Source organism: Leptinotarsa decemlineata, unplaced genomic scaffold (genome assembly GCF_025532065.1).
Source record: "Leptinotarsa decemlineata unplaced genomic scaffold, Ldec_3_MD MMD2_P_RNA_scaffold_12, whole genome shotgun sequence".
NCBI classification, from domain to species: domain Eukaryota; kingdom Metazoa; phylum Arthropoda; class Insecta; order Coleoptera; family Chrysomelidae; genus Leptinotarsa; species Leptinotarsa decemlineata.
This window is the reverse complement of record NW_027412526.1, coordinates 14,097,972-14,158,919: the sequence shown is the minus strand read 5'-3', so window position 1 is coordinate 14,158,919 and position 60,948 is coordinate 14,097,972. Positions and strand designations below refer to the sequence as shown.

The following is a 60,948-nucleotide window of genomic DNA, read 5'->3' as shown; positions in this document are numbered from 1 at the left end:
TGAAGGTCACGCCTTCCCTGTTTCTAGGCCCTTTTACGATAATAGCTTCCGTCTTCGCTGTTGCGACTTCGAGGCCGTTGTCCTTGATCCAGGTATTTACTTTGCTTAAGGCTCGATTTGCCCTCTCTATTAAGGCCTCTTTAGTTCCTGCGTTGACAGTCAGCGCCAGGTCATCTGCGTAGGCGAGTGCCTGGCAGCTGGTCGGAAGTTCCAGCCGAAGGACACCGTCGTATAGGATGTTCCACAGGGTCGGACCGAGGACCGAACCCTGTGGGACTCCCTGTGTCATGTTCAGGATGTGGCTTCTGCATTTCAGGCTTCTGTCCGTTAGATATGCCCGGATGGTGTTGACAAGGTAGGTGCTTATTTCAAGGTTTCTTAACCTTTGCATAATCCGTCCCCACTTCGCGGTATTGAAGGCGTTCTTGATGTCAACGGCAATAATTGCTCCCCATGCCTCTCTGTTTTGTTTAATGTTTCCTATTGCCAGTTCAACGGCGGAGACCGTGGACATGCCGGTTCTGAAACCAAACTGGTTTGGATGTATGCCTGCTTTTCCTTCTAGTTCAGCCTCTAGCCTTGATTTAATCAGGTGTTCGTAGAGCTTGCCAAGAACATCAAGGAGGCATATTTTTCTGTGCTTACCGTTGCCCTTAGGTATGAGAACCACGTTTGCGCGTTTCCATTTTTGAGGAAAGTCATTCCTGTGGGCTAGGTTATTAAAGCACGTGGCGATGGTGTTTGGGAAGAGTGCGGCAGCAGTCTTGACTACTTCCGCTGCCATGCCGTCCGGTCCGGGTGCCTTCCTGTTTTTAAGCCTCGAAGCCGCCGCCTCGACTTCGGTTGGAGTAAACGTAGGTGGGTCGGTGTCGGTGTCGCCCTGGTGATCAGGCTCCTCATCGGTGTCGGGGAATAGCTCCCTGATGGTTTGGATCTGTTCTTCGGGGTCAATTGCGTAAGGCGTTTTTGGGCGCTTCAGGTCGCTCATGACTATATTATAGCCCTAGCCCCAGGGGTAGTCTTCGAGTTTTTCGCACAGGGCGTTCCATTCATTTTTTTTGCTCTTTTGATCATTTTCCTAAGCTCTCTTCTCTTGTCTTTGTAATCGACTTCCCATTCCTCGATGCTGTTCTGGTTTTGCCCTTGGGCTCGCGCTCTGGCCAGTCGTCTTTTGGCCTTTATGCAGGCTCTTCGTGATCTGTCGATGTCCGCGTTCCACCAGACCGGCTGGATCCGTGCTTCGTCGGATTCTGTGGTGGTGCTGAGTGCGCTAGCCTGATATAGGGCGTCGTGTAGTTCATCGATATTTGTTCTGCCTGGTATTAGGAGCGTTATAGCGTCTTTTGCAACATTGATGTCGGTGTAAGACGTGCCTCTCCAGCGGGTGCGGGTGTTATTCTCTGCGATCTTATACGTGATGTAAAGGTGCAGGCTTAGGCTTTCATCCTGTAGCACCTTCCATTCGGAGATCTTCCTGCCGATGTTTTCAGTGGATATGGTGATATCAATGTGTGACTTTTGGGCTCCTCTGGCGAAAGTTGGGGCGTCTCCCTGATTGTGTACTGTCAGGCCTAGTGAGTCTATCCATTCATTAATGTATTGGCCCCTTGCGTCGGTGCGCCCTGCATTCCAAAGGGTAGACTTAGCGTTGAAGTCGCCGACTATAACTGCTTCTACCCCATCGTCCCTGACGTGGCGCATTATGGTGTCGACGTTTTCTTTGAACTGGTCGAGGGTGCAGTTTGGGGAAATGTAACAGTTAAACAAAGTCCATGCTCTGAAATTTAGGCGCGTGAAGCCGCTGCCGGTCGTGTGACTGATGACGCCGCAGTTTCTGTTTCTACAGAGTATTGCGGTTGTCTCTTCCTGGTCTCTGATCCACTCCTTGTTTTTCCTTATACTGCATCTGTTGGGCTCCTGGACAAGAACCAGATCTGCATTCTCTTCCTGCGCTTTTCTAAGCAGCAGCTCATGTGCTCCGTTTCTTCTGTCGGTGTTTATCTGCAGTATGGTTAGTTCGATGTTGTTGTCGGCTTGTTTGGGTGCTTAGGCCTGGGAATTGGTTATGTTCTCGGGGCTCTCGAGGCTCTCCGTAAATTCTTGCATTGTGGCTGTGTTCTCGGGGCTCTCGAGGCTCTCCGTAAATTCTTGCATGGTGACTGTGTTCTCGGGGCTCTCGAGGCTCTCCGTAAATTCTTGCATTGTGACAGTGTATTTTTGCAGGGTGCCGGGTTTTGGCCCGGTTTTACTCCTTTCCTGTAGTCTCGCTTTCTTCAAGGCGGCCTTGAAGGTGGGACATCCGCTCGTTCCAGCCTTATGTCCTCCTTCCTTGCATACTGGGCAGTATTCCATTGCCTCGCATTTGTTCATCTTGTGGCTTGGGTCGCCACATTTAAAGCAGCTGCCTGTCCTGTCTGGGCCGTTGCAATTTTCCCTTCGATGATCGTGACTCCAGCATCGGTGCATCTGGGGACCTTGAGCCTTCTCTCTACTCTGAACCTTACCAATCCGATTCGGATGTATTGCTCTTTCAGAATAATGTCAGCGACGCTCCTTGGTACTGTAAGCGTTGCCGCTAGTGTCTCATTTTGGAGTGGTCTGGTGTCGCTTACCTTACACTCCTCGCTCCAGCCCCGCACAGTTTTCCGAAGGTTGTCGGCTATGTCATCTTTGGAGGTGTCGGCCATTATGCCCCTAATGTGTATCACCTCCTTAGTCTCTTCTCCGAGCCTTTTAGTTCTAAGATTTCCTTGGTTTTGTAGGGTATTCCTGATCTTATCTAGTGCAGCCTCGTCTTTGTCCACTGTGAGAATGAGCCTGCCATCCTTTGTACTTTTAATGGACCTTATCGCCTTAGCCTCTTCCGTTCCGCCCACGGCGTTTCTTATCTCACCCAGTACCTCCTTATATGTTTTCGTGCCTTGTGATACTATCATGCCATATGTGGTTCTGTCTGTTGTGCGGTTCTTTTGGTTTCTATTGGTGGTGAAGATATCCACCTTTGTCCCCGGTTTCCGGAAGATGATCTCCGTCATTTTTCTGAGAGTCTCGGTTTTAATCCCAAGGACATGATGGATGCAGACCATCCTGTCGTTGTTCGTCTCCGCTTTCAGCTCCTGAAGCTTGTCCCAAATTCCCCTATGTGTGCCGCCGTGCCTCATTTTAATAATTTTCCTGGTGGTCGTTCTGCCCTGTCCCTTGACGCGTGGGGTCTGTTCCAGGACCTCGAAGTCTTCGTTGAGCTCTCCAAGTTATGGATATCTTTCCCTGTAGAGCTTCTGGATGCTAATGGTCATGTCGGGGTCAGTTGGTTCAATTGGGACCACTTTAACATTGCTGTCGTCGGTCTCGATGGGATTTCCGACTGTGATCCTGGTGTGGGTGAAGACCTCGTTTTTCCATTCAGAGCCGCTGATGGTTTCGTAGTCCTTGTATTCTTCGATTCCGTCTAATGTGTCAATCACTGGCTCTGGGCATGTGCAAGGGCAGTTGCAGGGAGTGATGGCATTGGGTCTCGTTGTCCAGGCCATCGTTTGGGTGGAGGAGTCTTTCAGTTCCGGTTTCATTGGTTGTGTTTGCGATTCCATGTCCATTTTAGGGGTCTCTGTTTGTTCCCGTCTATGTATGTCTGAGATTGTGAGGGTCTTGGAGTCGGTTTGTGTCTCAGCCTTACACATTGTCCCTTCTACCCTTGCTCCCATATTGATATCGGTCCGGGTACTCATTTCATTGGTACCCTGAAGTAGTTCCTTTCCTTCTTCGTTTGTTGTTAGGGTAGTCTGGTTCACTTCCCTTAAATAGGTAGTCCTGTTTAGTATTTTTTTCGCTGTCTGTTCTAACTCTTTTGAGATGATCTTAATTTCCACTTCTGTGTTTACATTACCCTTAATTAGTTTCATCAGCCTGTCGGTTTTTTCTACTAGGCTTTTAACCGTCGCCTGCAATGCTTCCATATTTTTCTCTCTCTCGTCTAGAAGTGATTTCTTCTCCTTCTTTGGAGTTTCTTTCCTTTTTCTTTTCACTGGTCTTACGTCTATCCATACAATATCATCCGCATCTTCTTTTTCCTCTTCCTGTGTCTTTTTTCCCCCAGATTTTGGCCCCTTTCCAGCTTCTTCGTTCGTTAGCGTTTCGTTCAACCTGTCCTGTTCTGGTACTATATTAGACTCTTTATCTTCCAATTTCTGTTCCATTTCGCTCTCTGACCTCTTCGTTTTGGTCGGTGTACGCGCTAGAGAGTTTCTTCTTACAGAAGGGTCTTCCACTTTCTCCCATTCGTATTTTGGTTCAATGTTATTTTCATCCATTTCTGTCCCACGAGTAGCTGGGGAAGTATTCTGTCCGCCCCCGCAGAGCCCCGCATGCGGGGGTAAGGCTGTCTGCACCGGAAAATCGCCGTCTTCCCGGTGGCCGCCTGGCCACTCACCTATCAGCACGGGTCGCGTGACACCTTCGGTTGCGGATTTTTGGAAGGGTTTACTCCCTGGGCGAGGACAGTATTGAAAGGAATGACCCCTAGCCCTCGGATGCCCTAATAGCGTCAGGGTCGGAAAATAAGAGTTGGCCAAGGGAGACCGATAGGATAGTTTAAAGATATCTTACCTAAGACAAGTTGAAGAAAGGTAAGATAGGCTGGAGAAATCCCAAGGTCCGTCATCCCTGCACACCAGGTGTGTGTCTCCAGGAAGTATTTTTTCTCGAGGATTCCCCCTCTAGATCCGATTGGGTTCTGTAAGAGACAGCCCGGCCGCGAGTAGGCACCCATCGGTCTTGCCGGTAGAGAGGCTGTTCGTCTCCGCATCATACCGGCCTGGGGGAGGTAAGTGTTACCACCTACCCCGTACCTAACCTAACCTAACCTAACCTTTTTTTTTTTGAGGAGGAAATCTTGCATAAGACGTTGTGCCGGATTCTTACCGACTAAAACCTCCCCCCTTTTGCCCATTGAGCCATCCGGAACCGTCCTCTGCGGACATATCTTCGGAGTAGCTCGGCAAGTATCTATTCATTCATTTCCCGTTCATCCCTTTCCTTCCGCGACATGATGTCTCTAATGAAACCATGGAGGCCGTCCCATTTAGCGCGGTCCTCGCACATTTTTCCCGTTATATTTCGGGACGTTAGCCTCACTCCCAGATGGGATACTATTGTCTGCCTCTCTCGGGTCCATCTATAGCACTCCAGGACCGTGTGCTCCGGAGTATCACGGGCCCCGCAGTACACGCAGTTGTTATTTGCGGTTTTTCCTATGCGAAATGTGTATGTTTTAAAGGACCCGTGACCTGTTAGGAACTGCGTTAGGAAGTAATCCAGTCTCCTGAACCTACAAGATACCCAGGGTTCGATACGCGGGATGAGGTGCTTAGTCCATTGTGCCGTTTCTATATGTTGCTCCCATCTGGCCTGCCACCTCGCGATCGTAGCTCGCCTCTCTTCGGTCTTATCTCTTTCATTTGGGTTATTATAAGTTGCGGCTCTTTCCTCTATCAGTAGATCCAGCGGAATGACCCCGGTGATCACGTATAACCCCTCCGTGGCTGCTGTTCGGTAAGCACTAGCTATACGCAAGAGCATCTTTCTCTGAAGGCTAGTCACCATCTCCCGGTATAGATTAATACGCATTGCGCCATGCCAGATAGGAGCTCCATACGTGATTATGGACTGAACTACCCCATTTAAAATCATTCTGCGTTGGCTGCCCATTCCTCCCATATTTGGCATCAACTTCATTAGAGCCGTTGATAACATTTCGGCTTTCCGAACCGCTTCTCTAACGTGTGGTCCAAAATAGCACTTGTCGTCGAACCATATTCCCAGGTATTTTAATTTCCTTGCCGGTGTTATAATCCTTCCGATGATTTCGAAGGAGATGCCTTCGCGATTCCTGGGACCCTTTAAAATGATCGCCTTCGTCTTCTCAGGGACCAATTCTAGGTGCCTTTGGGTTATCCATTCAACCATCTTCCTTGCCGCTTCATTTGCATTATTCATGAGCACTTGGGGGGATTGGGCCTTCACGACTAACACCAGATCGTCCGCGTAAGCGGCGGTGTAACACCCTGCAGGCAATTGTAAATGAAGCACCCCATCATACAAGACATTCCACAAGCACGGTCCAAGGACCGACCCCTGGGGGACTCCCTGCATCATATTCAACTGTTTCTTCCCTATGAAGACTTTCCTGTCTGTGAAGTAGCTTTCAACGACTTTCACCAAGTACCCACTGATGCCGATTTTCCTGAGGCACTTCAGGATAGTACTCCAGCCTGCGGTGTTAAAGGCATTTTTTATGTCAAATGCAATAGCAGCTGCCCACCTTTCAGGTCCTCTTTTAACGATGTCCATCACATACCTGGCAGCGTCGATGGTGGACCTTTTCTTCCTAAAGCCGAACTGGTTTATCGACAGTCCTCCGATGTTTTCTAGTTCCGTCTCCAGTCTCCCTTTAAGGAGGTGTTCGTATAACTTTCCCATAGTATCAAGGAGGCAAATCGTACGGTATTTGCGATTTTCTCTTATTTGTCCCTTCGGGATAAGTATTACTTTCGCCCGTTTCCAAGGTACTGGAAAGCTCTGCCCTCTTAACAGATCATTAAAAACATCAGTTAGCCTCTCAGGAATTTCTTCCAGCGCAGCTCTTATCGCCTCCACACTGATGCCATCTGGTCCCGGAGATTTACCAGTTTTTAGCTTTCCCGCAGCCAGTCGGACCTCGTCCTCCGTGAACTCAAGTTCTGCCCTAAGGGGCGTAGCCTCGCTTCTTTCCCATGGGTCGTTTCTTGTTGGGAATAATTCCTCCACGATCTTCCACTTTTCCTCCGCGCTGATTTCGTAGGGGATCTGTGGGTACTTCAAGTGCCGCACGACAATTTTATACCCCTGCCCAAATGGATCGTTGTCCAGCTCATTACAGAGCTCGTTCCACTTTTCTCTTTTGGCCTTTTTAATTGCCTTTCCATAACGAGATTTGGCGATCTTACATGCTACTTCCTGATCTTCGTTCTCAGCACCTCTTGTCCTTGCCCTGGTGATCTCCCTTCTACGGGAGTTGCATGCCTTGCGTAACGTATCGGTCTCCGAAGACCACCAGTACGGTTGTTCTCGTCTTCGGTCTCTATGACTTCTTCCAGAGGCCAAGTTCTGCGCATCGCTTAACTTTTCCACAACGTTATCTGGTGTTACGTCGTGGGAGGTCATTGTCAGTACGGCTGAAAATATTTCCTTATTCAGGACGGTGTTACCTTTCAGGCACGGCGCTTTAGATTTTTTCCCCGCGTTGACACTATAACTGATGTATTTATGTAGGCTAAGGGACTCTTCTTGTAGGACTTTCCATCCCGCTATCTTACTCGCGAACCCCTCCGATGAGATCGTCAAATCAATGTACGAGACACTGGCTCCTCTAACAAAGGTTGGCTCGACTCTGTCATTGTGCACAACCAAGTTCAATGAATGGATCCATTCATTGACATACGTGCCCCTCTCATTTGTGGTCGCGGAACCCCAGGAGGGAGACTTAGCGTTGAAATCGCCGGCTATCACTGCATCCCGCCCATCCGTCCTACAGTCTCTCATCAGGTCATCTATGAAACGCTCATATTTGCCTTGCTGTAAATTAGGGGACACATAACAATTGTACAAGACCCAGGTAGGGAACACTAATTTTATATAACCATCTCTCCTTTTATGATTTACAATACCTATGTTTTTCGTCCTACAGAAAACCGCGACATCAATTCTGTTGTCCGTTAACAGGCCTTGCCTCTCAGCTAAGGCCTTATTAGGCTCCTGCAAAAAAACGATGTCTGCGTTTAATCTGTCCGCAGCCGCAAAGACTACGTCGTGTGCAGCTCTCGCTCTGCCAACGTTAATCTGCAATATTAACATTGCTGAGCGTTTCCCTCCTACCACCTTGCTTCCTTTCCCTGATCTTATTTTCTTTCGCGTCGATGAGGTTTCTGTACACTAGACAGCTCATCTGATCCGCTCTATGTCCCTCCTTACCGCAACTTGCGCATCGCCTATCCTTCAGGCACACCTTCGGTGCAGTTAAGGCAGCACTTCGACTTATCCGGGCCTGTACATCCCTCTCTCCTGTGACCAAAGCCCAGGCATCGGTAGCACCTTAAAATGTTTATTCTTTCCCTGATACGACATGGGATCCAGCCTATCCTAATTGTTCCGACCCTATTTAATTCACGGGCGATCCACCTGACCACGGAAATTATAGCGTTCTGGTTCCCGTATTGGTTAGCCCTCATCGAGAGGACTTTTATTTCATCCTCTTCCATGTCCCCGATCTCCCTGCATATTGCTTCCTTGACATGTTTGGCCTCCATGTCAGCCTCTATCCCCGTAATATGTAGGATTTTTTCTGATCTGGTGAGCTCCACCTTGCTTGTAGGGTTCTGTTTTCTTATGGCTTCTTTCATGACCTGGGTCTTATCCTTACCACCTTTAAGTTCCAAAAGAATGTCTCCCTTAGCCGTTTTCCTAACATTGCTAATTTCTACCCCCATTGCTGACACATCCATTGTGCTCCGCATTTCCCTCAGAGCGTCCGCGTAGTTCCTCCCCTCCATTTTAATTACAATCTTCTCTGTGGTTTTCCTCGGTGCCTGCCTCCTCCTTTTGTGCTCCACATTTTCTATTTTCTTACAGACGACCATGATCTTCGCCGTTGTGCCATGGAAGACACTTTCTACGCACTTCCTTAGGTACCCATCATTCCTATGCTCCACCATTGCAACCGTGTAGGTATGGTTTGCGTCCGCCGGGGGCATGAATTCCTCCTTAAAGGCCCTCAGGCTCCTATATATGTGTTCAACCTCCTCGGGCCCTCCGGTCTCTCCCGTGGTCACTGGTATCGCATATATCGTGTTCGCTATGCTCTCTCTAAGCCCTCTGCTGGTGACTACCTTCGTGCTGTGCCTGATGAACTCCACTTCCGTCAGATCTTCGGCGAGTAAACTCGCAAGATCGGGAAATCTATACCGCGCTTGCTCCAAGATCACCCCTTCCCGGTTTCCTTTCGGGTCCAGTAATATGACCAGGTCTTGCTTCCCTTCCCTGAGATCCCTCAGGTCATGGCTTATTCCTGTGCAAGAGTACAGGTGCTCCGGCCAGGGTTTATCAATGACTTCCCTCAGCCCATCCCAGCCTCCGTGGCCTTCGTTGCCTTCTAAATGGAGTTTAATCTTCTCCTCCATGCTCTCGGCAATTTCCTCATACTCCCTGTCTATACCATCCCCATCGACTTGAGTGGAGATTGTCGCTGTCAGGGTTCTCCAATTCGTTCTAGGCTCCCTTTCCCTCTCCGTGTCTGATTTATCCGCCTCCTTTCTGCTCCTTTTCCTTTGATCGCTATCCTGGAGATATTGTTTCTCTGCCTTGGTGGCGGCTCTGTTCAGATCTCTACTAATTGCCTTAATCCCCTTCTGAGTGTTTGGGAATTCCTTTACCAGTTTCCCAAGTTTCCTTATTTCCCGTATTAAATGGAGAATGGTATTGTCCTCTGCTATTCCATTTCCTTCGTTTTCCTCCGGTGGCGTAGGAATTCTTTTTCGTTTCTGGCTATCGGTTTCTTCGAACTGAAGGAAGCTCTTGAAGAAGAAGGAGGGCCCCTCCTCCTCCGAGTCACTTATTTGAGCGATTTTATTTCCTGCGTTTTCCTCCTCCTGTTGCTTCATCTGAGTGGTGAAGACATTGTCTTCATCCTTGTCTTGAGGTGCGCTTGAGCTCTGTTTGATCATTTTCTCCCTCCTAATTGTAGGTGATGCTGCCAGGCGGCTCTTTTTGCCAAATACCTCCTTTTCTGACTCTTCTTTATTTATAGAATTATTTGCTTCCATATTTGTTCCCACGAGTAGCTAGGGAATAGGTTGTCCACCCCCGCAGAGCCCCGCATGCGAGGGCAAGGCTAGTACTGCAGGGTGTCGCCATCTCCCTGCAGGCTCCGTTCAAGACCCACTGTCGCAGGGCCATTCATCCATCGGCACGTATCGCTTTACATCTTGGATTTCGGATTTTTCTCAGGTTTACTCCTGTTGTGTCCCTCTTAGTCTGACCACTCCATGGTAGCCTGTCCAGCTTGGGAGTCCTGGCAGCAAGGCTGCCGCTGGCGTAGCCTACCATCTCATCATGGTTCGCAAGCCCTCCCACCACGACAAGGTGGAGACACTTCGAGAGGGAACCTAACCTAACCTAACCTAACCTAACCTAACCTTTTTTTTTTTTTTTGGAGGTGGAAAATTCTTTATGAACATCAGGTAAAAGTTCTTCCCTTCCCTGATAGTGTGGGACTCCGGTGCGAGCTCCGTATACCGCACTAAAAACCACCCTATTTGCCCCTCCTCTACCTGGAACCATCTATTCGACATCAAACATCAGGTAGATGCGGCATTTATGTATACGGCTATAACCTCATACTTCTGCAATCCTCTGCAGTTCTCTCTCCTCCCTTTCCTTCTCCTCCATCAGGTTTCGAAGAAATTTATGCCCAGCTTTCCACAACACCGGACTACCGATCATCGCTCTCACCAGGCTCTCGGGAGCAAGACCCCCTCCAAAGACTCCTTCCATGATCCTCCTCTCTCTGTACCATCTCTCGCACACAAATGTTGTGTGCAGCGGGTCGTCGATCGCTGCACACAACACAATAAACACAATTATCATCTGTTGTTTTCCCTATCCTTTTGGTGAAGGATCTGAAAGAGCCATGTCCACTCAGTGCCTGAGTAAGATAATAATCCGTAGCCAGGTGTTTGCAGTACACCCACTCCCTTATGTCTGGGATTAACCGCTTGGTCCATTGTGCGTTTACATTATTGGCTTCCCACCTGTCCTGCCACTGCTGCATAGTCCTCCCCCTCTCTTCCTCCTTGCACGCCCGGTCAGCTACCCTTCTGTTGTAGATGCGGGTCCTTTCCTCTATCATGAGGTCAATCGGGGGATTCGCCGTTATTACCGCGAGTGCCTCTGCCGACACCTTACGGTAGGCCATCGCAACACGTAGTAACATCTTGCGCTGTGTTGCCAGCATAGTATCTCTGTACCTTTTCACTCTCATAACGTGCCCCCATACCGGCGAAGCATAAAGGAGTACTGATTGTACTACGCCGTACATCACCCTTCTTCTACATGACCCAGGCCCCCTGGTATTCGGTAGAATTCTTGTCAGGGCAGCCACCTGCTTATTGGCCTTCTCGCATGTCTTTCTCACATGTTCATTGTATATCATCTTATCGTCGAGCCATACTCCGAGATATTTGACATATTTGCTCGGCGAGATAGCCGCATCCGCTACCCTAATGCGGATGTTCTCCCTTTTCCTGGGCCCCTTCACGAAGATGGCTTCCGTTTTGTGTGGAGCGATTTCCAGTCCGTGCTCTGTGAGCCATTTAATAATCCTTTCAATACTCCGATTGGCAGTGACAACCATCTCCTCCTTACTATTAGCACCGACTATGAGAGCCAGATCGTCAGCATAGGCCACAGTGGTGCACCCCCTGGGCAGATCTAGCAGCAACACGCCATTATACAGGGCATTCCACAGCGTCGGTCCGAGAACCGAGCCCTGTGGGACCCCCTGGGTGAGGTTCATCTCCGTCCGATCTATTTGTATAGTCCGTTTGGTGAGGTAGGCCCTTACCACTCTGCACAGGTGTGCACTCACCTCAAGATCCCTTAGCTGCCCATCAATCAGGTGCCATTTAGCAGTGTTGAACGCGTTTTTGACGTCGATCAATATAACTATTGCCCACGTCGTCCTCGCGCCCTTCACCGCGTCCATGACAGCCTCTATGGCTCCCACAGTCGATCTATTATTCCGGAATCCAAATTGGGAGTTTGCGAATCCACCCCTTTCCTCAATCTCCTTCACCAGCCGAGCCTTGAACAGATATTCGTATATTTTCCCGAAACCGTCGAGTAGACAGATTGGCCTATATTTCAGGTCTACCCTGGGATCTCCTTTGGGTATGAGAATGGCCTTACCCTGCTTCCACTGTTCAGGAAAAACTCCAAGTGTAAACGAATCGTTGAATCCCTTAAGTAGAGCGGCTGGTGCAAGCTCCATTACCATCTTGACTGATTCGGGTGTAATGCCATCTGGTCCTGGGGCTCTCCTTCTCTTCAATCTACTTTTTGCCACTTCCAGCTCTTCCGCGGTAAAAGGGGGGATGCTGCTCCGTGCACCACCTCGTGTGCCTCTTGCTGCTCCGTATCCATTTCAGGGAAGAGATCCCTCAGCAGTGTTAATTTCCTCGATTGATCGAGATCATACGGGGTTTGGTAGCCCTTAAGCTGACCCCAGGGATCATCCTCGAGCCGATCGCATAGCTCCTTCCACCCCTCCTTCTGGGCCTTGCTTATTTGCTTCCTTAGGCTTCGTCTTGCTTCCTTGTAGACCGCCTCCTTAGCTGCAATATCTACAGGTTCTAATCGCGCTCGTCTCGCCCTAGTGAGCTCTCTCCTACATCGATTACATGCTGTCCTCAGGTCTTGAATGGCTTCACTCCACCAGGCTGGTTGCTGCCTAGACGTCCCATCCTCCCCAAATCGTTGGCTCATTTTCTGTGCACATTTCGTTGAGGCTATCAGCTCTGTCATCCCTACAATGTTGTGGCTGAGCAGTTCGAACGCGTCCCTAAAAGCCCTAGCGTCCACGTATATTTCTTGGTGTCTTACGATTTTTGTAGCCTTACGCTCGGTCTCCACTCTATACAGCACATAATTATGAAGGCTGCCTCTTTCAACCTGCGACACATGCCAATCTGATATTCTGGTTGATAGTTCCCCAGTGGACAAGGTGATGTCAATGATGGAGGATTGCTCAGCTCTGCTAAACGTTGGTACCCTCCCGGTGTTATGTACCGTCATGTTCACTTCGCTGATCCATTCCTCCACATATTCTCCTCTGCGGTCAGTGCTGTCTGAATTCCACATAGTAGATTTAGCGTTGAGGTCCCCCGAAACAACCACATCTTTTCTCCCATTCCGTATATGCTGCGCCAATCTGTCAATGTATTCTTTAAAATTACCTAGTACAATGTTGGGAGAGACATAGCAGTTATACAGGTTCCACGTGTCGAAAGCTATGCATGTAAACCCATGCTCAGACTTGTGGCCCACGACACCGCATCTTCGGTTTCTACACCAAATTGCGGTGTCTTCGCCTGGATCCGTATTGAATTTAGAGTCCTTTCGAACAATGGCTCTATTTGGTTCCTGTATAACAACCACATCCACATTTAACTCCTCCGCCATACGTTGCATCAGGTAATGCGCATTCCGTCTCCTGTCGGTGTTAATCTGCAGGATTTGTAGGAGCATTTATATGATGTCTGTGGCTCCTCCGAGGGCACTCCTAACGTCAGAGGAACCTTCTCCCATGTCCTCCTGTGAGTTTACTTGCGCCAGGTGTCCCTCCTCATGGGTAGTTTCTGTATTTTCCGGTAGCTTGGTTATGAATTCCACGTTTTCAGGGAGTGCGTTCAGTCTCCTTTTGTGCCTATTGTTTTTGCTGGCACCCCTCACTGCTGCTCTTGGATACCGGGACTCTCCTTTCCAGGCGACATCGCACCATACCGACTCTCAGTTCCTCCCTTTGGCGAAGGTTTTCGGCCAAAGTCTTTGGTACAGTGACCGTCACCGCTGCCGTGTCGTCCCGGAGCAGCCTGATCTCACTCAACCTGCAGTCCTCTGTCCATCGCCCTATTATTCTAGTGATTGCTTCTCTTACTTCATCCTCGCTAACATCTCCTTCCATTCCCCTGAGCTGGTAAGTCTCTGTGTTACCCCTGCCCAGCTGTCTTGCTTTGATGTGTCCTTCACTTTCTATAGCCCTTTTTATTTCCGTAAGAGCCTCCGGGTTCTTGTCTAAAGTGAGCAAGAGGCTGCCATTCCTAGTTTTCCTTATGCCCTTTATGGCTTTCGCTGCCTCCTTACCTCCAACAACATTCTTGACTTTGCCCAGGATATCCCTGTATGTCTTCCCGCCTTCACTCACCACGATACCATAGTTATTTGGCTCTTTGGTGCCACTTTTTTTTTGTGCTGTTATATAGATATCTACCGAGGTGGTTGATGCGTGGAAGATGGTCTCGACCATCTTCCTCAGCCGCTCAATAGGAATGTTTCTCAAGTGATGAATGCAGATCTTTGCATCCCTCTCCGTATCTGCTTTAACTACGTTTAGCTTCCTCCATAAATCAGATTGCGTTCCATCGAACAGAACCTTAATGACCCTCCTACTGGTCGTGGCACCCGTTCCTTTGACCCTAGTAATCTGTTCGATCTGTTCAACTTCTCCCTGAAGCAAGGGGAGTTCGGGGAACTTTTCCTTGAACATTTTCTGTATGCTCATGTTCATTTCGGGATCATCCGGCTCTACTACCTTCACCACGCTGTTTTGTGTGGTCAATGGATTGCCATAAATTATATCCGTTTTAACGTAGACCGTGTCTTCCCAAATGCGACTCTCAAGAGTCTCGTACTCCAGAAAGTCCGCTATTCCATCCAGTTCCTCTGGTCGCGTGAGTCTAAAGGCCGGGCATGTGCAGATGCACGTGCAGGTACTCTGCCCTATAGCGACCGCTTCATCCGTGATACTCTTAGCCTCTAATTTGGATATTTGGATATACCTGGAAGTAAGGGATTACTTCCGTCTCCAGTTCATCCACTCTGCTTGCAGCTTTCGCCGCTTTCTCCTCCGCCTCAAGTTTACCTTTAATTACAAACTGTTGGCGTATATTATTCTCCTGACTTCTCTCAATTGTCGGGTTCGCTGCCTTCAGATTTCCCTGAACCTGTGAAAGAAAATTTGTTCTCTTCTTGAGGGTGTTCGTTTCGGCGCTAATACGTTTGGATATGGTCTTAATCTCAACCTTCGTGTTGGTATTCGCCTTCACCAGTTGTATCAACTGCGCATCAAGCTTCGACATGTTGTCGGTTGTCTCCCTTAGTTTGCCGAATTCCTGGGATTGTTCGTTAATCATTTTGTTCGTGGACTTCTCGGGAGTTCCCTTGCGTCTTCGCTTCCTTGGGTTTCCCTGTCCATTCAATTCCTGTCCATCCAATTCCTGTTCATCCTTCATGACCATAAGGCCATAGATGGGGCTATTCCCCAGTTCCTCATCAATGAAGCCATCTGGCGATGTCACAGCACTCTGGTGAGGTGTGCTAAAAACACCATCACCATCCTTTCTGGGTTCCAAGTCAACCTGTTCGGTGGTAGAAGTAGATGTCCTTGGGGATCTCGATAGCCTGTTTTTTCCAACACTTTCTAGAAGTCCTTTCTAGTGTCCTCTCCTCTTCTGTTTCTTTCTTGTTTTTGTCGTTTGTTTTAGTTTCATTAATTTTATCCATATTCCGTCCCACGAGTAGCTAGGGAAATTTCAGGTCCACCCCTACTGAGCCCCGCTTGCAGGGGTAAGGCTAAATCCCCCCTGGGTCGCCACTTCCAGGAGGCATCGCAAAAGACACACTTGGTCACCTCTGTGCCACGCATCCCTTCGGCACGATGGTGCTACACCTTGGGATTGAGGGACGCGGTGATCTCCCTCACCCTCCATCCCCGGATTGGGGAGGGGAGCAAGAGGTAGACTAGAAGAGAAGAGGATGCAGCCGCCTCCCCTGCATCCTGTAGTGGGAAGATGGAAAAGTGACTCCTAGCCCTCGGGTACCCTAATAGCGTCGGGGTCAGGAGAAACAAGAGTTGGCCAAGGGAGGCCGATAGGAAAGAGAAAGTAACTTACCCAGATGAGTTGAAAAGGGGGTAAGAAAGGCAGGAGAACTCCCAGGGTTCGCCATCCCTGCACACCAGCTGTGTGTCTCCAGGAGGTTTTTTATCGAGGATTCCCCCTCTAGATCCGATGAGTTCTGTAAGAGGCAGTCCGGCCACGAGTGGGCACCCAACGGTCTTGCCAATGGAGAGGCTATTTGTCTCCGCATCACACCGGCCTGAGAAAGGTAAGTGTTGCCACCTACCTCGATACATCCACCTTTTTTTTGGGGCGGTGAAAATATCCACAGTCTCCCGGACCAACCTAACGTAACCTAACCTAACCTAACCTAACCTAACCTAACCTAACCTAACCTAACCTAACCTAACCTTTTTTTTTTTTTTTTTTGGGAGGGGGAGAAAGACCTTCGAATGACCAAGGACCGGCTCCTATGGTCAACTGGTGCTTCGTTAGCCAGTAAAACTCCCCCTTGTTCGCCACGTTTGATCCGTCCGGCACCTTCCTTTTAGGATATACATCGGATGGATCAGGCATGTCTAATCTGCTTTTTCCTCACTTTCCTGGGGCTTCCTGTTCAAAGATTTGTCTGGTGTAATCTTTCTTCTTGTTCCTTCTGTCTCATGATATTTTTAATGTAGTCCGCTCCTTCCTTCCATGCCTTCCTCGTGCGCATCATGTTGCCAATTAAGTTTTGGGCTGTCGTTACCATTCCTGTGCCAGTTTCATATTTTGCCCTTTCTCTTGTCCATCTGTCGCAGTTTATCAGGGTATGTTCGGGGTCATCCCTTTGCCCACAGTATATGCATCGGTCGTCCGGAGTTTTACCTATTCTCTGTGTATAGGTTCTAAAAGACCCGTGGCCGCTTAGCGCCTGTGTCAGAAAATAGTCTGGCCTCCTGAAGTCGCAGTTCAGCCATGTGCCAATGTCTGATATGAGCTTCTTTGTCCATTGAGCTTTTTCATAGTCCATCGCGCGTCCATCGCGCGCCACCAGACAGGGGCAGCATACAGTATTATCGACTGCACCACCCCATACAGGAGTCGTCTCTTCCCGTATTCAGGTCCCCTAATATTTGGGAGTATTTTCCCGAGTGCAGTTATTTGCCTATCGGCCTTTTCACACGTTCTTTTAACGTGTTCATTGTAGATACATTTATCGTCTATCCATACTCCCAAATATTTGACGAATTTTTTCGGTGTCACCACTGTATTTGCCAGGAGGAACGATATATCGTCCCTCTTCCTGGGCCCTCTGACAATGATTGCCTCTGTTTTTGATGGTGCAGTCTCAAGTCCGTTTTTCCCCATCCATCTCTCTATCTTTGACAGCGCGCGATTTGCGTTCCTCATGAGGTCCTCTTTCCTGTCCGCTCTTACTATTAACGCAAGGTCATCTGCGTAGGCCACAGTAGAACATCCCTCTGGCATGTCTAGTAGTAAAACCCCATCATAAAGTAGATTCCATAGGGTTGGCCCAAGCACCGAGCCCTGTGGTACCCCCTGTGATATACTCTCTTTCTGTTTATTGCAGAGTAGAGTTCTCTCGCTAAGATAGTCCTCGAGTATCCTGATTAGGTATCCATTCACTTTCAACTTGTCTAGTTGTTTCAGTATAACGCTCCACTTTGCCGTATTGAAAGCATTTTGCACGTCTATGAGAATAATAGCTCCCCATGTATGAGTATTTCTGCAAGCTCTTTCTATGACACGTTTGACCGCGTCGACTGTGCATTTTTTGGGTCTGAAGCCAAATTGGTTTCCTGAGATGCCGCCTTTTACCGTCAGTTCCTCTTCCAGTCTATACTTGATCAGGTGTTCGTACAATTTCCCAATACTGTCAAGTAGGCAGATTGGCCTATATTTGCCCTGTGGGCCGGCCTGGTTTCCCTTCGGTATCAGTGCGACCTTGGCTATTTTCCAGTATGTGGGAAATCTACATTCGTTCAATAATTCATTCAACACATTCAACGTCGTTATTGGAATTGATTTCACTGTCATCTTAATCGCTTCTGGAAGAATCCCATCAGGGCCTGGTGACTTCTTAGTCTTAATTCTCTCTACCGCTCTTGTCAGTTCCTCCATTGTGAATGGTTGTGGGGGGCTGTATGCCGTTATGGTTGTCCTTGGCACATCCTGATATTGTGGGAACAATTCTCTGACTTTCTTCATTTTTGTGCCTGGGTCTAGGTTGTAGGTTGTGTTAGAGTTTTTGAGATTATTCGTGACGATTTTATATCCTTGGCCCCATATGTCGTTCTCCAGTCTGTCGCATAAAATTCCCCATTGTTCTTTTTGCGATTTCCTTATCACTCTCTTGAGTTCCCTTCTGATGTTCTTGTACTCGCTTTCCAGCTGTTCAATTACGTCCTTCCCTACCGAGGACGCTCTCCCCCTCTGCAGCCTCCTTCTGATTTTATTGCAGTCTCTTCTTTTATCCTCGATGTTTTCCGTCCACCAAACTGGTTGTGGTCGTAGTCCGCCCTCAGATGTTCTAACGAGGTATTCTTTTTGAGTGTTTGTGATGACATTTATAAGCTCCCTCATATTCGTTATCCACGGCTCCGTTTCCTGAATTCTCGTCCTGAATTCCCTCTCCTTTATGTATTGTGCCTCCCGCCATTCCAGTTTGGGTATCTTATTTTTGTTCCATATGTCAAAGGAGATATATCTATGGAGGCTCATACTTTCTTCAGTGGAGACATCCCATCCATGGATACTTCTTGCGATGCCTTGGGTAGATAACGTGATATCAATATGTGAGCTCTGGGCACCTCTGACGAAAGTGGGGGTGTCCCCTTCGTTGTTTACTACCATGCTCTGAGCGTGGATCCACTCTGCAAGGTATTCCCCTCGTGCATCAGTGGTGGCCGAGGCCCACAGCGCCGATTTAGCGTTGAAATCCCCAACCATCACTGCTTCCCTTTTCCCTGCGCGAATGTGTTCCATAACGCTATCCACATATCGCTGGTATTGCTCGAACGTACAATTTGGGGAGATATAGCAGTTATACAGTGCCCAGCTGTTGAATATCAGGCATATGAATCCGGGGCGTACTTCATGTGTTACCACTCCACAGTTAGGGTTGTTACAGTATATGGCTGTATCGCTTTGGGGATCTTTTATCCATTTGGGATTTTTCCCTATTAGTAATTTGTTCGGCTCTTGTATAAGTGCGATGTCTATGTCTTTCTCTTTGATTACCTTTTGTAACAGATGGTATGCGTCTCTCCTCCTGTCCGTGTTTATTTGGAGGATTTTAAGTGTCATTGGCTAGGGTTTCCTGTGCTCTCCTGCCGTGCGGCGGTCTGTTGCAAGGACGTTCTCCACTGCTTTTCCTCCCTCCTACATCTAGACAATTCCTTTTTGAAAATGCGGCACTTACCAGTGCCCATTTTATGAGCCTCCTTGCACGCCGGGCATTTAGCCTGTGCTGTACAATCCTTCTCTATGTGCCCCTCCTCGCCGCAATTCCTGCACAGATTCAATCTGTCATGTCTGCTTTTGCAGTCTTTTCTGGTGTGTCCGTAGCCCCAGCACTTGATACATTTTTGGAGATGTATCCTCTTCTGGAGTTTACATAAGCTCATGCCAATCCTCAGTTCTCCTTTACTGAGTAGGTGTTCAGCGACCTCTGCCTTGGCGATTATGGTAATTGCTTGTGTGTCCCAAGCGTTTGGCCTCAACCCGCTCAACCTGAAAAGAGCTTCTGGGTCTCCCAGTTCTTTCTTGATGGCCTCTTGGACATCTTCCATTGTTGCCGTTTCGTCTAGGCCTCTGGCGTGGATTGCGACTTCCCCCCGGTCCGCCTGGGTGACGCTTGTTCTCACTGTGAGTCCAGCTGCTGCTGTCATGATTTTTTGTTTCAGTGTTTCCACGGCTCCCTCGTCTCTTTTTGTTAGAATGAGGATCTTCCCGTCCTTTGTCCTTCTTACACTTTTTATTGATTCGATATCTGCTGTCCCCATCAATTTTTGTTTGATGTCTGCAATGACTTGACCGGCATTGGAGCCTCCCCCATCTACCACCATTGCATATGTGTTCCTAGGCCTGGTGTCTGTTTGTGTTGGAGGTTCTTCTAGTTTGTCTGTATAAATGGTTACTTGTGTGTTTGAGTCCTTGAAGATTGATTCCACCATTCTCCTCATTCTATCTAAGCTCAAGCACTCTATTCTATGCAGAGCGATCCATGGGTCGTCGGTTGTTTCCGCCAGGAGCCTTCTCATCATATCCCAAAGTTCTTTCTCGGTTTGTCCTAGGTTCATTTTTATGATTTTCCTCGTGGAGAGTACCTCGTTTGTTTCCCTTTTTATGGTACTCTGTTGTAGTACCTCAAAGTCTTCCTTGGTCTCTACTATTTCGGGGAATCTGAGGGCGTACCTTGCCTGGATACTTTTGCTCATACCCGTGTCAGTCGGTTCCACCATAACCACCTTCACAGTGCTGTTCTTTGTATTGAGGGGACTACCCTCCTTAACTTCTGTTTTCACGAACACGTCCGTAGACCATCTTTTATCCGCGATTTGCAGCCAGTCATCATAACTTACTACTCCATCTAAGTTATGTACGGTATTTAAATCCCCTTCGTCCCATTGCGTGCCACATTCTGCGTTGCTGACAGCAGTTTCGGTTTGAATACCGACTTCTACTGTCGGTGCTTTCTTGCTTGTTTCCAAGTTCTCTCCTCTTCTTGTCCACTCTTTATCCAGGTGGTTCAGGAATTCCGCCTTTTTTATCAAGACTTTTGCTTGTGTTGCAATCTCCTTGGACAGTTTTTTGATTTCCACCTTTGTATTCACATTGGTCGTTGTTAATTTAACCATTTGTTCTGTTTTGTCCAGCATCTTCTTCAAGGCCTGGTGTAGGGCTTCTATCTTCTGGTCCTGTTCTCCATTTTGCCCGAAACTCAGTCTATAGCCTTGTTTGTCGACGCGCTTCCTTTTCTTCTTCCGCCCATTAGTGTCATCTTCAAATAACTCGAAGACGTCGTTGAAGTTCCCATCGCTCAGCTCTGCCGGTTCTTTGATACATGCTAAGTTCGGACTCTGGCCTATCGTTTCGTCAATGTATGCGTCCGAGGATGAGGAGCCCCTTGCTGCCTCTTGCCTTGGAGTCATGAAGGTTTCTTCCGTCTCGGAAGTTTCGTCATTCTTCGTTGGTGTCCTTGCAAGTGATGACCTCCGTACTGTCGGATCTATACTCTCATTCCACTCATAAACTGTTTTATTTAGGTTCTCCATATATGTCCCACGAGTCGGGTCGAAATCCCTGTCCGGTAGCGTAGTGCGCCCTTGCGCTACTAAGGCTATCTTCGCCGGGAGGTCGCCATCCTCCCGGTGGCTCCGTTCATGACCATGTAACGCCTGGCCATCCACCCCTCGGCACGGGTCGCGTGACACCTTGGGTTGCGGATTTTTGAAAGGGTTTACTCCCTTTTGTTGGTATCTCTCTTTGTCTGGCCTTTCCCCCTCGACCCGTCCGGCAAGGGAAACCCTGCCAGTAGCTAAGCTACCGCCGGCATGGCTCTCGGGATCATAAAGACGCGCAAGCCCCCCTACCACGTCAAGGTGGAGACACCGTCAGGGGGGAACCTAACCTAACCTAACCTAACCTAACCTAACCTAACCTAACCCAACTTTTTTTTTTGTGGAGTGGAAACCCTCATGGGCACTGGCCGCTTGGAATACATCACGAGCCAGTAGTGTCGGACTTTTACCGACAAAAACCACCCCTTGCCCTCTCTCATACCTGGAACTGTCCTTTAGGATATACTCAGATATGAGCGGCATTTGCATAGCATTCTAAAATTTGCCTCCTGTTTATACTTTTAAATAGCGAATCTATTCTCTTTCCTCGGACTGGTGCATCCTCTCCTCTGCCTCCTTTTGTTTGACGACACTTCTAACATATTCTACGGCCTTTTCCCATTTCTCTCTTGATGTTAACATATCCTCTATCAAGTTGTCCGGAGTCATGTCCCTCCCCGACTCCACTTCGTAGGTGTATCTCTCCCTCATCCATCTGGTGCATTTGAAAATGGTGTGTTCTACATCGTCTATATCCTTGCAGTAGATACAGAGGTTGTCAGTTGTTTTGCCTATCCTATTGGTGTACATTCTGAAGGATCCATGACCCGTTAGGAACTGGGTAAGGAAGTAATCCGTTTGTTTGTGGGGGCACTTCAACCACACTCCGATGTTTGGGATCAACCTCTTTGTTGATTGGGCTTTTTCTTCGTTTCCCTCCCATTTTCCCTGCCATGCTTCTAAAGTTTTGAGTCTTTCCTTTTCTTTTATAGTAGTTGTGACGGCGGCTCCAGTCTCATCCAATCGTCCTCTTTCGTTCACCAGGAGGTCAATGGGGGGTATTCCAGCAATCACGCAGAGAGCTTCTGCTGATACTGTCCTGTAGGCTGACGTCACTCTCAGTAGAATTTTCCTCTGAGATGCCGTTACCATCCTTTTATAGGTGTCAACTCTCATAACGCTTTTCCACACCGGTGCTGCATACAGAATGACAGATTGTACTACTCCATATATCAAGCGTCTCTTTTGCGTTCTTGGCCCTTTCATGTTTGGTAGGAGCTTGGACAGAGCAGTTGTATGTCTGTCCGCTTTTTCGCATGCCCTTCTTGTGTTCTCATTAAAAATGAGTTTCATTATGTTCCATAATGTCGGTCCTATTATGGAACCTTGCGGTACCCCCTGCGTCATTTCCTGTATATAATTTCCGCATTTAAGTGTTCTATGACTGAGGTCATAGAACACTTAGGTCAAATAGCCGCTGATCCCGATTTCCTGGAGCTTGTCTATAATCTTCCCCCATTTTGCGGTATTGAAGGCATTCTTCACATCTACGAAGATGATTGCCCCCCAAGTGGGAACTCCTTCACTCGCAAGTTTGAGTACATGTTTTATTGCTTGTACTGTGGATCTGTTAGCTCTAAAACCGAATTGTGTCGGTGATATGCCGTCCAATTCGGTAAGTTCTAGTTCTAGCCTGTCTTTCAGTAGGTATTCATATAGCTTGCCTATACAATCGATGAGGCATATCGGCCTAACTTTCAGTTGCTCGTGCGGATTATTCCCCTTGGGTATGAGAATGACCTTCGCCCACTTCCACCTCTCTGGAAACTCACATTCTCCCAGCAGGTTATTCATGATTCTGAGGAGCATCTGTGGGCAGGTATCCGCCGCAAGCTTTACAGCTTCTGGGCCGTCTGCTTTTTTCAAATTTATTTTCCTGACCGCTGACTTCAGCTCTTCTATTGTAAAGGCCATAGGGAGTTCATATTGTATATCATTGTGTGTATGAGGCGTATCATCTCTGGGGAACAATTCCTTCACCTTCTCTTCTTTGATCCGCTGGTGAAGTTCATATGGCGTTCTGAGGTGCTTCATTTCCCCTGTTACAATCTGGTAACCCTGTCCCCAGGGATCTTCTTCCACTCTTTCGCATAGATTTTTCCACTGCGTTCTTTGAGACTTTTTAATTGCTTTTCTCAGAGCTTTCCTATGCCCTCGCCTTCTTTTCGCCTTCTTGCCCTGGTTAACCTTCTTCTTGAACTGCTGCAGGCTTCTCTCATCGCAGCAATGTCTTCGTTCCACCAGACATGTTGTGTCCTTGTTGCTCCCCCCTTTCCCTTTTCCAGGCTTATATATTGGGCCTCTTTGATTTTTCTCGTGAGGTCCTCAACATCAACAATTGAGCTTTCCAAAATCTGCATAGCTGTTCTGAATACCGGCTCTGATATCTTTTTTACTTCCTGCCAGTTATATTTCGGTTTTCCTTTACTCTCGCCAATCTCATAAAATATATGTCTGTGAAGACTCATGCTTTCGTCTGTTGACACTCTCCAGTTGTTTATGTCTCTGATCAATCCTTGTGACGAGAAGGTTATGTTTATTATCGATGTTTGAGAACCTCTTGAGAAGGTTGGTGTATCACCCTCGTTGACCACTACCATATCCATGGATTGCAGCCATTCTGCGAGATAAGTACCTCTTGCATCAGTTACAGCCGAGTTCCACAACCTCGATTTGGCATTAAAGTCCCCTGCCACCATGACCTCTTCCTTCTCATCCTTTATGTTTTGCATGAGAGTATCAATGTACGCCTTATAATGTTCTAAGTTAACGTTGGGAGATATGTAGCAGTTGTATATTGTGTATTTTTCGAATGCGATTTTTACGTAACCAGGGCCGGAATAGTGCGTGACTACGCCACATCTCGAGTTCGCACAGAATATTGCCGCGCAGCCAGAGGTGTCGATGATCCACTTAGGGTTGTTTGATGCCAGCCTAATATTTGATTCTTGTACCAGAGCTATATCTATGTTTTCTTCCTCAATCACTTTTCTCAAGAGTTGATGTGCCCCAATCCTTCTGTCCAGGTTAAACTAAATTATTTTTAGTGGCATCGAGTACAGATAGACAGCCCCTCCGCAGCTTGTTTTCATTTTATTCCTAGTTCTCTGAGAGATCTAATATCTTCCTCAGGACCGACTGGTCCTCGTCCCTTATATCATCTATATGTTCCATTGGGGGATTCTCAATCTCTGCTATTTTAGTCTTTTCGTCTTGTTCGGGTTTATTCTCCTCTTCAGGAATATGACTATGCTTTCTCTTATTTTTGATATCTCTTCTTGCTCTATTGAGGGCCGCTTTGAACGATGGACATCACTTGGTACCGGCCATATGACCGCTTTTTTCACACACTGGGCAAAATTCCTCAGAATCGCAATCTTTGGCAATATGTTCCTGTCCTTCACATTTAAAGCAGCTCTTTCCCCTGTCCAGTCCTTCACATTCGTTTCTTTCATGCCCAAAACCCCAACACTTTGTACATTTAGTAATATTTATCCTTTTCTCTATGCTGCATCTTACAAGGCCTACTCTCAGTTCCTTTTTATCCATTAAAGTCTTTGCAACCTCCTTCGGAAGGATAACTGTCACCGCCGCCGTATCATTCTGTAGAGGTCTGATCTCACTCAATTTATACGTTTCATCATCCAATTTACCGGTAATTTTCGCAATGGCATTCGTAATCTCTTCCTTTGTGACATCCCCGGCCATTCCCCTGATATATACCTGTTCGTTTTCTCCCCCTCCTCTCACACTCTTAGTTTGGAGCGATCCCTCCTGTTGTAGGGCATTTTTCAGGTGCCCTAAAGCCTGCCGGTCTTTATCTATTGTTAGGAGAAGGTTACGGTCTCTAGTTTTTCTTAGACCCCTAATAGCGCTCGCAGACTCTGATGTCGCAAAGGCCGTTTTCACGGTCCCTAGTATATCTCTATAGGACATATTCTCTCCTGTAATAACCACCCCGTAGGTATCTCTGCCCCTTGTATGTTCCCCTTTCGATACCGTGGTGTATATATCCACCTTGGTCTTTCCCCCATGGAATACCGCCTCCGTCATTTTGCGAAGGGTATCTATGTTGACTCCTTTTATGTGGTGGATACATATTTTAGCATCTTCCATGGTTTCAAACTTGATATTATTTAGTCTGTCCCATATCCCTCTTTCAGTGCCATCGTAGGTGGATTTGATGATTTTTCTGCTTGTCCTCATTGCTGAGCCCCTAACTTTGGTAATCTGTTCCAAAACCTCACAGTCCCCAGTGAGAGGTGCCAATTCCGGGAACTTATCCTTATACATTTTTTGTATGCTAAGCCTCATCTCTACATCATCCGGCTCTACAATAACGACTTTTGTGACAGAATCTTCTGCTGCCAGGGGGTTTCCCACTATGATTTCTGTATTAGTGTATACCGTACTTTCCCATGTGAGTTTCTCTATTTCCATAAACGTTTCAAATTTCGTATGCTCTGGTAGGTCATCTGGCGAGGACAATCTTGATGCACTGTAGGTGCACACGCACGTGCAACTCCCCTTTTCTTGTCTCCGCCCGGGTGTGCTTGTACTTTTCTGGTGATCTTTCTTTTTATTAATGTCTTCCGATTCTGTGCTCTCCTCCGTTGGGAATATCATGGTGCCTTTGTTCTGATCTTCTGTACTTTCTGTAAGAGTGTTCTCTGAGTCTAAGTTCATAATGGTCTTTTCAGGTTCTTTGAGGTCCTCCAAAAAGTTCGTTTGATTTTTCACTTGTGTGACTAGTGCATCGATTTCCCTGGCTATATGCTTAATCTCTACTTTCGTATTTACATTATTTTTGATGAGTTTCATCAATTTTGTTGTTTTTTCCTGTTAAATGTTCTATATTCTTTTGTAGCCAAGCTATCTCTGAATCCTTGCTTGTCCTATATTTTTGCCTTTTTTTTGGCGATACTAAGCGTTTCCTTTTCCTCTGCTGCGTTTCCTTCTCCATGTCACTCCAGTCAGTACTGTGGAGTTCGAAAGCTGGGCTCTTGTTCAGTTCCTCGTCTTGAAAGCCCTGTGCTTCTCTTTCCATTCTATCCGCCTGACTCTCCTCAAGCCCTGGCGTGACCTCTCCCATGCTCTGGGGAGTCGAGAAAATCTCCTCCTTTTCGCTTTTAGATTCGCTCTTAGTCGGCGTTCGTGTTATTATCGGTCTCCTTTTGAAGGGATCCCCCTCATATTCTTTTTTGTGTTTTGTTAAATCTTCCATTTTCGATCCCACGAGTTGGGACGAAAAAATAGTGTCCAGCAGGGTAGTGCGCCCTTACCTTGCCAAGGCAGTCTACACCGGAAGGTTGCCATGCTTCCGGCGGCTCCGTTCATAACCACATCACGCATGGCCATTCACCCCTCAGCACGGGTCGCATAACACCTTGGGTTGCGGATTTTTGGAAGGGTTTACTCCCTGAACCTAACCTAACCTAACCTAACCTAACCTAACCTAATCAGCTGTGCTTGACACCGATTCAGTTTGTTTAACAACACATTGCGTAATCATTAGCATCCTTAACGCTTTACGAGTACTAGAGACTTGCCTTAACGCGATTTGCCGCCTCTATTTCATAAGAAGTGCTGCATCAAACTGTTATTTTGCACTTATCATTCAGTGTAACTTCGATTTGTATCAAATTTGTGATTACTGAGTTTTGTAATTGATTCAGTTTTAGATAGATTTATCGAACTTATTTCCTGTTAAGTAACGTGTTATATATATATATATATATATATATATATATATATATATATATATATATATATATATATATATATATATTAATCTGCTTTGAGAAATACCCCTCAAAACCACTTTGGGTTGATACAAACACTACATATTCTCTCTTGATATTTGTCATTGTATGTTAGTTGAAACCTGTTAAAGATTCAATAAAGTTTTTGTAAAATATCAAGAACAGCACCCTTTGGTGGATTTATACTCCATACTCACCCCCAAATTGCTGAGCTAGCCGAGTGGTCATTTGAGTAAACTTTTCAGTGACCGAAAAAAATATTTTTGTTACCAATACGGTTTTGGAATATACCGAAGGGGGGTTTAACATTCATTCCAAAACCAAATTTCTCTTCCACCGTAACAACGTAACACTATACAAAATAGTAAAGGAAAGAGGTGAAATTTTAGTTACGCGGCACACTGTCATCCTTACTGGTGGACATCCGATGTTTCTTCTCAAGACACATGCCTCGTCGCCTCTTCAGCACCAAATCTTGTCTTGATGACACTATGTAATAACAGTCATTCGCTTATTTGATTGAATTCCTGCCATATATCTGTTTTTTGAATTGAAAGGGGTATATTATTAGGAGATATCATTTTTGGGAAAGAAATGTTTCGGCTTTCTACTTCTCCATCTTCAGGGCTAAGATAAGTGTCTTGAGCCGAAATATCGGATCTGAACTAGTGAGGATGACAGTGTTCCATATAAAAAAAGTTTACCTTTCTCATTCACTATACTGTGCAACAATCCTGTGAATGACATTTGATTCAATTCCATAAAGAATGTTTGGAATACCAACTGATTTAAACAAATCATGTTTTGTAATTCAGTGTTCATATAAAAGTGATCGTTTCGAATGTATTTTCCTTTCGTGCAATTCAATCTTATATGAAAGTAACAGTTTCGAGAGGGCTTTTATTTCATTTTATCTCTGAAAGTTACTTCTCTGCATGATCTACACATCTTTGTATAGAGTCAATTTTCTGAAACTGATTGTTTCTTCTCTTTCTTTGGAAGATTTTCACATTTTTTTGTGTGAAAATATAAAGATGGAAGATGGTGAAGTAGTAAGTCAAAACCTTTCCTTCCCATTGAATATGTTATAATGAATTTTCATCAAGTATCGGTGACCTTTGCAAATTGACATGTATAAGTAATAATTCTATACTGGAGTATATATTGTATGGAATATGGAAAACATACTGGATACTTGATTTCATGAGCATGTTTTTTTATGTATCAGTGTCAGAAATCAATGTTACTCTTCGATAATTCAAGTCATTTATACATTGATATGAGTTACAATCCTGTGTCACGGAGAATCGACGACAATTATGAAGGATCAATGACACTTGACACCACCGACGAAGATAAAATTCTTGAACTTGCATTTTTTATTCTTGTAAGAATTTTCATTTCCATATTCAGCCTGACTTGATACCTCTAGCTTGTAACACGTGTTTTTGAACAAAATAAACTTTACTGAAAACTTATTCAAAACTAACCCTTAACTGGCGCAGTCGGTAGGATTCATGGAGGAGTCTGTGAAAGTTCCTCGTCGTTTTTAAACGTTTATTAGCGATCCGAAACGAAAAATTACTCGACTACCCTTCAAGGGCCAAGGCTGTTTCAATGTCAGATTCATCTATTCTCAGTCCATTTATTGACTTCAGTGAAGAGCTTGAGTTGAGTGATCTCTTTGCGAATTCATCTATTGAAAATCAATCGAATCAGAACCACAGTAAATCAAATATACATTTGAATATTAGTAATCGTAATCAAGTAATAATGGCAAGAACAAACTTTGACATTAAAAATTTGTGCGTTGTTCCTGAATTTCATGGGAACCATAACAGGCTTCACGAATTCTAAACAAACATATCAGCAACCCCTCTCAACCATTATAATAATTCAGCACCTGCCAATATCAACTGAACCCAGAAAAAATTGTTTATGTATGGTATTATAGAAAACGTCTTTTTCTAATATTTTGGGGATCAAAACGACAAAAATGCATCAACACGTGACCCGGTGAGTATAAGGCAATCAAATGAAATACATTTACGATTTTAGGCTCTCTAAGTGTAATATGCAGTTATATCGACATTCATAATGACAACAACATAAGATACCTATATCTCTTGGGATATTATAGAAAATTCATCGAGGACTTCACAAAAATAACCAAAGCACTTACCTCCTGTCTTAAAAAATAAATATTGTTTAAAAAACTAAAAAAACACGCTTTTAAAGAACATCGAACTAAAAAGTTGAAAATAATATTTTTTAAATAAGGTTAAAACAATAACGATCAAAAATACTAGTAATATTGTGAAAAAAGCTTGGGCGCTAGATATACAGAAAATATGGCACAAAGCGCCCACGCTATTATCACAATAAAACTAGTATTTTTCGATCGTTATTGTTTTGAGCTTATGTTAAAAAAAATATTTTTAACTTTTTAGTTCGATGTTCTTTGAAAGCGTGTTTTTTAGTTTTTTTGAACTATATTCATTTTTAATTTTTTAGTTCGATGTTCTTGAAAAGCGTGTTTTGTACTTTTTTTTTAAACTATATTTATTTTTTACTTTTAAGTTTCATATGCTATAAAAGCGTGTTTTTTGGTTTTTTTAACTATATTTATTATTTTGATTTTTTTTTAATAATCTATCAAGGAGGTTACGTACAGCGGCATCTACCCACGAATAGGTCAAGAAATATCAAGTAGGTTAAGTACAGCGCCATCTGCCTGCGAATAGATCAAGAAATGATGCCGATAATTCTGTCAATACAGATCCCGAGCTTGAGAGTTACAAACAAACATGCATACATACATACATACAGGTGAAGCGAATATAAAGCGTGTAAAAACGAAAATTGAGCACACATCGAAATTCATGGAATGTTTTCTTCTAGGAAGCCGTTCAACCTCAAGACGAATGCAAGAAATTTTGCTACAGATGATAATTCTATAGCAAGGATCTGTTGGAAAGGAAAAACTGAATGCATATGCCTCCCGTACGTTGAACGAAAGCGAACCAAATTATACAACGATAGAAAAGGAAATGCTTGCAATGGTGTGGGCGATCACTGGCCAATGACTCTTCTCTCTGACAAAAGCTGATTCCAAACTGATACGATGGAGATTGGAATTAGAAGAATTTGATTATGAAGCCTCCTTTAAAGGAATACATAGAAAATTTCAATAAAGAAGAAGAAAGTGCTTCCTTATACAATAATGCATCATTTGAAAATACCGTAACCAATCAATCTCACAGAAGAATCAGCCGAGACATCTCCGCTCCTGCACTGCAGACGAAATTCCCGACCGTCCTCAACAGAAAACAGCATCAACTGACACAGCTGACGAAAATTCCGACCCCAACTAACCGAAAAAGATATCATGAACCGACACATCTGATGAAAGTTCCGAACAGCCTGAACAAAAAATAAGGTTGTCAACGAATACAGCTACTGAACTCAAGAAAAACCAGCTCTTATGATTCAAATATTCGAAAATCCTCTCAATTATTGCGATAATCAGATGAAAATGGCATTTGTCTTTCACAAATCAAGGACAATCTGTATAGAAAATGCGTTTGCAAACAAAAAAATATGTTCGAATTGGTATGTTCGCAAAATGAATTCTTCAAGGACTATAATCCACCAAAAGTCTAATATGCTGACCCAGATACCCAATATCAGTCAACCTACAGTATTCTTCAATTTACTTTCGGAAACACTGCCTAAGATTTGGTAAAATGCAACAAAATCTTGGAAGATGCTAACGAAGAAAACCAATAACATATTATAATTCCAAAGGATCACGAGGAAAAGTCAAACTATCAAGGAATAAACGAAACAGAATCATGAAGACGATTCTACCGAGACATGTCAAATAGATAATTCCGACAGAAACCCACCAAAATTAATGATACTCCTACACAGGGCCGTAGCGAAAAGAAATTCCAGGGGGAAGGAATCCAAATTTCTCCAACCCCACCAGCAAAATTTACCAACTTTCGAAAAAATGAAAGCCGAGGGATTAGTTACTATTATAATATATTGATTGTCTTACTCAGCTTTCCAAAGGTTGGCTGAATGCCTATGCCCGTTAGGGTATGCACAAACAAAAATACATTTTGGTGATTATAAAAATAATAATGGGAATTATTCTACTTTGGACTAAGATCCTTGGTCTACCACCATATCCACCATGTAAAGGAATATTCAATACAAATGAAAGGAAACAACACTTAAATAATATTGTGCTTATTGTTTTCTACTATTAGTTTCTTTCTATTTTCACGGCCCGAAATTTCCCAACTTTCCCAAGTCGAAAAAACAGCGAAAATCTGGAAAATTTGTGAAATTGTCACTTCAAAATTTGTGGACTGTTTAGAACTGTTCTCTTACTTGAGAGAAATTAAACTTTTTTGAAGTGTTCAAACAACTCAGAATTTCAAAGTATGGGATCTCCATGTAATGCATGTTGGGAAATCCCAACCTTCTCCCGGTTCTTTCCCTTTTCTTATTACCTCTCCCTTTCTCTCATTTTAATTTTTTTAATTTGTATTCATTTTATTACTATTATTTTTTTCTGTCTTCACAGCCCAAAATTTCCCAACTTTTTCCCAAGTCGAAAAAGCAGGGGGGGAGGGAGGCCCGCCCATCCCCCCCATGGCGACGGCCCTGATCCTAGAACGTTTGAAATTATTCACCACAACTGGACAACTTCCGATCAGAAATTTTCAACCCTACTAATAACATAGCAAATGACCTCATAACTCCATCAAATACACCTTAAGAATTGATCTTCACAAACATTATTTGAAGAAATACATTACATGTTCAGATAAAACAGTAGCATTTTCGTAGTGAATTAAGTGCTAGGGATCTTCATCAAGTAGGTAATGGCCGAATCAACAAAAAAAGACCTTAAAACTGCTGACCGACCTGGAGAATGTTATTGTGTTTGCAAATACCAATACCTCGTATAATAGTATTATATAATCAATATGAATGAATATGATCATTTAGACGATATCTCGACATTATTCAACCAGCCAACATACTGAACTAGAAGACAAATTATACTATTTGATCCCCGTCAATGCTCATTACTCCAACGCAGTAATCATTTTCTTCTGTACGTTCCTCTTCTCTATCCAGAGGAATACATATACTTCCATCTATATACAATCCCTACGATAATTTCTCCACCATTATACCTCCAGATCCGTATTTGACATAGAACACTGGGCTGCACCACTATTCGCAGAAACCATGCAAGAGTGTAAAACCTGGATTCCTTTGCCAAATTTCAATCATTCGAAGTTGCATTGCCCATAGTTTACACCTCTCTGTAGATGAAGCCAAATCCCAACAAGTTCCTTCATCAATGAATGGTACTTTGATAGAAGAAATCACCCCAGTCACCCCAAGCCAATTACATGAATTCCAAGGATTTCACTTACTAGCAGCCCCTAGTCTTGCCAACAGTCCGAACGACTTCAATACCAAGCGAGAAGAAGCTGCCGCCTATTCATCTGGCGAAAATTCCTTCTAGATGAACTTCACAAAATTAAACCCTCGTTTTTTGAGGAGATTCCAGTCGATAATACATACTTTTCAAGTGCCCCTGTATTCATCGCTGCTACTGGGGTAATTGTAATTTTGCTATTCAATTTTCTCACATCCTACGATGATATATGATTTTTGAAACACCAATAGTACCAGCTATCAGGGCTCAAGTTTTATTCTACCATTATGAAACTTTTTCAGGGGACAGATAAATTACTCTTGAACTTGCATTTTTCATTGTTGTGACAATTTTCATTTCTATATTCAATATAACTTGATAACTCTTACATATAACCCTTGCATATAAATATTTTTATTTTCGACTGTCAATTCAATTTAGTATGGTACACATCAAATGATTTCAAAGTATATCATCCAGATCTGAATAAATTGATTGATAGATCGAGTTCTATAAAATTATTATTATCTCATTCAAGTAACACTTTTTTGAGATTCTCACTGGAACAGTGAAAATCTCACAATGAAGTATTATTTAATCAGCCAATTCCATCACATATTATTATCGGTAACGTTTCAAATACTTTCTCATCCGTCTCAGCTCTCACCCTTCTCGTCATTCAACTCCCTGACACTGAATTGAATTATGAACCGTTGGCTAATGAAAAGCCTCGTTACATTCTTCATAATTTTTTATGCATCTCTCGTACACAAAGTATCAGAATAAGCTAGATAGGGGATGCCTGAATTCCGAATGAAAAATTACCTAGCTACCCTCAGAGCTATAAAGTGAGTTGGAAAAGATATTAATGATAGAGTTATTCTGGCTCATTTCAGAGCGTTTTGGAGGATATAAGTTTTTGCACATTTTTTTTCCTTCACAAGTATGGGATGGTTATTGTCGAGAACAATAATTTTATGAGTCCTTACAATATGATTCTCATATGTCACGATTGACACACAGGTTCAGTCCAAGTTTTGAATTTTATATAGATCTTTTTTCACCAATTTGAATGGATTCCACCCTTGATGATAAACTGGACAATGGTTTCCGGGTTTTGAGGTGTCAGTTGATACGTCAAGAAGAGTGCTTTGACCACGCCACTGAAGATGATGCCACAGTTGCGGTCGAAACGTTTGGGAATTATAACCAAAGAAGACCACGGTAAAACCCGGAAACCAAACAAAACATTGACGTCAGCCGTGAAAGCCTACATTTCTATATGAGATCTTTTTAGTTAGTGCTTGGTAACTCTAGAGAAAAACTGCTCACGTCTTTGATGCATCTCTGTAATCTCTTATTAGCTGGGAACCTTAATTATTCATAGATTGAAAGAGACCTTGTGCCCATTTTACGTCTTATTCAATTTGGTTTCGGTACTCCAGGAGGATGCGAAGCAGTCGTTCATGCAGCACGCCCATATATCCATCAACATCTAAATTCGTTATCAAAAATGTTCCTCAAGTTGGATTTTAAAACGTATTCAACATGATCGACACCAATTTGATGTAACAACGGACGTAACAGGGTTTGCCAGACCTATTCCGTTCATCAGGGCTACGGCTCCTTTAGGACCTGCATTATTCTGCCTAAGCATTCAAGAGCTAACAAGAAAACCTAATTAAAAATTCAACTGTTGGTATCTGGATGACGAATGTATCAGAGATGATATTGACATTTTATTGAAGGATATGGAGATGATTATCAACAGTTTGAAACAAATCGGTCACGAACTCAACTTCGGTGAATGTGAATTAATTTCCAATTCAAGTCTTGAATCAGAATACCTTGCAGGAAGTTGTACGTGGTATAAAATTACAAGGAAGATAGGATAATCAGAAGGGGTACCATTTGGCACTATTCTCACTTTTGAAACTCTTTGTGAAAGTTTGCAGAGACACTCTCCATGTGATTTTCACCCGTTGATTTGATTCACCAATGCACACTTCCTTTTTCTTATTGAAAAATTGTTTATCCATTCCGAAACTACTGACGCTTTCCTTGCTGGGAAAGTCAAGTAAACAAAAAATTTCATGATCACCTACGTAACATGATTGAAAATGCTACTAACACCTGTTTCACTTATTTTTTGGTCTTGAACACATTGTCTGTGAATCGCGGAGGTTTGGGTCTGCGCTTAGCATCATTGCTATTCAACAATTTTTCGCATTTGTTGAATAGAACTGGACGATATTTGATGAAAATCCATATTAAAAAACTGATCAATACAGTTTTTTTGTTTCGCAATTGATTAAAATGATGGTGTTGTGAAGCATGCCCTAAAAAATGACGACGGAGGTCAGTAGTAGCCATAAACAAATTGTGACGTAGCTAAGAGCGTGCGAATGTTCGATGTTCGCTGCTATTCTAGATGTAGCGAAGATAATGCTTCCCACTTCGATAGAATTCCGAGGAATATTCCAGGGCCTTCGATTGCAAAATATAAGCGTGATTCCTAGTACATCAAGATAGTTCGAATACTAGTTGAAGTGTTGTATATGAAGAGAAATAAAGTCAAGTTTGATTTTTGTTCAGTGTAGTCAACACATTAGTCAACCAACGGGGTAAATCGTAACATTTAATAATGTTAATAATACTTTTATTGCAAAACGATCATCACAGGACACAGCAAACGTCAGGTTAAGGTTTAAAAAAGAAAGTAAAATGTATTTACAATGTCTATAAATCGGGGGGATGGAAATATTCAAATATTGAGGTACTGTACAAATCCTAAAATGTTAAAACAGTATTCTAATACAAAGACAAGAATTTAAGTATACAGCTGAATTTAAAAATCTGAGAAACACAATTGAAAGAGTATCTAAAGGCCCAGGAAATACAGTGAAGGCACTGTCAAGATGTCAAGTTCAGAAAAGTATGTCCTACATGAAGTATTACGACTCAATCCTAGAATACATCTCATAATTTTCTTTTGTGTTATGAATATTCTTTGTGAGCTTGATGAAGAGCCCTAAAATATAATCTCATAGGAAATAATTGACTGAACATGAGCATAGTAATATGTTCGCAAACACCTGACTGATACTTGGTCCCGTAGATATCGTATAACTCCACAGATGGAGTTCAGCCTACTATTCAAAATGTTTATATGTGAATCCCAGCCGAGGGTTGGATCTAGTGTAACGCCCAGGAATTTTATATGATCTGATATTGGAATCGATTTGCAGTTAAGTTTCACAAGTGGGGATTCTTCAAAGTTATTTCTTTTACTGAATGTTATTAGTCCCGTTTCCCAACATTCAACTTAAGCGTGTTTCCTTCACATCACATGCTCATGCTTTGTGCGACAGTTGAAGCTTTTGTTGAGAGCTCCAACATATTATTTCCTATAACAACAACCGATGTGTCATCAGCAAACTGATATAAACTACCAAGTTTCAATGCATGAGACATATCATTCACATATAATAAGAAGAGTAGGGGACCAAGACTTGACCCTTGGGTCAATCATTCCTTGCATGATATTATCTTTGCTAGACAGGTATTCGTCCTGTTCATCCATGATAGCAACAACTTGCGAACGATCTGATGGATAAGACTCAATGAGCTTACGACTTACACCCCTAATACCGTAACCTTCTAGTTTGTTCAAAAGTTTTTTATGGTTCACTGTGTCAGAAGCTTTTGAGAGATCAAACTACAAGCCTACCAAAGAGTGTCCCCTTTCCATACTTTCAGTGATCTGTTTAATTGAATTGAAAATTGCTAGTTCAGTAGACATACCTTTCCTGAAACCAAATTGTTGAGCATTTAAAATATTCTTTTGGTCCATAAATAGTAGCAGTCTCATATATATTACACGTTCACAGATCTTAGAAGGTGACGGAAGAAGTAATATTGGGCTATAATTATTTATCTCATCTCTACAATCTTTTTTGAAGACAGGCACAACTTTGGCAATTTTTAGTGCATCAGGAAAAACCCCTGATGACAAGCTTTCATTGATAACATTCACTGAATGATCACATATATATTCTGCAATTTGTTTGAGTATAACAGGTGGTATCCCATCTAAGCCACATGAATATTTAGGCTGCATTTCATTTATTATGTTAAAGATTTCTTTTCGGCTAAGTGGTTTAAGGAACATTGTGTTGTTTGCATGAGACACAGTTTCATGAACATTTTGTATATTTCCGCATTGAGTGTAAAAGTTATTGAAAGTGTTTGCTATTTCAAAACGATTTGTTATAGTTTTACTATAACAGGGATCTTTCAGGGTTATGGATTTATCTTTGATATTGGTTTTATTTTTGGCTTGATTAAATATACTCCAAATAGTCGTGGATTTATTTTTTGAAGTTGAAATTCTGATGTCATTTTGTGCCTTTTTGTAATCTGATAAATATTTCCTGTATGCCTTTCTTTCTTGTTTATATTTAATAAGTATATCTTCACATTTTGTGTCTTTATAAAGTCTGTGTGAGTCACCAATATATTGTGAGTAATTTTAATATTAGACGTGACCCAATTTGTTTCATAACTTTTGGCTTTGACTTTCTTTTCCGGAAATGCAATGTCAAAATGATGGAACAGTATGTTGTGAAAATTTATATATTTACTATTTACATCAAGTGAGCTGAATACCGTATCCCAATTTTCTGAAAGTGAAGAATTTTGGAACTGTTCAATATTACTTGCATTAAAAAATAGATTTCTATAGAGCAGTTTTTGGATGGAGTGTTATATTCTATGCCGAGTATTTGACTATAATGATCTGATAATGTTAACTGATACAAAAATCATTCAAGGGATAGATCAGGTAAATTGCTGAAAATATTATCAATTTGTGTTCCTTCTGACGTACTACCTGGCCTTGTTACAGCAGAGACATGTGGAGTTAGACAATACGCAGAAAGTGCCTGTGTCAGTGGGTCTGCAGCACTATGATTGGAGTCATATATATATATATATATATATATATATATATATATATATATATATATATATATATATATATATATATATGGAGCAGTTACACCTCTCGAAGCGAAGCAGTAACTCGTCTTGATAATGCCATCTGAGATGATGGCGAAACGTCGACTATCGAATAGTACACAACGGATGAACACCCGGAAAAACAACACATCATATATATATATATATATATATATATATATATATATACAAAGTAATATGCATATCAATTCGTGAATTTTAAATTTACAAGAAGTATATTCAAATTGTTTTTCAATTTGGTTTTCAGGACCAATAGCTGTATTTATTTGATAACCTAATTTTTTGTATATAGCTGTTCCTCCACCTCGATTTTCGTTTCGGCAATAGCTACTAGTAAATGAGTAGCTATTCAGATTGATTAGTTCTATCTTTCCTTCCTTACACCAATGTTCTGATACACAGAAGATATCGGCATTGATTTTTCCAGTAGGATCTCGATTTCTGGAACTTTGCAGGCTCCGTTGAGATGCAGTAGTCTAAGTTTCCCTGTATAATTGATATCTGCACTTGTCTTTCTGGTGCTTTTGTTGCAATCTTGTTGGGTGTTCAGCAAAAATCCCCTCCTTCGTTGAATAATCCTGGGTGTTTTTTGAAGTCGAACCTCTTGATGCCCACTCTACAGGGCCAGAAGTTTGGCTCATACATAATGTCCTTACGTTCTAGTGGTGCTGCGACTACAAACCGTTTTAGCCATCCTCCGTCTGTTGGAATTTCTTTTACTGTGATATCATCATTTTTGAGCAGCTCCTTTGATTTCAAATAGTTGCATACCATGTTACTGTAACATGAGCTTTTACTCAATAAATGTAGAGCCATACTTTTTTGTCCCCTCCCGAGAAACCACTATGATTTTCCTCTGTTATGGTATTTGCTGTGCCCAGTCTTCCCTTATGCGTTTTTCATTGGTGTCCCTGCAAACTGTATCCGTCTTCGGGGGACGGATTGTTTTCACCGACGTCATCGTTGTCGTCACTGTCACTGATATTTGATTAAAATTTTTCTGTTTTATGGTGAAAACAAGGAGTTTCGATTACGACAAAATGGAAAAGTTTGAGAAAATATTTGAGACTTTGAAAGTGGGCCTGGCGGAAGAACGAAAACGCTGAAATGAAGAAGATGAACGACGGAGGAAGGAAGAACAATTACGCAGAAATGAAAAACAGAAAAAGCAGGAAAGAGACAATCAGATGTACCTTCATTTATTAGAATATTTGGAAAATCCCAAGTGACGGAAGGGGAGATACAAGTATTCATTCAGAAATAATTTGGAAAAATCAGTTGATGAGAAGTTTGAGGGGGTTGAAAGGAAATTCAGAGAGGAATTTGAGAGAATCGAAACATCTCTCCCTTCTAGCAGTTTTATTAAAACTCTGATCTTCAATGGCGAATCTTCATGGTCAATTCATCGCAGAAAATTTGAGGCTGCTGCTGAAAATGAAGAGTGGAAAAATGAGGAGAAAGCAACAACTCTTATACTGGCACTACGAGAAAAACCCTTTGAAATTCTGAAAAATATTTCAGTGAATAGGCAGAAGAATCGTGTATTAGCTTTGGAGATCAGGTGTGGTAGAGAGCACCTACAATAAGTCTACCAAGCTCAACTGAAGGTGAGAACTCAAGAGAATATGCAGGAGTTTGGGGCCAAAGTCGAAAGATTGGTTAAGACTCGCCTGCCCAGAAGCACCTGATAACTTCTCCCACTGGATTACTGTCCATAGTTTCATCTACGGGGTTCGTGATGAGGAGCTACAGCAGTCGCTGAGGATGGTACATCATAAAAAATTGAATAAAGTCATCATTTATGCCTTATAATGTAAAGCTGCAAAAAATGCTTCGCAACAACAACGGTAAGTTCTAGTGAGGGCCATCGAAGAAAAGGAAGACGAAGGAACAGATCGACTCATGGTAGGTCTAGAAGAACTTTTTAAGAATTATTTGGTGGATGGAACTGCACCCAAGACAAAAGGGTGGCCTGAAGGACATTCAAGGTGGTACTGTCAATCTCGTTCAACATCCGACGAGAGAAGAGACTGGCGTTCGAATCCGAACTCTATTGTCGGGATTTGGAAAAACTAAATTCAGCCAGTGTTGAGAGGGGTACATTAGCTGCTGCATCCCAAGCTCCGAAGTATTCGATTTCCATGATAGGATGCAACGGTAACAGCCTAGTTGTTGACGGATTTCTCAGTAATCATCAGTGTCTTTTCACCATCGATACTAGAGCAACGAGGTTAGTAATGAGAGCCGACATTTCCAAAAGAAGCAGTTTGAAGAAGTTATCAATAGTACCGGTTCTGGAAACAGCCTTTGAATATAGATCTACGAAGAAGCTGAAGTGAGACGTAGGCTTGGAAACTGCGAAATGGATACTAAGGTATTAGTGGCCATCATGGTCGACGAATTCATTTTGGAACTAGACACCATGTCCCCATACGGATTCATGGAACGAAATTATGACTTTGTTGGGAATAAAAAAACAAGAACAACTGCTCTCCAACCATAGTCCGATGGAATGGTTGAGAGGCATAATCGCACCATGAATAAGTACCTTTCGATATTTGCCGAAAAACAAAGAGACTGGGATAAATTGGTTCTTCTCTTTCTGCTGGTATACAGGAACTCCCAACACGACGCGACAGGTTACACACCATCCATGTTACTAATTGGTCGAGAACTGAAACTTTCAATAGATGTATTGTGTGGCAGCCCATCTGATGATTCTTAAGAGGTACCTATTTCAGAGTATGTAAATGACCTGAAAGAGAGACTGGAAATTGTACACAAATTTGCGAAATTCAAATAACAGCTTTCCAGCGACAGGATGAAGATAAGATTTGACATGAAGTCGCTGCCGGTGAGCTTCAATGAGGACGATGCGGTGCGGCTCTACCAACCCCAACGTCGGACAAGTTTGTGTCCCAAATTGCAAAGAGTATGGCAAAGACCTTACCTGGTAACCAAAAAGATAAACGAACCGGTGTATGGAATCCAATTGTCATCCAGAAGCAAGCCTGAAGTTGTCCACATGGAAGACTGAGTTCATAAATGGGTCGTGATGTCTCCTCTTGGAATGTTCTTCGGAGCGAACAAACTCAGGGAAGGGGGTAGTGTTGTAAATCATTCCCTAAAAAAATAACGTCGGCCATTACTGATAGCCATAAACTCATTGTGATGTAGCTAAGAGTACGCGAATATTCGATGTTCCCTAAAGTTCTAGTTGTAGCGAGAATAATACTATCGGCTTCGATGGAATTCCGAAGAATGTTTCAGCACCTTCGGTTGCCGAATACAAGCGCCATCCACTCGCCTATCGAGACAGTCAAGTGGAAGTTACAGTAGGGTACACGAAGCGATCTAGTAAGGCGATAGACATAGTTGGAGTGTTTGTTGTATTTGAAGTGAAATGAAGATATGTTTGATTATTGTTCATTGTAGTCAATTATTGATCATCCCACGGGAAGAAACGTAATAATACTTCCAGTCTTCTTCACCAAAATAATAGATGATTCAGCTCTCGAAGACGATATATTTGGTTAAATGTATCACCTTTCGCTTTTTTGGGAACACAATTAGATTATGATACTTCAGGAAGGCCATTCGACTCGAATGTATATCACAAGTACATTCGACTCAGATTGTGTTAAGGTATTTGTAATCCTCATGAATGTATTTGTGGTGGTTGAGTTATTGCAAAAGGTACTTGTTTTGAGCTGCGTTATTCAAAACATCACCAAGTCGACGACTTCATAAAAAGCGCTTTGATATCAGCCGGCATACCTTATATCCCAGAACCACAAGGTGTTAGCAGCGATGATGGCAAACATCCCGATAGAATAACCCCTGCTCCCTAAAAATGTGGCAAAACTGTGGTTTGGGATTTCAAATATACGGTCACACTGGCAACATCTCATTCAGTTAAAGCGACTGAAAATGCTGGTACCATAACTAGTGGGAATACAAAACAGCAAAAGTATCGAAATATCGGCAACACCTGTTTCATGAACAGTGTAATCCAGTTTTCATCCAATACAAGATGTTATCTGGAATATTAAAAAAGGATGCATACATAAAATATATCATTACTAGTATTTCTGGTATGGAGGGTCCTTTAATGAAGTAGTTTGTAGAAGTCATTTACGAATTGTGGTTAGAAGATTCATCTTATAGAGTAGTGAACACAGTCTCCTTAAAAAGTCAGATTCAATTATTTGCGCCCAGGAATTCCTGCGATATCTTTCAGATGCATAACATGAGGACCTTAAAAATATGGAATCACATTCTCAAAAAGTTAAGAATAGCAAACAATATGATGGCAGGTAGTAAAGGGTCGACGAATGTTATTGATAATTCACCTAATCAAGATACTGGTACCATCACATCAGACTACCTGTGTCAACATAAACACGCTTTACGCAATCCACCTAATACAAGTTACAATCTGAATCCACGGAGAATCGACAAGGTTCATGATGGGTCAGCGATAGTCTACACCGCTGACGAAGATGAACTTGCATTTTTATTCCTATGAGAATTTTCATTTTTATATTCAGTCTGACTTGATACATCCTTATTGTAACACGTGTTTTTGAATAAAATAAACTTTTTAAAAACTTATTTTTTGAAAACCAACTCTTAACTTACAGGTAGAAGTATTAGCACACCAAACTACCTGAGTCAACATAAATACGTTTTGCGCAGTCGTAATATCCAGTCATCGAAGATATACTCAGGATGTAATAAATCTGCTAAGAAGCTAGCCACTCGCGCCAGCGAAACGTCTTGAAATAATTCCAAAAATCGACGGCCAAAAAATAGTGACACAGAAAACCTCGGTCCCGAAAGTCTTTGAACTCAATAGAATTATTGAGAAACCTGAATCGACCTTAACGGATATTGACGAAAAATTGAGCGAAAGGCACAAGAGTCCTTGCTGAGATAGTTCAAGGTGTACAACTCTAAGATTGTTGACAATTTTGTTGGTCGATTAAAATCAGTTAAAATTCAATATGGAGTGCACTGTGAACACTAATCAGTAATTTTCATTACTTTTTGGTATGATTTGTCTCTCCCCAAACCACAGAAAATTGGCCAATTGAGATTATCGCAATGATTGGGATTCACAAAAAAAAGTCTGGATGGATATGAACAATCGACCCGTTTAAGATATCCTTATCAATACACAATTTTCCCGTGTTTTAGTTATTGAAAAACATTCTCTCCAACGGAAATATTTAGAGGTGATTTGAATGTTGCCATCGATTTTCCTCAAAAAGGATGAGCAATTATGCAGCAGACAATGTAGCTCCTAATTGTTACATCGAAGGTGTATATGCACAGTTGAACTACTTATCCACTTTCAGCAAAATTGCCTTAAACAATAGAAAACAAATAGAAATGGCGAATTGTTCTTGACGAACAAAAGCTTAACAGCTTGATTTCTCTCCAATCTAGTTTTCATCTGATGGGTTGAGTAAAAACTGACGAACAATCGAATGCAAAATTTGAAATTGTGTATTCCCCCTTCACCACGTCATCAATAGAAGTATGTGCTTCCATAAAAGTATTTTTTCAATAGTATGGCTGTTAGTTGTGGTGTTAACATCGTCACCTTCACCATCGCTACCCATCAGCATACCACTATCTGTATCTGTATCTGTAGAGTAGGGAGGGTGAGTGTAAGCCCACGCACTTAGGCCACATGTGACCCATTGTACATCCTCCCGAGGAGTTGTCCTCCTAGGTCGTCGTCCATCCTGTCCTTTCCAGGAAGGTGGACAGGTCGCTGGGAGACATCTCCTTTATATCGGCAGGTGTAGGCCAAGACTCGCCGAACACACACTCTCTTATTGACGATAACTCCGGGCACTCGCACAGGATATGCCTGACAGTCTCATCTTCCTGTTCACACATCCTGCATAGAGGTGTGTCCACTAGCCCCATATTATGTAGGTGTTTCCTTAGCTGACAGTGGCCAGTCAGAAATCCTACTGTAAGGCGTAGATTTTTCCTGGTCATCGCCAGATATTTCTTCGGCGCCAGCTTCCCAGGGTCGCCCAAGGTGATCCTGGCAAGATTACATCCTTTGATTTCATCCCATCTCTTTAAAGATTGAGCATGGGTGTAACATTTGACTAGTTCCGCAATTGTCGATGTCATCAGGCCGTGGGTGCCACTTGGTCCTAAAATTCTTAGTCCAGCCGCTTCCTTGGCTAAAGAGTCGGCAATGCGATTACCTTTACTCCTTTCGTGCCCTTTAACCCACCTCAGGATAATGTTATTATCTACCGAGGCTTTGGCTAAATCTTGGTGGCACTCTAGTGCTAGTCCTGAAGTAACACGGTGTCTGTTCAAGGCTAATAGTGCTTGTCTGCTATCAGTGCAGATTGTAATGTTTTTGCCAGAAATTCTTTTCTTGGTTATTTCTTTTGTGGCGATTGAGATACCAGCCAGTTCTGTTTGGACCACGCTGGTATTTCTTCCCATTCCCCATTTAATCCTTAGGCTTAGTGATCTGGAGTACACTCCACATCCTGAACCTTCTTTGGTTTTTGAGCCATCTGTATAAATCCGTATTGCATTTGTAGCATCTGACTCTGTGTTCTGCTTAATTTGTATTTTGTAGGGTTTATTAAACACAAACCTGGGTTCAATTGCATCACTTGTTGCCTGCAGCAGAGGTTGCGCAGTAAGCGCTTCCCGCCATAGGCCCAGCCTCAATCGACCCATTCCTACTTCTAGGTTTACACCAGCCGTGTGCAATCGTATCATGGCCATTAACGCAACCTCCTTAACGTACAGATCCAGAGGGGTCAGACCCGTGATTAATTCCATTGCCGCGGTTGGTGTTGTTCTCATGGCTCCTGTGATGTTTAAACAAGCCAGTCGCTGTATTTGATATAATTTTTGGATGGCCGTTGCTTGTAGAACTTTCGGTCCCCATGCAATGGCTCCATACGTTAACATAGGTCTTATTATTGCAGTGTAGATCCAGGCGACTACACGGGGTGAAAGACCCCATGCGCGTCCCACTGTCCTCCGACATTGCTCATAAGCCACGTATGCTCTTTTTGCTCTGCTCTGTAGATGAGAGTTCCATGTTAGCTTCTTGTCGAGGATAATACCAAGGTATTTCACCTCTTCAGAGAAGTTCAGTTGGCTTTTGAAGATTTCGGGAGGTTTTAAGCCCGTTAAACTTCTTTTCCTGGTGAAAAGGACCATCTCAGTCTTCTTGGGATTGATCGACAGTGAGTGTTCCTTACACCATGTTTCTATCAATTTGAGCCCATCCTGCGCTCTATCGCACAGTGTGTTTACAAATTTGCCGGTCTGCAAGATAACTATGTCATCTGCGTATGCAGTTGTGTAGAATCCATTTTTGTTAAGGTGATTAATTAGGGTATCCAGAACTATGTTCCAGAGAAGGGGTGATAAGACCCCTCCCTGTGGACATCCCCTCATGACCAGTCCTTTAACTGTGATGTCTTCTACATTAATACTTATTGCTCTGCTAGAGAGCATCTGGAGTATCCATTCTCCTACTACCAGGGGTACATTCCTGGAGTGTAGTTGCTGGGTAATTGTTGGAAAGGTTGTTTTATCAAACGCTCCCTCAATATCTATGAATATACCTAGGGTGGATTCTTTGTTGTCCAATGATCTCTCGATTCTGCCAACCACATGGTGAAGGGCAGAATCAGTAGACCTTCCCGGGGTATATGCATGCTGATTTGGATGAAGTGGGTTGTTAACAAGTACTTCATCTCTTATGTACCGCTCACATAGCCTCTCCATGGTTTTTAAGAAAAACGATGTGAGACTAATTGGTCGGAATGCTTTTGGTAGGGTGTAGTCCATCCTACCTGGTTTGGGTATAAATACTACTCTTACTTCTCTCCACTTACTGGGAATATACCTCAGAGCTAGAGAGGCTCTGAATATTCCAACCAGGTGTGGCATAAGAGTGTCCAGTCCCCACTGAAGTAGGGCTGGTCTTATACCGTCAGGCCCTGGTGACTTGAAGGGGGAAAAGCCCGATATAGCCCATCTTATTTTGTCCTCATCAATTACTGTACTAGCATATTGCCAGTCATATTGTGAGGGTGTTATTGGTACATCCGTCCAGTTCGCCGTTCCAGGAAAGACAGAACCTGGGAAGTGAGTTTCCATAAGAATCTCAGCACTCTCCTGGAGGTTGGCGGCTTTGTCGCCATTTTTCCTCGTCAGGATGCCGATAGTCTTTTGGTGGTCATTTGAGAGTGCCTTCTGTAGCCTAGAAGCTAGTGGAAAGTCTTCGACTGCCTCACAATAGGCTCTCCAGGCTTCTCTTTGTTTTCGTCTGCAGACTTTTTTGAACTCTCTGAGGTTGGCTTGATATATAACCCAGTCCTCTTCGAGTCTTGTACGTTTTGCCTTGTTAAAGGTCGTTCTCGCTGTCTTCCTGAGGTGTTCCAATTCAGGGCACCACCATGTGTTGGTTGTGCCATGCGTTTGAACCATCCTCATTGGACAGGATTCCTTATAGGCAGTGTCTATTTTGTTGTGGATAGATACTGTGTACCTTTCCAGTTCTTCATTGTTGCCAGGAGTCAGGACCTCTGTTTCCCGCAGAGCTCCTCTTAAGAGTCGATTGTAGAGAGCTACATCCGTCCTCTTCGGGTCACGGGATTTCACAGTAGTCCTGAGATCCTGGCTTACCGTATAGGTCAGCCAGCGGTGGTCTGACATAGAGATATGGTCCGAGACTTGCCAGTCTTGGATTTTGTTTGATATTTTGGCTGTCGTGAGCGTGATATCTATTAACGTTTGGCTACGGGCATTAATAAATGTTGGCTCCGTGCCTCTGTTCAAGATTGTTAGATCTTTCTGTATTATATATTCGTATAGTGACTTACCTCGGGCGTTGATATCCTTGCTGCCCCAGCTCACGTGGTGAGAGTTTGAGTCGCAACCCAATATGAGCTCCACTCTCTGGTTGAGGCAGTGGTCCACTAGTACTTCCATTTCTCTGGTCGGTGGTAGGGTGGCTGCATCTGAAGGGAGGTACACCGATGCGATTATCAACGCCATATATTTGCCTTTCCCAACTGGACATTCAACTTTGACCGCAGTGAGATCTGAGGTGCTGAATTGTGCCATCGGGAACGCTCTGTATTTCCTAGGAACGTAGACAGCCGTCCTAGGTTGCTGGTTGCTTGGTAAGCTGAAAATTTGACCAGTTAAACTACTGAAACCAGTAATTTTGGTCTTAATTATCCAGGGCTCCTGGATCAAAGCTATTGCCTCCTCCAATACATCAAGGTGGCGACATAGTGTTGCCGTTGCCGCCTTTTTGTGTTGGAGGTTGCATTGTATTATTTTTACTTTTTTTCCAACGTCCTTGCCCATGAGACAGTTGTTGGATACAAAGTTACCTTTAGAGGTCCATCTGCTCCCCTGCTAAGGGGGAGGTGGCCTCGCTGTTTTTGGGTGCCTCCTCCGTCAGGTCATCGAATGTCATCTGTTCAGATGCTTCGACTTCCTTTTCGGGACCCATGGTGGCCTTGGGGTCAATATCCACTTTAGGTGGTTCAACTTCCAAGGACCTAGGGTCTTCAGAGGTACCCTCTGTTTCTTTTATTGTTGCCCTAATAGTCAGTGAGGTAAACGCGTAGCTTAACCTCATTGACTTCTTCTTCAGGACAGCCATATCATCTTCTCCGATCCCGAAGACGAAGAGGTGTCCTTGTGGGTTCATCTTAACCTCATGATGGAAGGTGCACCATCTTGCTACCTTCAGGTCAGGATTCTGCGCCTTTAGCCGACCCAGCACCCTCTCCTTTTCACCGGATGTCGTCTTGTGGACGTCCTCCGGGATCCAGAGTGAGGCTTTGGTAAGCTTCGGGAGCTTATCCACACTGACGACTGCAAGTGATGCCTCCTCCCATGGCTTAATATTCATTGTGGCTTTCTTCAGCCACTCTAGCGTCACGTCGTCATCGCAGACCACTCTGATGATTTCACCGGAGTATGTCCACGACTTGAACGTGGGCGGTTTGCTGTTGTTGCTGGAGGCGGAGAAGATGATCTTGTCCAGCTCCTCCAACAGTTGTTTTTTGATGAGACTCTCTCGTTCTGCGGTAACCTTACCGTACGGGTTAGTCTCATCTATGATGGCTACCTTGAGGTGTCTCAAGGCGGCCTCCACGAAGGTTTTGGAAGGTGCAGCGACATTTCTGTCGCTGCGCAGCTTCTTCAACCTTCTTGGGGTTCCCTCCGTGGAGGTACTCGCGTGAGGGCGCTTTCCTGCGGTGGCAGCCGGTTCCTTGCCTTTTTCCAAGGCGGAGCTCTTGGCGCCCTCCGCAAGAGGTGCCCTTGTTGTTGAGGATGGAGTGGGAGAGGTGGAGGGTGCACTCATAGTTGCTGCCACTTCTGCCTCTTTCGCTCTCTTCCTCCTCTTGGCCTCGGCGCCGCTGATACGCTTACGCCTTGGCCTTTGCGTTGCATCGCGAGGTGGTCTGCTATGTCCAGCCTCTTTCTGAGCGGTAGCTTGGGGTGAGCATTTCTGTTCATCCCCAGCCCCCGCCCTAAATTGAGGTGAGCATTGCTGTCCAGCCTCGGGATTGTTTGGTTTTTTGTACTTACGTTTTGTTTCCATGTATGTTCCCACGAGTAGCAAGGGAAGGGTTGGTCACCTCTAGCAGAGCCCCGCATTACCAGAGGAAGGCTAGTTACAATGAGGTTTCGCCCGGTTCCTCAAGGAGATCGTTCGTAACCGCATATAACCCTGCGGCCATTCAGCTGTCGACACGATTCCTTACATCTTAGCTTGGGTAGGCTGGTCCGCGGTGGCATGTTTTGCAGGGCTTTTGGGGGGTTTTAGTTCCCCTCACCCTACTTATTTCTGCCACTGACCAGGAGTCCGTCAACCCCGTCCGTTAGGCCCCATTGGCTTCCCGGATAGGACCTCCAGTCCCCTGGCCGTTCCCCTATCCGCCACCTGGGGACGCGCCCGATAGGTAGCCCAACCCACGGGCAGCATACCACTAATTCAGATTTAGCATTGTCTTCACTGACTTCGTTGAAAAATTGTTTTGAAACCAGAATCCAGATATATGTATATCTATTGCAAAAAAATGTGTTTGAAGAAAACTCACCAAATTTTGAAATTGATCCTTTGACGGTACTTCTTATAGCATTTTCGAATTATTTTTTTGTTATCTGATTTACTATTTTCCAATTGTGATGAGAATTGAATGAGAATTAATGAAGGTTTTGATGGAATGCTACTATTGCTTCCATTAATTAGTCTAATCATGATAATGATTATATAATTTTCACAACGCTTCGCTACACGGTAGCTTCATCAGTTACTGTTACAACAAACTGATGTAACAATTTGATACAAAAATGCTAATAACACTATCATGGATGTGGTTATTCATTTTGATCAAGTAACGGTTCAGACTTTTCATTACTTATCATTCTGTTAAACTCTTCGAAATGTTGATGAATTGACAATAATGAACTGAGATGCAGGTATTCTTCAGGAAATATTTATAAAATGAATAGAAACTCATTGGCTTTCTGCTTCTCCATCTTTATTTATAAAATTTGAAAAACTCTTAGAGGAGGAGGCAATTGAGGGTAAAATGAATGAATTGATGTGTAGACACGAAAATCACTTTTTTCCATTCAATTTGTACTTCGAACATCTTTTATAGATTCGAAAAAGTTCGTCATTACTACTCTATGATATAATAGGTCTAGCTGTCCACAAATTGCCCATATGAATTGAAAAGATCACAAAGTTCAGTGAGTTTACAGGTTCATCGAGACATTATCTCTCATTCTTGAAAACATTCCTCAATAGATGGCATATGTTTTTGCATCTTATTTTTATATTTTATTAAGAAATGTGGAAACTCACGAAGGATGAAAGAAAGCTATTGAAATTGGAATAGAACTAATTTTTCCTATTTCATCTATACTCCAAACATTCGTTATGAAATTGAAATAGGTATCATCCAAAGAAATGCTTCACAATATATCATATGAAAGAGTTACTATACTAAATCTCACTTACGTACATGCAACTTGATTACTTTCTCTCTTTCTTCCAAAGGTTACCACATTTTTGAATGAAGGTGGGTAGGTAGAAATCCGAACAGCTTTTCTTCCCAAAACTCAACCTCTTCTAAAAATATACTCCTCTCGATTATTGTTATTATGTTGTTCCAAACGTTTTGATCATTTCAATTTAATGTGTGTCATATCCTCAAATATTAATGGATATTTATTCTACTGTTTGGTGGGATATATTGATCGATAGAGAATTTCGTAGTCTATACATTGATGCTGTTCATATGATTTCGTCGAGCGATTTTCGGGCAATTTTTCTTTACGAATTCAAATTGAACCAAAGCGCTGCTGAAACAGCCTGAAAAATCAAGCAGGAGTTTGGCAATCATAGTGTTGATGTTGGTTTGCGATGACGGTTGCGAAATTTCGTCCAGGAGATTTTAGCCTTCAAGATAAGCCCCGAAGTGGTCGAGCTACTTACAGTAATTCAGGACGAGGATTTGAGAACCATGGTGGAGACTTAGCCATGCATGGGGCGGTGGAACAAATGGGCGTCATCTCCCATGCGATTTTTCATGGTTTAAAACGTATTGAAAGCTCAAAAAGTGGGTGCCCCACATTTGAGCGATCGACAGAAATTGTCACGTTTCGATTGACAATTTGTGCAACCAAAATGATGCTTTTTTGAATTGGATTACCAGGTGTGATAAAAAAGGATCATCTACGACAACAGGAGATGTTCAGGACAGTCGGTGGATATCGATGAGCCACTCAGGCACTTCTCAAAGGCAAAAGCCATGGTGATCAACGGCTGGTGTTATTCACTATATTTCTGTGCAACCAGGTTAAACCATCATAGCAGAGTCCTATTACGAAGTAATAGACAGAGTGAACCGAAAATTGTCTCATCAGCAGCCGGCACTGGTACTGTACGTTTCACAAATCATCATCCGCACATTAAACGAATTGAGCGGCGGAGTTCTGCCTCACCCACTATACTCCCCATACCTCTCGTCAACTGACTACCATTTTTTCAAGCAGTTCGATACTTTTCTCACCGGTAGAACCTTCGCCAATCAGGACCAGGTGAATAAGGCCTTCACATACTTCATCGAATCCCAAGTACAAAATTTTCATGCTGACGGAATTGATCGACTTTTGTTACGTTGGCAAAACTGCACTGTTTAAAATGGCGCTCATTTCGATTGAATTGAATTTGTATTCACTGATATATTACAGTTTAAAATGGACTCATTGAAAGGGAAAACACTTTTTAAACAACCTAATATTATGTTATTATTATTCAGATCTGAAATTGAAACGTCCGGCGTAAAATCTTAAACAACAGAACTGTAACACTCTCAATTAAGCATTTTTCACCATCAATATGGCCTATTTCATCTGCTGGAGATGCCTACTCGGTTGATGAAATGCTAGTCAAAAAGTAATGCAGTTTCTGTGTTTGAAAACAGCGCTGGTTTTGTATATTGAGTATGGTTCATCAAGTAAGGGGAATTGTCATAATTTTTCTGAGTGTCTGTTACAAGATTATTTGTAGATATTTGGAAGGACGATTGAATTCAATCACATTGTAAGTTTTGTATACATCATCCATATGTATTAGTTTCGGCTTCTTGGTTGAAAATAATTTTCCGAAATTTGTGAATTTGAGTTTTAAATAAATTAAAAATGATTATTTTCTACGTACACTGAAAATATTTTTTTATTTTTGGATCACGTTGACAATTTAGCTCACATATTTCCTTTTCTATACGGAGCTAACATCAAAAAAATGTATGCATCATAAAAATCCATATTCTCATCACACCAAGAATATGCATTACAACACTGTCATCAGACTATGTCATAATTTCACAACTTGATTGTTGGAGACGTACTGGGAAATCCAATTCTACAACTAAATTCATTTAATGCGACCTTTTACTTTTACCACTGACATTCTTCAGGAATTGATGTCAAACATGCTTGAGAATTGATTGAAAACATCGACAGTCAATTAATAACGATTTGATTGATGGGGTTGCTTGTCTTCGACATTTCATAACTCAATTCAATACTTTGCCCTTTGGGACCTCCATGAATATTCGATTCTCTGATCTGTATATAATTAATTTCAGAATCACACCAAGAAAAGTAAATTATCGTTAGTTGGATATAATTTTAGGCAAATGTATGTGGATTATTGTAATTTCCATCGACATTATATATCATCACTTCATAGTATAAAACAAAGTCGTCGACCGCTGTAAACTACACAATGGATTTTGTTGCTGGTGTTTTGAAGTCAACCTTCAGCGCGCGGATGACTTGGGGAGTGAGCTGGTGAATGCATGACGAGAGCGTTACGAAAAGTGATCGGGCGAGACGAACGTTGAAGTAAAACTTGTTTACGCACGTTTGACTTGGGGAGTGAGCTGGTGACTGTGAGACGGAAGCGTTACGAAGGTACTCCAGATATCTTTTTTATAAATTTAAATATTTGTAGAAAATTATTATATGTATATTAGGGTGTTTCATTTCTATTTGATATTTGTTTTTCTCGGTCCTACCTGAAAATCTGATAATTCATAAAAAACTATTCCTGTTGAAAAGGAAAAAGCCAAATTGAGGCTTTGCTCATTCGAAAATTCGATATCACACATAATTTTTTTTTTCGGTTTCAACTGGATTTTTCAGTATTGAAACATTTTTTTTAGAAAAAATGAGTGTGTAGATTTCGTAGGAAATTGATTTTGCTACAAAAAAGACCCTTGGAGCAAACACTCATCAAACAACAGTTTTTGAGGTGTAGAGTTGAAAGGTAAATGTTCATTGAAACCAAATTTTCTTGAAATTGGAAATATTCAAACTTACAGTAAATATCATTCACAATAGTGTATGGCGACTAATAAGGTTTTTGTTGTTTTCCTTTTCATTTGACCTTTCGTTTTTTATTTCAAACTTTATTTTGTGGATTTCAATGCCGGCACACCAAGCTGACAGCCCTTTGGGATAAAATTTATTTGTTAAATCTTGCAAAGCGAAATTTTCTTCCTGGTGTTAGGTAAGTGATAATTGTGGTCTTTGAAATGAATGTATTACTGAAAGTTGTAAATTTTTAGTATTTTGGAGTCGTTATCGAACATCAGCATTCTGAGAAACCATTACTATTACCCAGAACCTTTACAAAATTATCCCTGTTACAATAGATGCTGTGAAGTTATAAAATTGTTTTTTATTTCTATTTACTGAATGAATATGAACTTCAATGTAAGAGTATAAATCCCTAGAATTATTGAAATTAATTTTTTTCTTTCATTTTTAGTGGTAACAATAATGTTAGCTTATTATCATTCGGAAATTGCTATCTATGCATTTCTTCAACTTTCTACTACTACATCTTGATACAAAAAAATGTGGGAATCTTCAAAGGAAAGAAAGGAAGCAATCAATTTCAATCTACATAGATGTGTAGATCATGCAATTCATTCATAAATTATGACTTTATGTCATGGAGTGAATTTCATCTATTTATGTCATTGATGACATTCTTGCATTTCGAACAGGTCGGTTTTTCATTTCCATCCAAAGTTTTTTTCCTTTGTGAACGAATCGAAGCATTGCGACAAACTTAATTGGTAAGTTCATTGTGGTATGGGGAGATACAAATTCCAGAAAGGATCGAAGGTAACTGATGATTGTCAACAGTGTGAGCATTTAATCGCGGATTTTAATTTAAAATCGAAATGATCTACAATCTTAGAGTTGTGAACCAATGAGCTATAGGTAACTATAGGTAACTAAGTGGTCATGTTAGATGTAGCCTGAGAATTCCAGATCTTTTAATTGGAACGACAAATGTGCGGTTGGCTCCTGTTGTTGACTTCGTGAGTATGTGCTGTTTTCTGTTGTCGGCAAACAATTGTTGCCTATATTTACACTTGGCGGCACCGCGCTGATGAGGCCAATAGCCAGAAACACGTATCCGCGGTTTGTTCCCCTTTTGCAGTGTTGTGTCCACGAATCGTTTCATTATTGATTTATCTCATACACACACGATAAAATATATATTTGTATTTATAGCCTGGACCCGGATTTTAAGCAGGCCATGTTAGATGTAGCCTGGGAGTTCTAGGTCTTCTAACTGGAACCACAAATGTGCGGTTGGCTCCTGTTGTTGACTCCGTGCGCATGTGTTGTTTCGGCAAACAAGTGTTACCTATCACTTGGCTGCACCGCGCTGATGAGGTCAATAGCCAGAAGCACGTGTCCGCGGTTTGCCTCCTTTTTGTAGTGTTGTATCCACGAATCATTCATAGCCTGTACACGAATTTTACGCAGGTAGCTATAGCTGCCTATTTTTTATTAGTATCAGCTTCAATGATACTCCTTTTATTTGATGGCATGTTACAAATTCAACTGATATCGAATCTCACAAACTACACCGGAAACGATTTAATTTTCACAAACTTCATTTTGAACAATATAACGACATGTTTCCCTATCGCAGTAGCTTTTTTGTAGTCAATAACATACTGAAAACTAATTCTACTCTTCAACTATGACATACCTCACGTAATCACCAGTGATTACATTTATATTATTTCTTTATTTACTCAATTTTTAAATACCTTAGGTACATACTCAATTATAATTACCTATAGCATAAATTCCTCCTACACCAATGATAATATGTCTACAAACACAAGGATAACATTGGTTTCTAAGAAGAAAAATTCAGTAATGGTGACCTAATAAAATCCAGTTGGTCATTCAGTAGTATGTTTTAATTTTTAAGTTCAATTGGTCAACATCTCAACAAACATGAGCTCCTCATTCATAATTCATAATCACACATAATTTTCGTATTTCTTCAATTTATCAATCAAAATCAGCCGAAACCCAAACAAAATTGGTATGACTGAATAGGTATTTTCAATACCTTTCAAACGAGCTGTCACTTGCCATAGGGTCCCATTTAAAATTTTTGGTCACAGTGGCCTTGTGACGTCATTTATGACTATTGTGTCACCTGTTATGACCAGTTAAGAAGCCTACATCCGTTTATTTCCACCCTCCAAATTTCATTATTGGAAGTATACCCGTTCAAAAGATATGAGGGGGGGAGGGGACTTTTGACTAGCACTGTATAATGGAATCACACTAGTTTTCAGATCATTTCCAATTCAAACTTTCCCATAATTTCACTTGATGAATATTATGTCAAGATGAGAAGTTTTTTTCCAACGTGTTTCATTCTCTTAAACAACGAACTGCAAAATTTTCTTACAGAAGGGCGACTTCTAAAAATTTCATGGAATGATATCATCAATAACTATGGATGAACTAACGTTACAATAACTATGATCGGCTATTTGATTTCACTCTGCCCATATTGTGAAGAATTGAAACAAATGACAAAGTAGCCTTGATCAATTACTCTTTGACCTCTGATATATGGCACTGAGCCGTAGAACTAACTACCTTAGCTTAGTCTGGGTTTCGTTATTATAGTGGACCATTCTTATATATTTGAATGAATGATATAAAAAAGTGATTGTGAAACTAGTGGAAGCATCTGCAGTGTTGAAACATTTCGAAACAAAATTGCGGTATTTCAATGAAATTCAATGTTTTTAGTTATTGCGGTGACGTGATATATCTCAATTTGAATACTATCGGTATTTTAATCGGCACTACCAGTCAATATGAATGTGGTAATGTAGTAAGTAATTGCTAGTAAGTACAATTTTATAGGAGATAGAAAATTTCTGAAAACTTTGTTTTAGCAAAAACCGCATTATATACCAATCCTATTAGAAATTATGTGATTTCCATCAAAATTGAGTTGAAAAATCTGAAGTTATTGATTCGATAATATCTCAAATATCATTTCGATAGAGTAAAAAACACAATTGAATCGAATATATTTTTTGACTACGTTATGACAATATGAATTGGTAGCACGCTTAAACAGTTAAAGATCACTTGCTTTGATAAAAATACTTCAAACATACAGAAAATAGAAATTAATAAAAAATCAAAAATATTAAAATAAAAATGAACCACCAAAAACCATACAATGGAGTGGCTGTACCCAAACTAATGTTATTTATTTGTGAAATTGATGAGTCGGAATCGTATTATTCTTGTCTGGTGTTATAATTCTGAATATCAGATTGTTTTAAAAAAATATTTAAAATATTCATGAATTTTTGTGATAGCACTGACTAGCTTGACCAGTGGAAGGGGCATATTGCCGAATTTAATAGATGAAGGGTGACAAGTTTCTCTAAATTCATTCTAACAACCTTTTTCTGTTTTCGGAATACTCGTATGTCCAAGACACTGAAAGAAAGTGAGGCATCATAGTTTATCAAAGAATGAAATCAGAAAAATTGGTTACTATTGAAGTCTTCATCATTCGGATTGATATTGTTTTCGACAAAGCATACCACCACATCTCTCTTTCGATAACACTTTCAACACATCTTATCGCTAATGAGAAAAAATCGAATTGAATTGAAAAGATCATTGAATGAATGATGAAGAAAACAGCTTAAAACTGAGCTTTGAAACACCCCGTATTTGATTTTTCTAAAATTGGATTTTTTGTAATTGAACAGCTTGAGAACGATTATACAAATATAACTCTTATAATGGATGTTCGAAGAAAATTTATGAAATATTTCTTCATCAAATGTTATGGTTATTATCTCGAAAGAGGTTATGAGTTTATGCTTCTTTTGAACTCTTTGAACTTTCAGTTGATGCATGATGGACGGAACTCAACCATTGTTTATGAGTTGTTGAATAGACAAGTCAACTCCTGTTTACTGAAAAGGATAAAATTCTCAATACCTAGGCTGGACTCACGTCAACAAACAATAATCCATAAGCCAGGTACCTACTTATCAGGCCACCAATTTTCAAAACTACGCACATTGTTTCACGAGTGATATATAATTTATTCAAAAACGAAATCGCAATCAGTCTTCTCTTTCGTCTACTCTGCGAGATTTTTCATTACTTTAACAAGCGCACTACTCTCATTGTGGTGCATAAAAAGCGTGATTCATTAGAAGATGAATTATTATTTTTCTTTCTGATGATAGGTATTCATCCTTTCCGAACAATGGTCTTTTGACGAATTCACTCGAAAGTTAATACTCACAAATGAACATATCCCCCAATTATAATAGAGAACAAAGAGATTCTGAAGTGAACTATCGGAAATTGAATCATCTTTCATGTTTCCAGCCTCATCCCAATCCGTAACCAAGATACCGAGGCAGTGGTTTCTGGACGCTTCTCCAGACAGTAACCATACTCATAGATTGGCAAAGAGGCGTGAATAGGATTCACATTTAATGAGCTTCATATTGAGTGACTGAACTCTGTTGTGCTTTTGTGTTCTGCGGTTTTAGTCGCCCTGGAGTGAAGAAGGGTCTGCGGTAATGAACTGAAATATCAGACGTATTGTTCCTCTATCGGGATAGCATATTTTCCATTACCTAAATCTTTGAAGGCGCTACCAGCTATGCTGTTTAATTTTTTCGAACATCGTCCATTCACACAAACATTTGTTTTTATGATTCAGTTAGATCATTAATGCTTTATAACGGTAGAGAAAATGTTGCTGAATGTGGTTGTAGAGAATCAATCATTCCTCAGAGCCGTAGGGGACTGTGTGGCATGGTTAGTTGTTAGAAACGCAAGTTTCTAGATGCACAAAATGTGGTTGTATGTTATTCATGGGATCATATCACGGAATTCAATTATGTAATATCGCGATTTTAATTTGTTGCAGTTTCAGTCAAATTTAATTTCTCGTTCGATTCGATGAAAATATTATGAAATTCATATAACGAATGTTGAATTCTCAAAAAAATTATAAACCGTTTGAAGGGAATTATAACATATATTTTCCATCGCCCTTACTTACTCAGGTTTCTCCTTTAGAGACAGTTGAGTCTATCAACGCATTTGGATGATTGAAATAGCGCTATCTGGTGTTGAATCATAAATGTGTCTTGTTTGGGTTCTAATTTTCAATTAGTTGCCTTGCAATGAAATTGCAGTGAATTACAGTGAAAACCAGCAGTGAAATTCAGAGAACAAATAATATTGAGGGGGTTGGTATCGAATTTGAGATTTGCAGCTGTCCGCCTGTCGTTTATGTATGTCGTTTGTTGATGATTTTATATTTGAATATTGAGTTATCTGTCGACACCGTCGATGACATTTTTGTAAGGAGAGATGAGAGCACTCAGGCACCTACTTTGAGGACAGTTCAGTAAAGCAATACCTACATTTGTGGTTCAGCCTAGCGCCACTGAAGATACCCATTAAGGATCAGAATAGCACTGCCTGGTGTTGAATCATGAATGCGTTGTGTTCGGTCTCTAACTCTCAACAAATATTGTCTACTAAACTGCACCCACAATTTTTGTCAAAAATTATTCAAACTGGAAACAATTCTGATAAAATATCAGGCAGATTGTGGAAATGTTTCGAAATATTTCATGTTACTCAGCTGCTATTCTCGAAAAATAACCCTTAGGAGTCGAACAAAAAATTTCGTTATTCAGTCACTTATCTATTGGGATCATGACAATATAATTACTTATTTTTACATTCAAGTAATATTTCATTGTGATACACACAATAGCTTCATTAGGTTTGTTTGAAGCGTAACTCAGATACAATACGAATCTTTGTCGGTCCTCGTTTTCGTCAGAAATATAAAATGCTAATCATGTGTCCTCCAAATCAACAGAGTAGAAGTTTCGAATAATTACAAATTATTGAGAAAATAGAGTATTTGAATTCTTTGAAAATGTAAAGAATCATTTGTCAATTCTGAAAACATTTTAGAAGAACCTGATATTTTATTTCTCATATAAAACTTATGTCAAATTTGAAAATTGCATAATGGAATGTGACAAATGGAGTCAGGTGTATTTCCACTCTATTTTCAAACAAAAACCAATTGCATAATCTGTTATTAGAGAAACATTTTATATACTTTACTTCTCGGAATGAAAAACCATCGTGAAATATCTTTTTTAAGAACTTACAGGAAAACACTGAAAAGATTGAAATTGAATTACAGAATACATATTCGAAAGTGAAATATTTTAGGATTGAGAAAATCTTGGGGTTTGGTTAGAATTTAAAAATTGTCGGAAGAGACAACCGCTTTGATGAGCCGATGAGCTTTTGCATTCCGTTACGACCTTCACAGCATATGACATCGGCGTAACTATAACTGAAAAGTAGAAAATGCCATCACTTTGATCGAAAATAAATTCATTCACCTGTCATTACCAAATTTAGCCGTCAAGTTTGGTTTGACTTTGAAATAAATGCAAGGTTATTATATGTCGACGTTATGCTAGATGGATGTGTGTGAGGTACTCAAAACAGATGCGTAGACTCAACACATAACATTTTACAGGAGAACGGACTGACATTTCTCCCGCATATGCATGCCTAACATGAACTACCACATATTTAATAATGATTCAAAATGCTACACTATATTTTTCTTGAAATATAATTACATTACAATTTGAAGCAACATAGTAGATGATATTGACGTAACTTCAACTGAAAAGTGTGTATCACCTCACTTTGGTCTCTTTTTCCCCACACATTGGCCAGATCTGATGGTGATGTTTGTTTTAACCTTGAAAATGAATGGTAGGTTATTTCGAGGGTCGAGTTTTCATGTATGCCGATGACACAACAATCATTGTGACAAAATGAAATTGAAAATAAAACAAAACTAGCAATCGATGAATTCGAATGTAATGAATTCGAATGTTGATGTAGAAACAATCATTTGATGAATAATGATGATGAAACAACATTTATCCAGTTTTCAAGTAAGTATCAGCACCCTCTCCAAATAAATCTAGGTTTTGAAACAACAGAATATACAAAATTCCTTGGAACACAACTTGACAATAAATTGTCTTTCAATAATCACATCGAATACTTGTACTTGTACCCCTCTGAAAAAAACTTTTTTGCCTTCCTAACAATGAAATCAAATTTTTTGAGACATAATGTCTTGGATATATACTATGGTCCAGTGTATTCTAAGCTCAATATAAATATTACCATTTGGGGATACTCATCAGAAATAAATAGAATCTTTATAATGCAAAAACGCTTCATTTGATCTCAAATACAGAGAATATTGTAAGAAAACATTCCAAGACAAACATTTTTTCACATTACCATGTATTTATCTTCACAAAATATTAAGCTACGTTCATGTACATTTTCATTTGTTAACAATGAATGAGGAAATTCACTCTCATCAAATGAGACGTAGGAACGACTTCCATCAGGAAAAAATAAACCGTAATGACTACAAAGGTTGGCCACTTTATGCCGGGGCGAAATATTTTAACTTATTACCATACAGCATAAGAAGTGAAACAAATTTCCTCGAATTCAAGAAAAAAGTCAAAGTATTTTTTGATAACAAGTTGTTTTTACTCCCTGAAAGAGTATAAAAATGGTATTTTTGTGTAACATGTGCTGTTATTGATATAAATGATAAAATATCAGTTGTAAAATGTGACGTGTCATATATACATTCATGTATCAAAAATGATTAATAAAATTTGACTTTGACTTCTCCGCCAATGTCATGCTAGACGGAAATTTGTAGACATGTAGTGTCATCACTTGACATCTCACAGGAGAACAGACTGATATTTCTCACACATATGCATGCCCTACATGAACTTCCGCATGCTCAAAAACGATGTAATAATTAAAAATATCACATATGTTTCGAAACATAATTTATCACAAATCTGAAGTCATATAGTAGATGATATTGATATGATTTCAACTGAAGAGCAGTTTGGTTTGAGCTTGAAACTGAACGTGACTTTATTCACTGTCAAGGTTATGCTATACGGAGATTTGCGGAGTTTCCGAAAGAGATGCGTTGGATCAACACATGCCATTTTGCAATAGAATAGATTGATATTTCTCACACATGCATATGCTCGCCTAACAAGAACTTTCACGTATTACAATACAATCTAATCATTTGAAATGTAACACTATATTGCAATATCTGACGGTGGAGTGTGGTTTGACTATGAAAATGAATACAGAGTTCATTCTTTGCGAACATCATGCTAAACGGGGTTTGTAAGTTCTCCAAAACAATGCATACAGTCACAACACACCATTTTACAGCAAAGAAGACACATATTTTTCACAACTAAATATATTCTCGACTGGTGTGAAGCATGCGTGTAAATGTGCGAAAAAGTGTGTGCATTATGTAATTGTTACGTTATCCGTAAAAGGTACCTATTTATTGGCGCTTGCCCACCTACTAATAGCTCATATCGAGATCATAAACAACCACCCGATAGCTGCTGCCACTAAAGGAAAGATTAGGAACTTTGTTGCTCCTTGACCAAGGTATTTCATTCATTTTCAGTTGGAAATCGACAATGATACTCGAACTGTGAATTTAA

At 41.8% G+C, this 60,948-nt stretch overlaps 1 protein-coding gene across 1 annotated transcript; it reads right to left on the bottom strand.

Annotated features, from left to right (window-relative positions):
- Positions 1-12,132: 12,132 nt before the first annotated feature.
- LOC141482168 (uncharacterized) lies at positions 12,133-13,332 on the bottom strand. The gene has a single exon (XM_074175007.1). The coding sequence runs from the start codon at positions 13,330-13,332 to the stop codon at positions 12,133-12,135; it is 1,200 nt and encodes a 399-aa protein (XP_074031108.1).
- Between the last annotated feature and the right edge of the window lie 47,616 nt (positions 13,333-60,948).

Coding starts and splice junctions, on each gene's coding strand:
- LOC141482168 (XM_074175007.1), bottom strand. CDS start 13,332: ATGCTCCTACAAATCCTGCAGATTAACACCGACAGGAGACGGAATGCG.